We start from the raw sequence: 72,089 nt of genomic DNA on the forward strand, positions 1-72,089 counted from the left end.
ATGCAATATAGTCAGGCAGTCCATTAGAACTATAAAATTGACTAACAATGAGGCCAAATATGAGGCCATAATTGCAGATCTCGAACTGGCAAAGATCTTAGGAGCGGAGGTGATCAAAGCTAAGTGCGACTCCCTCCTTATGGTAAATCAAGTTAACGGCACGTTCGAAGTCAGATAAGAACGGATGCAGAGGTACCTAGATAAGCTACATGTGACATTACATCGATTCAAAGAGTGGACTTCGCAGCACGTACCTCAAGATCAGAATCGTGAGGCCGATGCACTTGCAAACTAAAGTTCATCGGTCGAAGATGATGAGCTCAAATCGGGGGCAGCCGTACAACTCATGAGATCGCTGTAGAGGAGGGTCACACTGAAATAAACTCTACAAGCCTAACTTGGGATTGGAGGAATAAATATATAGACTATTTGATGACATGCAAAGTACACTCAAATTCTAAAGAGTCGAGGGCCCTGCACACAAAGGCATCTCGATTCAGCTTGTCCGAGGACGAACCTTATTTAGAAGAATGTTCGATGCCCCACTAGCTATATGTATGGGACCATGAGATACCGAGTACATTTTGAGGGAAGTCCACGAAGGCACCTATGGGAACCACTTAGGCGCCGAGTCATTGGTTCGAAAGGTAATCAGAGCCAGCTATTATTGGATCGATATGGAAAAAGATGCGAAGGAGTTCGTACAAAAATGTGATAAATGCCAAAGACATGCTCCGATTATTCATCAACCCGGAGAACTGCTGCATTCGGTCTTGTCGCCATGGCCATTCATGAAGTGGGGAATAGACATTGTCGGCCCTCTTCCATGGGCACTAGGTAAGGCTCAATTTATCTTATTTATGACTGACTATTTTTCTAAGTAGGTTGAAGCCCAGGCGTACGATAATGTCAGGGAGAAGGAAGTCATCGACTTCATTTGGGACCACATCATATGTTGGTTTGGGATGCCATCCGAAATCGTATGTGACAACGGGAAACAATTTATCGGCAGCAAAGTGACCAAGTTTCTCGAGGATCATAAGATCAAAAGGATATTGTCCACATTTTATCACCCTAGCGGGAACGGACAAGCCGAATTGACTAACAAAACCATAATCCAAAACCTGGAGAAAAGGTTGACCGACTCCAAAGGAAAATGGAAGGAAATTCTTCCCGAAGTTCTTTGGGCATACCACACAACCTTGAAATCCAGTACCGGGGCTACCCCGTTCTCATTGGTTTATGGCGCAGAAGCTCTAATACCGGTCGAAGTCGAAGATCCAATTATCAGGTTCCCATATGCAACAAATGAATCAAATGACGAAGCCATGAATACGAGCCTGAAACTATTAAACGAAAGGCGTGAAGTTGTCCTTGTCCGATTGCCGCCCAAAAGCAGTGGATCGAAAGGTATTATAATCGAAGAGCCAACCTTCGATACTTTAATGTCGGGGATTTAGTACTAAGGAAAGTCACACTTGTCACACCTCCTTTTTTTTTACCCGAAAGGAGCATAAGGGAGTTTTTGCAATTAAAGTGACAATAATCGAAACAGAATTATTTATTCAAGTTCAGAGTCGCCACTTGGGATAATTTATGGTGTCCCAAACACCAGTTTAAAATCCCGAATCGAGCAAATTTGACTCTGTTTTACAGTCCGCAAAACACAAAAATCCGGGTAAGGAATTCTATTTACCAGGGAGAAGGTGTTAGGCATTCCTGAGTTCCGTGATTTTAGCACGGTTGCTTTAATCATATACCTGGCTTATTAAATTGTCTAATTACTTATTTTAGAATCTATGTACATTTTTCTATTTTTATTCGAGAAGGAAACGAGGCACGCGTACGTGTACTCATTTGTTTGGCGCATCAAAAATCATGTCACGCGTACGTGTCCATAATCAATAACGCTTTATTAATATTAAGAAAATTTGGTCAACGTTGCGCGAACGCATACCTCGATTTTGTTATTTGGATCATAATCATATTACGCGAACGTGTACACAATCACGATGATAGATTAAGTCGCGCCTAAAGCAAGCTACGATATTTGTGATTTGTTTACTATTCCAATTTGAGATTATTGCGAGACCGAGTTATGGAAATCAAATGTGGATGAAGTATAGATTTAATTAAAGAGAAGAGCTCGCCCTTTCCCCACTCCATAACCCGGCAGTCAAACAAGTTAATGCTAATGAGGCAAGTAGACATTTAAATATTGAAAGCATTTAGGAACTAGAGCTATCCAAATTCAAACCTTTCTTTAACTATATCCAAATTCATCCAATCTGACAATTGTAACACGAATCCATGACAAGTTACAATTTTTTCCTTCTCAGAGGCATTGCATAGAGAAAGATAAGAGCCAATTAGAAACCATGTTCTCAAACAGTTTTACTGGCGTTTTCATTTACTAATTAACAATTGAAAGTTGCATTGTAGACTACACTATAGCACACGAACCTTAATGCACTCTGTTATAGTCTGATTGCACGAGCTACTCAAAAACAAACCTTCGATTAATTGATCAAGAAAAGAACGTAGGAAATGCATCCAGCAAAAGCTGGCAACATAGACAGCTTATATGAGTCTGTACAGGGCATTGTTTGAGCACATTGCTGAAATATGAAACATGCTCTTCATGGGAGCGTACAGAAAAAGTAACCAAGTAAAAGATAGGTAGTTTGAAAATACGATGAAGGCCCCTCACTGTTTCTCAAACCCATTGAAGATTCTTGAGAGCTAAGTTTCGCCAATCCACCAGAGACAAATTCACTAAGATAACAAATGCTCATGCCTCAATATCAAAGACTACGGTGGAACTAATGCTGTACTCTGGGCCGGGCCTAAATGGGCCAAACGGGCCGGCTTAACGGGCCTGCTTAGCGGGCCTGGGCTCTGGCGGTCCCGGGCTCAACGGGTGGAACCAGCCCGTGACGGGCCTAAGCCCATATGGTCCTGGGCTAAACGGGCCGGACTCGTGGGCTTAACGGGCCTAACGGGCTTTTTTATTTCCGGGCTTTTTTTTTAATTTAATTTTTTTTGTTTAAGGTAATTTCTTGTAAACCATATCATGGCTATATAAAAAATATATATGTAGTATATATGTAGAAATCTAATTATTAAAGTGCTTGACGAAAAAGTAAAATAACGAAACAATAGTAAAACTAAATTGCCATGCATAATAAATTAATAAGAAAGTACAACATGAAGCATAAATACATCTAATAATTTTAAAATAACACAAATTATTGAAAAATCTTAAAGACGAATTTGCGGATAAATACCATCAACACAATACGTTATATGCCTCCTTAAAATGCCTGTGATACACCCTGAACGAAAATTTAAGACTCTTCCACAGTTCTTGCACTTTAATATTTGGCCTTCTTCATTTTCTTCAAGCACTTCATAGTAGTGCGAAACAAATAAGCGCACTCTTTCCGAACGAGGCATAATGTAACTTGAAAATTAAGATTGAGACTTGAAGTCTTGAAAATTGGAGATTGAGAGAAATTTAGATTGAGAAATGAGTATTGAGTATTGAAATGAAGAAGAGGGAGGGAGGTATTTATAGTGTTAGAGAAGGTTAGTTTTGTAAATTGAAAAGAAAAACGGTTATTTGTGCAATATGGCCGTTGGTGGTCATTGGGGGTGGGGCCCTCATTTTGAATTTTGAAAATTCTTGTTTTGTAGTATATATAGTATACTAGTATAGTATATATAATATATATATATATATATATATAGTATACTAGTATATGGTAGTATACTAGTCTAGTATACTATATATAGTATGTTATGTTATGTATATATATTCCCTTATATATTTTCTTGTAGTATATATTGTATGTTATGTATATATATTCCCTTATATATTTTCTTGTAGTATATATTGTATGTTATGTATATATATATATTATAGCTTATAAATAATTGCAAGTTAAATACAAAAAAATATTGCAAAAAGATATTCAAGGGCATGTCTTATAATTTTTATTACCAAAAATGGCATATCTTTCTTAGTCTTCCTCCCCCCAATGGAATGAGCACAACAAGGTACTAATACCACCATTAAAAGGGAAAAAACTAAAAGAAGATGTGCCAAAGTACAAGTTACACCATAATCTACATTGTATCTCTAACAAATCTCATAAATCCTTCAAGGTTCGGAGGAGGTTGCGTTGGTGGTGGTGGAAAAGAAGCTTGTTCATCACCACTTCCGGGCGAAGCAACATCCTCCGCAAGTTCAACCATCATTTCTTCATAAGCTTCATCTATCACCGATTGTGATTCCGGAATTCCATAGTTTCTTCTTTCCGAGCAGATCCAATCTCTGAACAATACAGATTTTTCCAAGCTCTCCCTCATAGACGCTCTATGATCACCTATTTGAAGTCTTGCTTGACTGAAAGCTCTCTATGTTGCAACAATTAAAGCTTGAATAGATAAAATATCCCGAGCCATCCTTGCAAGAACCGGAAAATATTTTTCCCTTGCCTTCCACCATTCCAAAAGATCAAAAGTGCCGTCTGGATTCTCCTTTTCAAGTCTCTGCGACAAATAAATTTGAAACTCATTTAGATGTGAAGTTTCATCATAATTATCACCTTGAGAACCCCTGAACTCCGTCCAGGATTTAAGTGCTTTTAAGCCCGCAGCTCTTTTAGACGATTGTGAACTAGACGAAGTAGGGGTTGGAACATTTGGCCTAGCATGCTCTAAGGCAAGTTGATAATCATTATAAATTGTTTGAGCATTAATTTTAATTGAGGCTTTTGCATCTGCAAGTGTAGCAAATTCCTCATTTGAAAGATCTAAAGCCTTATAAATATTTGAGTACCAAAAATGAGGACCTCCTAATTTCATTGTAGGATTTAACATTGCAACAACACCATAAATAGGAGGGATAGAGAAAAAATATTTTTTAAACTTTTCTTTCATTGCATTTATAGCAAATTGATAAATTTTCCCACCCTCCGAAAATTCAACAAACAAATCACATAGTGCTGCAATATAAACTAAACAGTTTGAAATAGTAGGATAATATTGCCCAGAAAATGCATTTATAGCAATTTGAAAATGTTCTAAAAAATCTATAAGAATTTTAACATTCGTCCAATCTTGAGTAGTAAGCATTTCATCATCATCCTCACCACCTACCCGAGCATTAAACGTTGCATTAATTGGGTTTCTATATTCATATGCCACTACTAAACTTTCGTACATACAATTCCATGGGTAATTGAAATTTCCAATTCCACTGAAGCTAATCTCAAAAATTAAAGCCTACAACTTCACAAAAGAAAGTTTCAAAATGAGTTATGGATAATTTAGTCGAATTGAGCATGCTTCAAAGAATCTACGATTGACCCTTCACTTTAAACTCGTCTTACAGATGCTACACCAGCCAAGAAACATATCTTACGTAACAAAAGACTTTAGCGCAATCTGCCAGCTAAACTGGTACCCAACAAGATGTTGCATCAATTTTAGAATAGCAACCTAATATTTTGAGCTAAGCAGACATGATCTACAATAGATATAAAGCATCGAAAGATATCTTCCCCAACTCATTTCATGCTTAAACCCCAAACAAAGTGCGCAAAAGAACAAATGAACTCGCAAAGTTGTAAGAACTATTTTTGTTCTCTGAATTATAACATTAATCGGTTAACATCATAAGAAACTAAGTACGACCAACATATGTCTAAATGAAATCCAGCAGAGATTAACAAAGACCACAACATCAATTTATCAAGAACGTAAACAGATTATGACCAATCCAGAAGCTTAATCATGCTTCCGGCACCTTAATTCATACCAACTATTCATGCTCGAACCTAAAGAAATCAGCAGAATGTCTAGTATTTCAACATCTTAATACCCTTCTTTGCCTAATAGTTATGAAACTAAGTGAAACTTCATTCACACACGCTAAAACCACATAGAAACATTCAGTCAGATTAGTTTCATCTAAACAAACTCGCACACATTCTCCAAACTAAAACCCCGAATTTCATTGTGTATTAGATTCACCAAATAACATAAGAGAGGGAGTAAAGAGATGCACCAGAGTAAAAAAACTTTTGATTAACTTTGATATCGACAAATTCGAACAGAAACGAGTGAAACAATGACGAGCAAGTCAGGAACCGGGAGCTCGAATCACGAACGACAACTAGAACTTCAAACGAACATCATTTTTAAAACCAAAAATCAAAGAGAAGAGAATAGGATCTCTTTCATATATTTTCTGAAATCTAAACCCAAACTTGAGAATCCGAAAAAAAAACAGCAATCAAAGGAGTTGGAATTTTTTTATATTTTCGAATTTGAAATCAGAAATCAAGACTAGAATGAACTTTTTTTTATCTACTAACCAACTGGAACGAAAAAAAAAACAAAGGAAAATCGAAATCAAAACCCAAAACCCTAGCTTTTTTTTTCCAGAAAAATCTCTCTGTATCCCCCCCAAAAAAATCTTTCGAAAAAGAAAAACCTCCTCAAACAAGAAAATCCTCACCTTATATAACCTCTCCAAATTCTCGAACCTTTTGCCCAAAATCCGAAATACCTTTCAATCTCTTTTGTGAACTATTTTAGGGACAAATGGATGGCATGGATTGATTTTCATCCATCCATGGCTCCCATTCATCCAATAAATCGCTCGAGAGGCTAAAGAACATGTGAAAATCGGGAAGGAATCTTCTTATTGTCAGAGTTAGTTATGCTATGTGGCAAGATGAGAGAGAATGGAGCACGTGAGGTGAATTTTGGGGTGAACTCGGGCGAGTTTGGGCGAGGCAGAGGTGGAGAAGGGGTGGGCGCCAATTCTGGGTTCTCTAGGTTAGAATGCTAGGGTTGGGAAGGGTTATAATGGGGCTTTTATATGGGGATGAATTTTAATTGTGTCCGTTGGATGGGATGAATTGAATGGTTGAGATTAAAAAGGGTTTTTTGGGCTGGGCGGATCTGGTTTGGGGCGGGTCACAGGTCTAAAAGTGTATTGGGTTGGGCGATTTTGTGGAGAAGAATTTGGGTTCATGGATTAGTTTGGCCCAATTTAGGGATTTAACAAGCTTTTCTCTTTTTCTTTTTTGTTATCTTTTCTTGATTTTTAATCTAATAAATTAATTAAAAATCTTAGACTAAAATCTAACTTGAAAATTTATATTTTTTTTAACTTAAACATAAATAATTAACTCAAAGCTAATGCAAGAAAATTGCTATTTTGAGATTAAAAGCTAAAAATGTAAAAATGGCCAATATTTTTTAATTTTTTATTTATTAATGCAATTAATTAACAACTTAAAACCTAAAGATACAAATATCAACCTCAAAATGCAATACATGAAATTTGAACATTTTAGGGCATTTCCCATGATTTTTAAAATATTAAATATGCACCAAAATATAACTAAATGCAAACAATTACCAAACAATTACTATAAATTCCTAAAAAATAAAAACACTTAAAAGAAAATCCATTTGCGTCTTTTGTAGGAATATAATTATACGGGTAAAAATCACGTGCTCACAACACTGAACACCCAAAATCCGAACGATGGGAAGTTGGGTCCGAATTGGGAAGGACTGTACCAGATTCTCGAGGTCACCGGGGAAGGATCCTATAAACTCGAGATGATGAACGGGGAACCACTACCGAGCAATTGGAATGTAACCCACCTAAAACGATATTAATGCTAAGGTACGACCCCATTCATTTCCTTTTATTTTTTGACTAACACTTGCAGGTGATCGACAAAAAGTAGCACGAAGTCTTTAGGTCTAAAAGTATGCGTTGCACTATTTTTTTCTTAGACCGGTTTTGTCCCAAACGGATTTTCCGGCAAGGTTTTTAACGAGGCAATAGTGAGTTGTGCTAACTTAGAATCAAAGGCAAATCATGAATAGGTGTCGAAGATTGTATTTACAGTATCTAAGATTTCTCTATAATCAACCTCGATTACTGGGGGCATTATACCCTCGGATATCGAATTGCTTTAGCAAGGAAATTATTTCGTAATGGAAGGGTCTCGATAGGTATGATTTTTTGTAAGGGCTAAACGGTCAAAGGAACTGTGCTGACGTAGATTGCTCGAGCCCAGGCATAAAACATGTATGCACGTATAACCGTTTAGCAAAAGAATAAAGAGAAGTACTTTCCTTGCATTCATCTTATGTTTAAAAGTTTTCTATTTACATCCCTTAAAGAATTTCGTACTTTTGATCTCCTCGAAGAAATGAGCTCAAGGGCCGACTATAACTAGAACTCGGATGATCACTCCCTCACTCAGGGACTGCCATCCGAAAACAAACTCAAACAGATCGAGCTATTAAATATCGGGGATGCAAGACCTGTTAGGCAACCCCCAAAGTTTAAAGGCCACGACCATACCTACTCGGGGACTCTTATCTTAGGCAAGCTTGGATAACTTGGGGAAGATAGCCCACTGGGCTACACCTGAAATTAAAAAGCCACAGCTATATTAACACGGCTCGAAGACATTTGAGAATCGTAACATAAAATAGGCCTTCAAAATTTTCATAACCGGTTCTAAAGGTTACCCTCGACAAACTATATTTTGAATTACTTACTTTGGGAGAAAGTTCCCGGTGACACCAAACCTTAAACTCCTCAAAACAGAATAATGTAAAGGTAGGGTTTGTTCGAACTTACACAACCTAAATTATTTTATGCTAAGGCATTCCGACCTTTGCGAACACAAGTAATAAAGCGAAGGAAAAATTTAAAATCCAAAAGGGAAAGATAGCCTTATATATATAACAGTCTTTTTACAAAGGCCGGAACAGCCTAATACAAACATTTACAATGGCCAAAACAGCCTAAAAAAGACGCTAAAGAAAGCAAAAAAAAATAAATAGAAACATGTAAAGCCCTAAGTAGCCTGGTCTTTATCCAAGGAAGCATCTCCGTCCTCGGAATCTTCCTCGTCTTCAGACTCGCTTAAGCTCTCGAAATCTTCCTCGGGAAAGGCTAGCTTCTAGGCCATGGCTTCTTTCGATTTGTCATTCTCTATTTTGGCCAATATGTCGAAGTCCTGAGCATGAGCTTCCTCGAGGGCTTCCCTTCGAGCTTGCCACCTTGCATGATCCACCATGCTCTTAGCCTGCGCCTTGATGGCCTCGGCGTCGACCTTAAACTAGGCCATTTTAGCATCGACTTTGGTATTGGCTACGACCACCTCAGATGTAGCCACCTCAAGTTCGTTGGCCAAGTTCGCCTTATTAGAGATAGCCGAGTCCAGTTAGGATTGAAGCTCCTCGATTTTCTTGACATGTACCGAACTTTCTCTCTTACAGTCCCGATTTGGGACTCGACTGACTCCAGCTCTGCTTGGACGGCCTCCTTTTCTGAGGCCAAGATGCCCATGTTTTTCTTGAACTCATTAGCCTCAGCCCATATCCTATCTACCTATGCCTGAAGCTACCCGATCTATTCAAGCCTCTGACAGAACTGTAGGATCTGATCATTAGTAGTGATCTCCAGTTCGTCTTCACTATCGTGAAGCACTCTATATACCTGCTCGTCCATCTCGGTATGTTTCCTCCGAGCCGCTTCCAACTCGGCCTGAAGCTTCTAGCTTAGAAGCTTGAAAGCATCCCTCTTCTCGGTGAGTTCCAGAACCTCAGCCTCGTGCTCCTCCCGGATTCGAAAGAAAGACTTATGATGCAACACCGAAGCCTGCAAGCACAAGGAAAGATGTTAAAATTACTTACAACTTCAAGTTTAAAATAAATAACAAAGTGACTTTCGAAGTTACCCTATTTAAAGCATGTTGGGCCTCATTAAATAGGTAAGGCACTCCCACCACATTCATCACAGCTTGGTCTTACTCGGTCACCAAACACCTAAGGTAACTAGCAAACCCCACGGGGGTAGAGAAGACTCGGGCATCTTCCGGGACAGAAAAAGTTATCGACCGCCTGCGATCGGGGTTAACACTTGGGGCCGGGAAGTGATCCATCAGTTTGGGGCTCGATGAAGACCTAGTAGCACTACTTTATTTGGCACCGGCAATTCACCAAACCCAGTAACATCCTCCGAGGTAGCAGACTCAAATTCGTCCAAGAAGGCATGGATACCGGGCTCGAGGAGCATAACGTCCGAAATCTGAGGGGATCCGAAAATATCGATCACTCCGAGATCGTCCCTCGGGAAATCTACCACTGCCCGAGAAGCCTCACCCCCGATCTCTCTCTCAACCACCTTAGCTTGGGACGGAGTGGCCTCAACTCCTTCTAGTTCGGGAACTTTGGCCAAATCTCCATCGTCGACCTCATCCGGTTCGGAGGGCTTTTGTATCGAATCACCAGCCCGCACGTGGGCCACTATCTTGGACCTATCTTCTTCTTCTTCTTCTTCTTCTTCTTCTTCTTCTTCTTCTTCTTCTTCTTCTTCTTCTTCTTCTGACTCATCCCTTAGTCGATGAACTGAATCCGAAGGTAGAGCGCTGGAGCCCCCCGGGCTAGCGAGACCTCCTCACCAGTCTCTTATTTACCAAGTTCGGGGAACTTGAGACCTTTTTTCTCTTCTTGTCGTCGCCCTGCTTCGGAGCAGGGGACTCAGGAGGCATATCCTCATCACCGGATGGAGGCCTCATGCTACGTCCTTGGGAAGATCTACAAAAGAAAGTAGATAAAGATTGAATAGCGAAAGGAGAAAATTGAACATCATTACCTCGGGAAAAGAAGCTTACCATGATTACTGGCTTCCCATCGACCCTTCGATAATTCCATCCAAGCACGTTCGGAATACGGTCTCTATGACACAAGGCCCTTGACCCATTCCTTGAGTTCAGGAACTATGTCCGGTATTCGGGCCACAACTGCAACAACAACAACAACAACGTTAATAAGGAAGAAGATAAGAGGAAAAACAACAAAATTGAACCTTCAAGGCAAAGTACTACTTACACTTCATGTTCTATTTCTCGAAAAACGGCATGTCTTCGGCGGGGATCAGGTCTGAAGTCCATATTCAAACAAACCGGCCCATCCAACCTCGGTCCTGAGACTCGTCTATGCTCGAGAACAGGGCTTACTGGCTCGGCAAGCAATCTTGATCAGCCCCTCTCGATAGAATCGGGGACTGTAGAGGCGCATAAGGTGATCGAGGGTAAAAGGACATCCCTCGATTTTGCCTATGAAGAATTGGAGAAGGATCACTATTCTCCAAAAGGAAGGGTGGATCTGGCCAAGAGTCACATCGTACCTCTTGTAGAAGGCGATGATGATGGGGTCTAAGGGACCCAACTTGAAGGGGTAAGTATAAATACTTAGAAAACCTTCCACGTAGGTAGTGATCGACTCCTCAGGCGAAGGAACCACCACATGCTTGTTGACCCAATTGCAATCCTTTTTAACCTTGTTGAGGAGATAATCGGTAATTGTGCATATGTACCTCGAGACCGCCTCACATCGTCCCGGTACCGAGGAGGTCTTCTCAACCTTGAAATCGATAACAGTAGGGCATCCTGCCGGAACGAATTCCTTAGAATGGGGCTCCGCCGCAGCCCCGCCACCGGCGGGTTGTGATGAAGAGGCGGCCTCCTTTTGTGGTACAGTCTTGGAAGTTTTCATCATTGTAATTGCACAAAAGAGAACTGGAATGATCTGCGGTTTGCTAAAAGTTAGAGAAATTTGAGTGCAAGAGTTGCAAAACAAAGGGATTTTGAAAAAAAATTAGAGTAGGAGGAGCTTTGGATGTAAAGTTTGAATGAAGGAAGCTAGGGTACTTATAGCTTGCTGGTGACGGTTCAGAACCGGTAGTGGCCGACCAGCAACTGACAGGAATTTAATGCCTTGGTACCTGAACCAACGAGACGTTTTGATATCCACTTGTCGCTTACGTCATAGTCGGGTTCGTCGGTTACATCATGGCCCATCGAGACGGGATTGGGAAGTTTATATCGTTTCTCATCACCTTCTCTCCGAGAAACGAGGGGACTATCTGTATACTGTAAAAATCAGGCTCGCCCCTTATGTGGTTAATCGAGACTGGAATATGATAGGTTAAGGTTCAACCTCGGATTATACCAAACCAAGGTGCAAGATTATATCGTTAAGTTCGATCCTGGGACCGGACAAGATCGAGATCAGACGAGATCGAGAGAGATTTGCCATGCCGAATAACAGAATGACGAAATATCCACGATCGGGTGCAGATCACGGCGGGAATCTCGGCACGTATTAAGGACATGTCGGTTAATCAGCTAATCATGAGATTTCTTACCCCATATAGAATTGTATCAATAGTAGGACTCCCCTACTATATAAAAGGGGTCTGATCATTTGTAAAACATGTCATTATCACGCAACATCAAGCAATATACTGTCATTTTCTGGTTTTCATTATCTTGTTACTTTGTTACTTTGTTCATACTTCAGTTGGAACACCTTTGGTTCGAGGGTGGTCGAACTCGAGGGTCAAGGCAATCCGACTCGTGTGGTTTGCATTTATTCTTTTACTGTTAGATCTCAATATTAACTTATTCTCTTAATTTGTACCAAGTTATTTCATGTATCCTTAAGACCGCGTATAAATTCAATTGTTATCCGATTTTAGGGTAAAAAATAATAATTTAAGGCCTATCAGTAGGGAAGGCTTAGAGGATAAGGCATAATTTTTATGCAAACCCACCTTCTCCTAGGAACTATTTACTCAAGATATCATAACTCTTTTGAAAAGTTAGCATATCAGAAAGAAACATTAACTATAGATGCTGAAAACAATGTGAGGTGAAATGTGTAGTTCAGTTGGGTTTTGATGCAAGTCCAAAAAGGGATGTTTTGGCTGAATTTCGTACATGGAATTTCTGAGGGAATAACACCAATTCAGGGAATTCTGTTTAGAAATCCAAAGGACGCCGCTACTTACGTTTGCATTAGGATAGAATATTTATATCACACCTCTTGGGTTGTACTCCTTTCCTAAACCTTACGTGAGAATTTGAACACCGGGCTGTTCTTTATAATAGTGAGCGTACTGGATAACTCTTGCTGAAAAACAAGAGAATTTAATTATAAGTGCTTTAAGCTGTTTTGGAGACATCACCTTTGCATCTTCCTTTGGTTGTTAATAGTACAATACTATTTTACTTCCATATAGAACTAACAATTAGCAGTCAAATAAGATAAAGAAAAAAAGTTGGTAAATTACGAGTTGATTCTTTTCTGTCAATAAATTAGCATCGTTTGGCCAATATATATCTCATAATATTTAATTACTAACGAATTAATTATATTTAGGTGATAAAAATTTGATTGGTAATTCGTTGGTAAATGATGCACTAGATTTTCTCGCGATATTCACCAACGAATATAGTTCAATTGGTAATTGGTTTTTGGTTGGCGCTTGGCAATTCGTTAGTTAATTCTTCCAAAAATATCATTTGTAGTCTATTGATAAAAATTCTTTACTAATTTACCAACGGATTGTCTTTCTAGTGAAATAAAATGATACGTGCTAAGCCCGTGCGATTTTTCTCAAAAGGGCTCATACCATTAAGAGATCCTCACACCTATATATAATATCCCAATCTTATTAACCGTGAGACTTTGTTCACATACTCAACAATCTCTCCTTTGAACTAAGTTCCACGTGTCTCATCACCGCCATCCAGAAATCTTCCCTTCGAACTAAGTTTTACATGGCTCATTGCTACTATCGACGGGTCAATTAAGTAGCCATAACTATTGGATTAGAGTAAGGTGGCAAGAGCAAGGCACAAATCAACTAATTGCATGTGCTTGAATATTTTGATGTCTTTACTTTTGCAAATTTTTCAATATTACGGGCTGAGCTCATGGCCACTTCTCTTGATCGAAGAATCTTGATTCGAGACAACTATAATCAATTGGATAAACGAACTCAATGTTGAAGTCATTTTTTTTTTTTAATGTTTTGGTTCATTTAATTTGTAATCCTTTGGGAATGTATTTACCAATTTTTATGGGATTGTCATGTGATCAGCCATGTGAACTTTATATAAAGCCGCACATGCTTTCCGGGAGAAATTCAAAAATAGCTAGATTTATAACTGATCTTTCAAAAATAGCCCAGTTTCAAAAGTAATCAAAATTTAGCCATTTTTTATGTAAAGATAAATCTGAGCGAAAACACTGTTCAAAACCCGAAAAATACGCCAGTATATTATGCTGGAGTTCCAGCATAAGTATACATGAACTCCAGCATATTATACTGGAGTTCCAGGATAAGTATGCTGGAACTCCAGCATAATATGATGTAGTTCTAGTATAAGTACACTAGAACTCCAACATAATATACTGGAGTTCCAGCAAGTATACCGGTCCAACATAATATACTGGAGTTTGGAACACCGGTGCTCCAGTCTCCAGTATATTATACTGGAGCCATCAAAGTATACCGGTCCAACATAATATGTTGGAGTTCAAACACAGGTGCACCGAACTCCAGTATATTATGCTGGACAGGTCTCTGTTGCAGCAAAATAGTGACTATTTTTCATTGACTTGATAACCATTGACTATTTTTGAATGACCAGTCCGAAAACCGGCGATACCCTGGTATATTTACATGTTTTTCTTGTTCCAGTTTTACTCGCATAATCACATAAGAGATCGTTTCGTCTCGGGATGGATCATTGCAGCGGTACTTTTCTTTTGATTGTTGTTTGCTCATATATAGCAGTTTCGTTTTAGAATAATGTAACTTTGGATCTTGATCTTGTTTTCTTTTCTATTTTAGGTGATATGTAGTGATGAGTTTAAGCCTATTTATAAGATCAAGCCACTTACTAGATAATTATAAATAAATTATTATGATACAATATTATTATTAATTAGTAAAAATGATAATTAACTTATTAATATAAATTAAATTACACCTAAAGTATGAAAATATTTTAAAGTATATTTTTAGTGTATATAACTTGAATTCTTATTAATATCACATGCCACGCGAAGCCCAAGATGAATTTAATTGCGGTCTTTATATAGTTCTTGCCGTAAATATTCCATGACAAACATTTGGAACGACCAAATTGACCTTTTTTTTTTTTGTGACCAACAGACCTAAATTCTGGAGATATGAGAAATAACATCTCCAGTCTAATTACCTAAATTCGTTATTCTTATGCACGCATTATATCTGCTTTATGGTCGATTAGCTAGAGATGATTAATCCAAAAAATAGTTTTTGAAGTCAAATCAATTAAATAGAATAATTTTGGTTTTTAACAACCGATTTACTTCAATTTTAATATATAATCAATGCAAGAAGGGTATAATAATAATAAAGTAATAAACGAAGAGAATAAAGGAAATAAAATCTTATTGATGATGATAGTCTTTCTTCCGTAGGTAAAGTTTAATCTTCCAATAATAGAGAACAGTAAGAGAATTCTATAATTGATAATTGTATGGGCGAAAACTTCATTTTACGTGTTTGACTTGGTCAACGACGATAAAGTCTTTGAAAGTTGTGACGTGCCAACCTGACTCCAAAAGGTCTAGTTCAGATGTAGGGGATAGATCGTTGTCGAGGTCGAAACGGTTTAACAGAAGTCTAGGACGAGGACGAGCATCCGCTTTCGGTACAAAGTGACGACCAATTTTAGGATTTAGATTCCCTAGGGAATATTCTAATGGATATTCCTTTCTGTTGTACTATCTAGGATTTTGTGACACATGTGCTCTTATAAATAGGAAGAGATATAGATCAGAAGGGGGATTGGACCCTCTGCAAAGAATTTCATCAACATTCTCTATACAAGATTCCCACTTTATTGATTAGAAACAAAGCTTGCCTTTGCACTTCCTTTCTTTTATCCCTTTCTCTCGATCCAAGAAGGATTTGAATACTAGGTTGCTCATCATCATCCATCACTGTTGTCACACCTCCTTTTTCTGAGGGAATATGGAGTTTTTCCAATTTAAGTGACATTATTCGAAATGAGATTATTTATTTAATTCAGAGTCGCAACTTGAAATAATTTATGGTGTCCCAAGTCACCGGTTTATTTTAAATCCTAAATCGAGAAAATTTGACTCTGTTTTTAAAGTCCGCGAAACCAGAAGATCGGGTAAGAAATTCTGTTAACCCGGACGAAGGTGTGAGGCACTCCCGAGTTTCGTGGTTTTAGCATGGTCGCTCAACTCTTAATAATTGGCCTAATTATCTAATTTAATATATATTTGAACCTATTGTGCATTTTTACTTTCTAAACGCTTTTAATATTTGTGGAATTTGTTTGAACAAGTCGTGATGTCGCGCACTCGTTTGTGTTTGTATACATTGCGAATCGCGCCACGTGAAACGCACCCGCAATTTACAACATGTTAATTTTATTATTATTTGAAGTTATGGTCGAGTCACGTGAAACGCACACTCGAATTGAGAATTATGTATCGCGATTATGCCGCGGGAAGCATACCCATAGTCGCGGCGATTTATTTACTTAGCGCGCCTAAAGCAAACTACGGTGTTCATAAGTTGTTCTTCCGACTTTGAGATTATTGTGAAGGCCATGGATATGAAAATTATTGTAGAAAAAGATATTGATTAGTTATAGAAAGATGAAACTAGCTTATGAATTTTTATTAACTCTTGGCCAACCAGACTTGAATTATCTAAGTCCAAACGGCCAAAAATCCTCATGCTGCAAGCCAAAATACGAGGTCCAGTTGCTAAACAAATTTAAAACAAAAGGCTCAAGTATGGAAATAAACTATCTAGTGACTAAATGCATAAAGGAGATGGAGCGATCACGCCAAACAAACAACAGAGAAAGAAACTTCATTTGCGTAAATTTTTATGAATCATCTACATGTGTTTATGAACGTAGTAGTTGAACAAACAAACAATGGAGAAATGAACGTCAGACCAATTGACTTAACTCAAAAGATTAACAAGACTTTTCAAAATATTTTATGCCACAAACAAATAGTGACAAAAACAGCTTCTTGGTTCATCAATTCAATCCACTGCCAGTGAATATATTAAAGATCCAAAGGCAATCACATCATGAGAATAAGTGAAGAAGTAAAGCATCAATAATATGGATATTGACATTAATCATGGAAGCAATATATAACCCAGATCTTTAAATTAATAACTTAACAGAAACATCCAAAATTATAGTCACATACCTATTAAACCGGAATCAGCAAGAAATCCAAAGACCAAAATAAAGTTAAGGAAAATCAAGTGCCAAAAATCAACTACTAATCAGTGAATCTTTAACAGCTTTTGGGTAATAAATAAGGGAACTGGACTGGGCTGGACGAAATGTGGGGTAATTGGGCCATTGAGAGCTTTTGGCCCAGTTTTGCATAAGATCAAACAAACCTATTATCTCCCTTTTTATGTTTTCCTTTGATTTTAAATTCATAATTTTAATTAAAAATCCTAATTAGATCCTAACTTAATCATGATTTGAAAAATTAACTACTCACTATTTTTAATATTTAAATAATTAAGTAACCTAAAACTAATGAAATAAAATCATAATTTTAGAATTAAAAGCTAAAAATATAAAAACCCAATGGTATTTTTGTTTAATAATACAATTAATTCGTATAATTAAATCCTAAGTGCAATTAAAATCTAAAATGCTATGCAATGCAACATTGAATATTTTTTGGTGTTTTTCTTTGATTTTAAGATATTAAATGTGCAACTAAATGCAAATAATTACTTAAACGGAAATTCCTAAAATTCTATAAAATTAAAAATAATTAAAAATTTCTATTTTTGGTGGATTTTGTAGGAGTATTTTCGTCGGGCAAAAATCACGTGCTCACAGTCGTCCCTCTTTGCTAGGAAACATGAAAAGTTTTCGGGCAAAGATAAAGTGATCAATTACGAGCAATTTTGCCCGTTTGACACTCCATTCAGAAGCATTTTGAAAAGTTTGACCGAACCTTGCTTTGGAGATTGCCTACATATCCTTCGCTATAAAGGAGTCAGATCAGTATAATTCTGAAAATTTTGGTAGCTGGGACTACTAGAAAAGTTGTGATTTCACTGCTGTTGCTGCTTGTTGAGCTCCTTATTACACCAAAATTAAAATGAAAAGAAACTAAACATGTCTATCAACTATGAGTTACAAGATTCCTATCTATAAGTCTTCTGAAGCTTGATCTTGAGTCTTGGCTGTTTTTTCACGCAGACTTTGACCTGATTCTTGATGCTTGTTAGCTGCAGTGCTAGTTCATTCTTCTACAACTTCTTCTGATCAAAACGGGGACATGCAATGCTCGTGACTTTAGTCATGCCTTGAACAATCCACATCTTTTCATCCTCTTTTGCAATTTGGATTCACTTCTTTCCCTTTTCTTTTCTTTATTCTGGATTGAGACTTCTTCTTTTAGTTATCTCGAACCCTGTGCCTCGAGGTAAAACCTGCTCTGACACCAAAACAAAAGAATGAAATTTTTCTAACCCAGTTTTCACTAGGAAAATTTCTTGAGTTATTTATAATAAAACTCTATACTATTTTATTATTGAAAGCAAATAAAAGGTCGGGATTGGTGTACCGTGAGAAAACAGAGACTAGGAAGTGGAGACTTTATGTCTAAAATGAAAGCAACTAGAGAGTGGAGATCCTATACTGAAAAAATGACTAGGGAGTGGAGACCCTATGTTGAAAAAGCTACTAGGGAGTGGATACCCTATGTTGGAAAATAAAACTAGGGAGTGAAGACTCTATGTTGGGAAAACAGACTAGGGAATGGAGACCCTATGTCTAAAATAAACATCAACTAGGGAGTGGAGACCCTATGTTGAGAAAGTAGACTAGGGAGTGGAGACCCTATGTTGGGAAAGCAGACTAAGGAGTGGAGACCCTATATCTAAAATAAAATCAACTAGGGAGTGAGACCCTATGTTGGAAAAGCGATTAGGGAGTGAAGACCGTATGTCTAAAATAACATCAACTAGGGAGTGGGGGTCCTATGTTGGAAAACGAGACTAGGGAGAGGAGACCCTATATCTAAAATAAAATCAACTAGGGAATGGAGACCCTATGTCTGAAATAAAATCAACTAGGGAGTGGAGACCCTATGTTGGAAAAGAGACTAGGGAGTGGAGACCCTATGTCTAAAATAAATATCAACTAGGGAGTAGAAACCCTATGTTGGAAAAGAAACTAGGGAGTGGAGACCCTATGTCTAAAATAAACATCAACTAGGGAGTGGAGACCCTATGTTGGAAAAGAAACTAGGGAGTAGAGGCCCTATGTTGGAAAATGCAGCTAGGGATTGGAGACCCTATACTCCCATGATTTTGAATTTTTCTTTACTTTTTATTAAGAGAATGAGTAAAATGCTGGAAAGAATTTGGAGAAGACTTCCCTTTTTGGAGTTGTTGTTGTGGCAGAGCTATTTTAGTCTCCACGCGATTTCTTTTTGGTTGCACTTGCTTCTTACAAGGTTGCTTTGAATTGAACTTGTTTTCCTGTTTTTCAAACGAAGAGCAATTTGTCTGTTTGAAATGGTGGTTGGTTTTGTGGCCTTGAGTGTTTTAGTCACTTGATCTTGGCCGGCTTTTTAATGACGTTTTCAACTGCAATTGGTTGTTTCCTAGACCGATTTCATTTCTGGCCCCAGAGAACTTTTGGCTTTTCCAAAACTTTACCATGATGGTTAGTCATATGGGATTAACTTTTCAATTTTATTTTGCCTGTGTGGGCATTTGACTTTGATTTTCTTCTTTCAAGAGTTTTTGATTTCGAAGCATCAGCCACCATGGCCAGTCGGAGTCGACTTGATGCCCTTGCTGAGGTTGTGTGCTTTTTTTGCCTATTAACTTGAATCAAGCGATAATCCTGTAAATTAGTCTTGCTATCCCTTCTTTGTCTTAGTTTCGGAACAGAGTTAGACAGAAAAGAATTCAAAGAAAAACAAACAGTGGAATGGAAAAATAAATTTAGACGAGAGGTATCCCTTTCGGTGAAAATAAAGGACTTATCTGGAGTGCATGTGGACTTCAATGAACATGACATGCCTCTTGGACTGGATGCCTGATCTGTGTAAACCGTCCAATACTCAGAAATTCATCACAAAACTATGCTAGGACTCTGTCGATGCCGATAGCTGTGAGGATCCTCTTTTTGATTAGTGGCACCCTTTGCGGGTTTTCACCAGCTAACCTCTCTCTCGTTTCTCTTCTCACCATCACCTTATAGTGCTCTTTGCGAGTTTTCACTAACAAGACTCTCTCATTTTCAATTTCTCTGCTTATCATCGCCTTACTATGCCCGTGAGGGTTTTCACCGATAAGACTCTCTCATTTTATTTTTCTTATTTTGATTGCATCAGATCCAAGTAACTATATCCTCCCATTTGAACATCTTTGCCGATCGATTGGAAGGACTTGAAAAGGATTTGGGTTAAAGAAATTTGGATTGAATTATAACTTTGGAAACTTTCGGGCGAAATCACCACCGAATCATTGTAACTTCTGCCCCAGTTTCAACTTTGGAAAAATGTGGATTTTTATTTTGGTGTAACTGAACCCCAGAGAGAGGCTGCCTACATATCCTTTCGGAATCAAGTCGAACGTAGTTCAAGCAACTTTTGTTTTTTGATTTCTTTTATTTTTTTTCGTTTTTCATCATCATATTTATTTTAAATTTTTTTAAATTTTCTTTTTTTAATAATAACTTCCAGGTTCCAAAGAGGGTAATCAAAGAAAAAGGGAACTGGCTCAAAGGGTTTGCAAGGGTTGGTAGTGTTTGGGTAGTGAGAAAGAAAGCCTTCGTCATCCCAATTAGAGAGCATTAAAGCTTGCGAAAAAGGGTCAAACATAATAACTTTTGACCGCATCTGCATTAACAGCTGCTTCGGGGTCATTTCCTTCGATATCTCCCAAATATAGTGCTCCCTTTGGCAATACTCTTCTTACAATGTAAGGACCTTTCCAATTCAGAGTAAATTTTCCTTTGTCTTCTTCATGATGCGGGAGAATACGTCTTAGAACGAGTTGCCCCACTTCAAATTTTCTAGGCCGCACCTTCTTGTTGTAGGCACAAGCCATTCTTTGTTGATACAACTGCCCGTGGCAAACTGCGGCCATCCGCTTTTCGACAATGATCCGACCAGGTTTTGACCTATTCCTCATCCTCAATCTCGGCTTCGACAATGATCCGAAGAGAGGGGATCTCAACTTCTATAGGTATTACAGCTTTAGTGCCATAAACCAATAAGTAGGGAGTGGCCCCAACTGATGTTCACACGGTTGTGCGATATCCCAATAATACAAAAGGCAACTTTTCATACCATTGTCTAGAGCTTTGAACTATTTTCCCGAGGATCTTCTTGATATTCTTGTTTGAAGCTTCAACGATGCCATTAGCTTTGGGCCAGTAAGGGGTAGAATTATGATGCGTAATTTTAAATTGCTCGCATACCTCTCTCATCAAGTGGCTGTTCAGATTTGCAACATTGTCCGTAATGATAGTTTCAGGAATACCAAAATGACAAATAATGTTGGAATGCACAAAGTCCACCACTGCTTTCTTAGTGATGGCTTTGAAAGTGACTGCTTCAACCCACTTTGTGAAATAATCAATGGCAACCAGAATAAATCTGTGCCCATTTGAAGCTTTCGGCTTAATCGGCCCAATAACATCCATACCCCAAGCAATGAACGGCCAAGGTGCTGAGATAGGATGCAACTCTGAAGGCTGTGCATGAATCAAGTAACCGTATATCTGACATTGGTGGCACTTTCGGACAAAACTGAAGCAATTCTTTTCCATGGTCATCCAGTAATAACCTGCCCGAAGGATTTTCTTTGCAAGGACGTATCCGTTCATGTGAGGCTGACATACTCCCGAATGCACTTCGTTCATGATTTTTTCATCTTCTCGGGTATCTACGCACCTCAAAATATTCAAATCCGGAGAGTTCTTTTGTACATGACCTCTCCGCTCAAAAAGAAACTGCTGGCAAGCCTTCTGATAGTTCTCTTTTGATCTCCACTAGTCTGCTTGGTATATTCCTTTATTTTCAAAAACCTTTTGATGTCATGATACCATGGCTGAACATCCGGTTCTATTTCAATTATATTACAATAACCATACCTTTCTCGAATTTGGATTTCCAGCGGGTCAATATGGACATTGCCCGGATATGGCAGCATTGAGGCCAAGGTAGCTAGTGTATCAGCTAACTCATTATGGAATTGAGGAATATACCTGAATTCGACGAACTTGAACCATTTGCTAAGATCTTATACATGTTTCCTGTATGGGATGAGTTTGATATCTCGAGTTTTCCACTCGCCCTAATCTTGCTGGATAATCAAGTCAGAATCTCCCATGATTAACAATTCCTCCACATCCAGATCCACTGCCATATTCATGCCTATAATGCAAGCTTCATACTCACCGGTGTTATTGGTACAGAAGAACCAAAGCCGGGCTGTGGATGGATAGTGTTGACCGATGGGCGAGATCAAAATTGCTCCAATCCTGACACCTTTGCATTTACAGCTCCATCAAAGAACATTTTCCAAGAATTAGTGTCCTCTGGAATCACTTCAACTGAATTTACTTCCTCATCTGGGAAATAGGTGCTTAGAGGTTTATATTCATCATCGACCGGGTTTTCTGCTAGATGATTCGCTAAGGCTTGAGCGCTCATTTCCGTGCCAGTGATATAGACAATATCGAACTCAGTGAGCAGGATTTGCCATTTTGCTAACCTTCCTGTGGGCATTGGTTCTGGAATATTTACTTCAAAGGGTCCATTCTGGTTATGAGATATGTGGTGTAGGCCAAAAGATAATGTCTGAGCTTCTGGGTGACCCAAGTTAGGGCGCAACAAGTTCTTTCTAACAGAGTGCATTTGGATTCATAACTAGTGAACTTCTTGCTCAGGTAGTATATGGCTTGGTCTCTTCCCGGTCATGTCGTGTTGCCTCAACACACAGCCGAAAGAATTTTCCAAGACTATCAGGTACAAGAACAAAGGTCTCCCAAGCTTGGGTGGAACTAACACTGGCGGATTTGACAGATATTCTTTTATTTTATCAAAAGCTTCTTGACACTCATCTGTCTATTTGATTATCGCGTCTTTCTTTAGCAACTTAAATATGGGCTCACATGTGGTAGTAAGCTGAGCAATGAATCTGTTGATGTAATTCAACCTTCCTAGCAGACTCATGACCTCTTTTTTGATTCTCGGAGGTGGCAAATCCCGAATAGACTTTATCTTTGTTGGATCTTACTCGATACCCCTCCGACTAACTATAAATCCCAGAAGTTTCCCAGATAGAACTCTGAATACACATTTAGCTGGATTTAATTTCAAACTATACCTGTGCAGACGCTCAAAGAATTTCCTCAAATCTCGCACATGGTCTTCCTGCGATCTGGATTTAATGATCACATCATCCACATACACCTCAATTTCCTGGTGCATCATGTCATGTAAGATGGCAGTCATAGCTCTCATGTAGGTTGCCCCGACATTTTTCAGACCGAATGACATGACCCTATAATAGTAAGTGCCCCACGATGTGGTGAAAGTCGTCTTTTCTGCGTTTTCTTTATCCATCAGGACCTGGTGATACCCATCATAACAATCCACGAAAGATTGTATCTCATGTTTGGCACAGTTGTCAACGAGGGAAAATTATCCTTGGGGCTTGCTTTGTTCAAATCCCGATAATCGACACACACTCAGGTTTTCCCGTCTTTCTTCGGCACTGGAACCACATTAGCTAACCATGTGGTGTATCAGACCACTCGGATCACACGAGCTTTCAATTATTTGGTGACTTCTTCTTTGATCTTATCACTGATGTCTGTTTTAAACTTTCTCTACTTTTGTTGGATGGGTGGATAACCGGGATACGTTGGCAATTTATGTACCACCAAATCAACACTCAGCCCTGGTATATCATCATAGGACTATTCAAACACGTCTTTGAATTCAAATAAAAGTTGGATTAAAGCATATCTAGTTCTTTCATCGGCATGAATGCTTATCATGGTTTTCTAGACCTCTTTTGGACTGCGCAAATTAACTGGCTTAATTTCATTCAAGTTTGGCTTAGGCTTATTCTCAAATTGTTCCAGTTCTCGATTTATTTCCCTAAAAGCCTCATATTTATCATATTCTGGCTCTTGATTCATTATTTCACAATTAGACAACATTTAGGATTTGTGCATGAAGTTCATCAGCATGTCATGTTATTTAAGTTTGCATTATTAGAACTGAAAAGAAAAAGATAAGAAAAATAGCAAAATTAGAATAAAGAAAAGGAGACATCCATTGACGATGAAATATTAATTTCATTTCATTGAATTGAAGATATGAGGGTTTACATCAAAATCAAAGACAATAAAATAAAAATATTCGAGTTACACCCTGGAATAACTTGTAATGTAGACGAGATGGCAAGACTAGACTATCAGGGCTCCTGTCTGATAGGGAATGGGGTAGCTTTCCAATTCTAAAGCTTGGCATCTGGTCCCATGTACAGCACCTCGGCATTGCTCGTGCCTTCCCCAGGCTGGACCATGTGGGACTCGTATAACATTTGTTTCATGGCTTCAAAAATATCAGCAATCTCTTTAGCCGTGAAGGCCTCCTCTTCTTCTTCCGCATATTTGGGTTTGACAAATGATCGGGCGACATGTGGAATGGGCTGGGGAAGGACCCACCCATATTCTTTGCACTCATCAGCCTATTTTCTGTCAGCATTTGTAGCTTGGAAACCTGTGCCAAAGAACTTCTCATTGGCAGTCGAAGTGATGGGCTCTGTGATGCATTGTAGAGATACCCTGAGCCCCTTTCCAGGCTTGTACCCATGTCTAATCATTTTAGTGGCGACCATGACCGAGGCATTAGATAAGCAAGGTTGAGGGAGCGGGGCCCCTTCTTCGCATTGTCGGCGATCATAATTTTGAAGTCTTGGTAGACAATGTGCTCACTTCCTTCTCTAGCTTCGGGACATGAGGCTGAAGGGTCCCTGTAAATGGACTGTTCATCCTCCCCATGTACAACAATTTCTTGGTTTTCATACTCAAATTTGACCATTTGATGGAGAGTGGAGGGCGCAACTCCTGCATCATGAATCCATGGTCTTCCTAGGAGAAAATTATATGAGGTATCCATGTCCAGAACTTGGAAAGTCACTTCGAAATCCACGTGGCCAATGGTTAAAATCAAATCGATTTCCCCTATTGTGTCTCGCTTGACACCATCAAAAGCCCGCACAAAAAACATTGTTTGGTCGGATTCTTTCTGTTCCAATCTGTATCCTCTGGACCATTGAGAGAGGGCAAATGTCGACTCTAGAACCACCATCTAGCATGACTCTCTTTACATAATATCCCTCACATTTGACAGTCACATGAAGGGATTTGTTGTGGGCGGCTTCCTCTGGGGGCAAATCATCGCGAATGAAAGAAATCATATTGACCTCGAAGAATCGTTCAACCATTTTTTCTAGTTGTTCAACTGAAGTGTCAACTAAGACATATGCCTCATTCAATGTTTTTAGGAGTACCTTCTGATGTTCATTCAATCTCAACAACAGAGATAAAAGCGAGACCTGGGAATGAGTCTTTCAGGGTTGGTCAACTATTACATATTCCGAAGTTTTCATTTTTTGGAAAAACTCTTCTACTTCTTCAGCGGTCACAGGCTTCTTGGATGGAAACCATTCCTCCTTGTTTAGTTTTGATTTCTTTAACTCTTCTAGGTTGTGGTACTTCCCAGCTTGGTTCATTTCGTTCACCCCTCCCATAACCTCTTTCTCCTTGTTAGTAACTACTATTTTGTTGTAATTCCAGGGGACTGCGGTGGGGTTTCTCATAGGACTCTGTGGTGTGCGGCTGATAACCACGGGCTCAGTCAGCCTTGGTGGAAATACTGCCCCCCGCGCCATATAGGTCCCTTTTGGCACATACAACTTCGGCAGATTCAGCGTGGCTTTCCTTTGCTCGAATCTTTTGGGAGTCTTAAAAATGAGTTGTTCTTTTCTTGGGGCCTTAGGGACATAAAGAATCGTATTCTTAGCAGGTGCTGCCCCAGTTTTTGTTTCTACAACTTTTTCTATAGCTTGAGAAATTGGACTGATTTTCTTCTTAGTTTTGGTTTGTCTCACCGCCGCTTTAGATCTTGCTTTCGGATTGGCGATGACGATGATGCCTTTCAAGGCCTGATTAAATTCCTTGTCATCACAAATCATTCCAATGATTAGCCCATTATTGTGAGCCGGTAATGGATTGTTAGTCATATTAGGGACTTCCTCGTCCCTCAGCACCACTTGTTTTTGTTCTATCAAACTTTCAACTGCTCTCTTCAGGGTCCAATAATCCTATGTATCATGACCCTCGGCTCATAAATAGTAGGCACACCTGATATAGGGCCGGTATGATAGGGATTGAGGATTTTGCTAGCTTGGGGGTACAGGTTGCAATAGACCCATCTGGATTAGCTTCGGAAATAGGCTGGAGTAGGATTCACCGATAGGGGTGAAGTTATTTCTCCTAGGAGGCTCACAAGGGCGTGAATTATGTTGGTAGTTGTTTTGTGGCAGATGGGGATAATATGGAGCTTGGTGAGGATGGTTATTTATGGGAGGTGGAAATCGGACTTGGTTGTAGTGTTGCTATGGCCATGCATAGGGTTGGGCATTCATCACTGCATAATGAGGCGGTGCCACGGCATAGGCTGCATCTTGGTGGGGATAGTAGTGTTGCGGGGTTCTGGGCGTCATGTAGGAGTGATCATATGATCGACGGGGCCCTTTTGATCTTGAAGCCATCATGGCTCCTTCCTCCCTCTTCTTTCGATTGGCCAAACCCCCTGAGCCATTTTGGATGGCTTGGGAGGTGGCTCTCAAAGCAGATTGACTTAATATTCGGCCAGTTTTCAGACCATTTTCTACTATTTCTCCAATTTTTATTGCCTCTGCAAAAGGTTTGCCCGTGGCAGACATCACGTTTTGAAAATAATCGGCCTCTTGGGCCTGTAAGAAGACCGTAACCATTTCAGTCTCATCCATGGGAGGCTTTATTCTGGCAGCCTACTCATGCCATTAAATAGCATATTCACGTAAGCTCTCAGTCGTTTTCTTCTTCAAATTAGACAGGAAGTTCCTGTCCGGAGCTATGTCAACATTATACTGAAACTGTCTGACGAAATCACGGGCCAAATCATCCCATATGTGCCAGTGGGATATTTCCTGGTTCATATACCATTCTAAAGCGATTTCAGTTAGGCTTTCCCCAAACTAAGCCATCAATAATTCTTATTTTCCACCAGCGCCCTGATTAGTAGGGATTTGGACCGCTTATTTGCTCTCTTTTACTTGCATTTTAGCTAAAAAATGCTTAAAGGTATTCCCGGAAACTAATGAAATGTGCTTACTTGTAGGAATTTTGGGAAACAAACCAAAGAAGTCAAAATCAACTCATAAAGGAGTCAAAAGTGAACAAAAGCCAAAGCTGGGCAAAGAGGCTAGTAGTGCGGACCGCACAATTCTAGTGCGGCCGCAGAGTGAGATTAAGAGAGGAGGTTTTATACAGCTCAGACAGTGCGAACCGCACCAAAAATGTGCGGCCGCAGAAGGACAAGTGTGGCCGCAATCATTATTATGCAGTCCGCAAGATTGAAGAATCAGAGAGTTGATCAAAGTCCAAAAGCTGAAGAGTGCAGACCGCATCACTTTTGTGTGGCCGCATGATCCTAAGTGCAGCCACACCCACTTTTATATGGACTATAGAAGCCTGAAGATTTCAAGACCAATTTCCCAAGATTGCAGACCATACTAAAATTGTGCGGCCGCAAAAGCCCATTTTGCGATCCGCATCAAAATTATGACGCCGCATAACCTCCGTAGGGGCATTAATGTCAGATATTTTCAGCTTAGTATAAATACAATTTTGGGTCATTTTTAGGTTAAGTTCAGTTTGCAGAGGTGCACCTGAACCGTTTTCTTTACTTCTTTAAGAAATTTTGTACTAGATTGACTTATTAACACTAGATTTTCTTTGTTTAATCAATGATTATGCATTTTAATTTCTTCTTGTATTTCTTTATTTTCTATGAATAACTAAATTTTTAGCTAGGGTTGTGACCCAACCCTAGTGTAGGTACTTAATGAGTATTTAATTTTAGAGTTTGTTTGTGATTGGGTTAGTGATATTTAGCCTTGTGTATGCTTAATCTCTAGAATTAATAGTTGCAAACAATGATTCATGCCTAATTAACCTAATTTTTGCTTGAGAAAGAGAGACTAGGTTTAGGAAAACTTGGCTAACAAGGAATTGGGGTGAATTCAAGAAATTGATAGCCCCAATTAAAGGGTCGAATATAGAGATAGTAAGACCCGACTTGAGCATATATCACTTGATTTGTGTAAATACCCATTTGGACTTGAGAAAGCCAAATCGGGCAAAATCGCTCAAACTATCGAGAGGTATAGAGTAAGTAATTGCGTGTGATTGCTATGCCACTATCCCGATAAATCAAACGTGCCCTATAGTTTTCAGCCCGTTAGGTAACCACCTAGGTGGAAGTCACGACCCTAGATTCCTTTATCAATTGAAAAACAACTCAAAACCAATAATATTGTCCTTTAGTTTTATCTTTGCATTCAATAGAGTAAAGTAGAAGTAGTACACCAATCAACATTGTATAAGTACAATTAAAGCCAAAACTTGCAATCAACTTAGATATACACATAATCCCATATTCTAACTCCTTGTGGATTTGATCCCGATCTTTGTTGGGTTATTTTTGCATCAGTCGTCTCGCTACTTAATTGTGGTGTGGGTTTGACCGAGATCAATTTTTGGCGCCGTTGCCAGGGAGTTAAACAGATTTAACTATATATCTAGGTTTTTGTTTGTTTTGTCTTTCTTTCCTTTCGAGTTACTAATTTTGTGTTTGAATTGATTTTAGGTACGAAAAATGGCCCTCAACAACGATCCCATTGGAAATGTGCTATTGGGGGAGGAAGTGGATGATGATGTAATGGATGAGGTTCCTCTTGAACCTCAAGCTAATAGACGAGGTCGCCCACCTCATGATAATGTTCCCGTCCCTCCCCCACCTTCACCAAGAGCAACGCACTAGGTGTTGCCAAACGAGGGTTATGCAAGTGCTGTAGTCCCACCCCGCATTAGGGAGGGCAACTTCGAAATAACCAATGTGATGCTTACACTGCTTGAGCAGCAGGGTTTCTTCACTGGAGCTCCACACCAAAATGCCTACAAGTATCTCAAAGGGTTCGTCGATGCTTGTTAGGGGAGCAAGCAAACCAATGTCTCTCAGGATGCACTGAGGTTGAGGCTATTTCCCTTTTCTGGGAAAAACATTGGACTGGTTAGAGAGGTTGCCTAACCATTCCATCCACACTTGGGATGAGTTGGCAGAAAAGTTCATTTCCAAATTCTTTTCTCCGGGACATATGGCGACACTTCGGGATGAGATTTTTGCATTCAATCAAGAACCCAATGAGCCATTACACGAGATTTGGGAGAGATATCGTACCATGGTTAAAGAGTGTCCGAACAATTATATGACTGAGGCCATGATCCAACAGACCTTCTACTGGGGGATCACCACAACAAACCAATATGTGGTTAACCAACTCACCGGGGGGGAATTTCCTGAATATGCCATATGCTGAGGCTTTTGAAATACTTGATGAAATGGCGGATACCTCTTCGGCATGGCAAAGTAGAGCCAATGTACCACAAGGCGATCCTAATGTTATTCACCTACACAAGGAGATACATGACCACGGGCAATCTATTGCCGAGTTGACAACTACCATGAACCAATTGGCCAAGGCTCAGCTTCAACAAGTTCAAGGGCCAAAACATGTGAATGCAATGGAAGGCATGAATATGATGGTAAACAAGAGACGACAACAAGGTCAACAAATGCAAAATCGTCCGGAACAATTCATGCAAGATGATAGTGGTTATGATCAAGGTGATTCATTCAATGAGCAAGATGAAGAAATTCAATATGTCAACAATTACCAAGGTCAAAGAAACAATGCTCAAGGACAAAACCAACAACAATGGAGATCACGAGGGAACCAAGGTAATTGTAACAACCAAAACCACCAAGGCAATTGGAGTGGTGGTAATTTTAATCCAAGAAATTGGAATAATCAAGAAAATCAAGGCAATTGGGGTAATCAAGGCAATTGAAGTGGCAACAATCAAAGCAATTAGGAAGGAAATAATCAAGGAGGGTGGAACAACAACAACCGGGGGCCGGGTTTTCAAAGGCCTCCAATGTTCCAACAACCAAGCAATCCACCCCCCTATCCTTCTCAAGGCCAAAGCTCTTCTTCCAATGAGATGGGTAGAATTGAAAACATGTTTAAACAGATGATGGAGAAGAATGCCGACTCCGATGCTCAAATAGCCTCGGACAACACTTCTATTCGGAATTTGGAGGTTCAATTTGGCCAAATCTCACAAGCGTTGAACACTCGTCCTAAAGAGGCACTACCTAGTGATACGGTGGTGAACCCGAAGGGTGGGAATAATAAGGGACATGCTATGGCTGTGACTACTAGAAGTGGAAAAGGAGGAGATGCTACCACCTCAATCAAAGAAGGATTGTGGATGAAGATGTTGTGGTTCAAGAGGATGAAATCCCAAGCAATGTGGTTCAAGCTAATGAATAAGTGATAATTGATATAGATGAAAGCGTGGAGGAGATGCAAGAAGAAGTAAACCCATCTAGGGAACATGTGATTGACATGCCGGAACTGGTGGTGCCAAAGGCTAAGGCATCAATGCCAAGGCCTCCTCCTCTATACCCTCAAAGGCTTGCAAAGCAAAATAGCGAGAACTAATTCAAAAAGTTAATTGATATGATGAAAAGTTTGTCAATTAATGTGTCGTTGGTTGAGGCATTGGAACAAATGTCGGTATATGCAAAATTCATGAAGGATTTGGTAACCAAGAAAAGATCAATGAATTGTGAGACCATCAAGATGACTCATCAAGTGAGTGCTATTGTGCACTCAATGGCTACAAAGTTGGAAGATCCGGGCGCTTTCACAATCCCTTGCACTATTGGAAGCGCCGATTTTGCCAAAGCATTATGTGATCTCGGGGCAAGTATCAACTTGATGCCCTACTTGGTGTTTAAGATTTTGGGAATTGGGCAACCAAGACCCACGTCCATGAGGTTGCAAAGGGCGGATCGGACAATGAAGAGGCCTTTGGGTATTATTGATGATGTATTAGTTTGAGTTGACAAGTTTATCCTCTGAGCAGATTTTATGATCCTTGATTTTAAAGTGGACTATGAGGTGCCTATCATTTTGGGTAGAACTTTCCTTGCTACGGGGAAGGCTCTTGTTGATGTGGAGGCCGGTGAGCTCACTTTCCGAGTGGGTGACAAAAAGGTGGTCTTCTATGTGTGCAAATCAATGAGGCAACCGAATAGTAATGAAGTTTGTTCGTTTGTGGATTTGGTGACCGACGTGATAGTTGATGATGCTAGTGCAACAATGAATGTTGAGGACAAATTAGAAGCCGTTTTGCTCAACCTAGATGATGAGGAGGAGAATGATGGCTATGTGGAGTGTGTAAATGCATTGTAAGGCAAGGGGTCGTACACTTATGAGCCCCGAAATCTATCTTTGGATCTTGAAAATCTAAAGACTCCTCTAATAAATCCCTCAATCAAGGAACCTCTGACCTTGGAGTTAAAGCCATTACCCCCGCACCTCAGGTATAAATTGCTTGGCTGTTCTTCTACTCTACTAGTATCCTTTCTTCTTGCTTAACTAAAATACAGGTAGAGTCCATATTGGAGGTGCTACAAAGGAGGAAAAGAGCAATAGGATGTACTTTGGCGGATATTTGGGGCATAAGCCCCGCCTTTTGCATGCACAAGATTATTTTGGAGGAGGGAGCCAAACCCTCCGTTAAACATCAAAGAAGATTGAATGAAGCAGTGCAAGAGGTGGTCAAGAAGGAGATCATAAAGTGGTTGGATGCTGGGGTTGTGTACCCCATTTTGGATAGTTCATGGACTTCTCCCGTGCAATGTGTCCCAAAGAAAGGGGGCATGACTGTGGTAACAAATGACAAGAATGTATTGATCCCAACAAGAACTGTCACCGAGTGGAGAGTGTGTATGGACTATCGGAAGCTCAACAAAGTTACTCGGAAAGATCATATCTTGACCAAATGCTTGATAGGTTGTCCAGGCGTGCTTTTATTGCTTTTTCGATGGATACTCTGGTTATAACCAAATCCTTATTGTTCCCGAGGACCATGAGAAGACCACTTTCACTTGTCCCTATGGTACTTTCGCATTTTTGCGGATGCCTTTTGGGTTATGATGACTATTTTCACCGAAATGGTGGAGGACATTCTTGAGGTCTTCATGGATGATTTTTTTGTTGTTTGGAATTCGTTTAAAGATTGTTTGAACAATTTGGACAGGGTTTTGGCTAGATGTGAGGAGACTAATTTGGTGTTGAATTGGGAGAAGTGTTACTTCATGGTTGAGGAAGGCATTGTCCTCGACTACAAAATTTCAAAGCATGGTATTGAGGTTGATAAAGCCAAGATTGAGGTGATCTCCAAACTCCCTCCCCTACATCCATGAAGGGAGTGAGGAGCTTCTTGGATCATGCGGGTTTCTATCGCCGATTCATCAAGGATTTTTCCAAGGTGGTAAACCCATTGTGCAAACTTTTGGAAAAGGATGCCAGGTTCCATTTCAATGAAGATTGTATGAAGACATTCGAGTTGCTTAAGTTCAAGTTGGCTACTACTTCTATTATTACCGCACCGGATTGGAGCTTGCCTTTTGAGCTCATGTATGATGCTAGTGATATCGTGGTTGGAGCGGTGTTGGATCAAAGAATCACCAAAATCTTCCATCCTGTCTACTATGCTATCAAGACCATGAATGATGCCTAAGTCAACTACACAGTGACCGAAAAGGAGCTACTTGCTATTGTCTTTGCTATGGAGAAGTTCCGGCCATTTTTGATGGATACTAAGGTGATTGTTCACACCGACCATGCAGCTCTTCGATATTTGATGAGCGAGAAAGATTCTAAGGCAAAGTTGATGCGGTGGAAGCTTCTATTGCAAGAGTTTGATCTAGGGATTCAAGACCGCAAGGGTAGTGAAAACCAAGTAGCAGACAACTTGTCCCGATTGAAGGAGGATGGGAGGCCACATGACGACCTTGATATCAATGATTCATTTCCCGATGAGCAACTCCTATCCATTTCAATGACCGGGATGCCAGGTTTTCCAATTTAGCCAACTATCTTGTGAGCGGCATTGTCCCAAATGGTTTCTCTTCAAACCAAAGGAAAAAGCTCAAACGAGATTGCCTTGATTATTATTGGGATGAGCCGTATCTCTTTCGAATATGTACCGATGGTGTGATCTAGCGATTTGTGCCGGAGGAAGAACAAATGGGTATTCTTGAGGCTTGCCACTCTTCACCTTATGGTGGCCACCATGGTGGAGCAAGAACAGCGGCAAAAGTTTTGAGTTGTGGATTCTATTAGCCTACACTCTATAAGGATGCTAGCGATCTTGTCAAGTGTTGTGATGAATGCCAAAGGGCCGGTGGAATCTCTAAGAAGAATGAAATGCCTCTCACTACCATTTTAGAGGTAGACATCTTCGTCATGTAGGGGATTTATTTCATGGGTTCACTTTTTATCTCTTGTGGGAACACCTACATTCTAGTCGTGGTTGATTCTGTTTTCAAGTTGGTCGAGTCCGTTGCTTTGCCCAAAAATGAAGTGAGGAGTGTGGTGACATTCTTGAAGAAAAATATCTTTACAAGGTTTGGTACTCCGAGGATCGTTATTAGTGATGGGGGTTCGCATTTTTGCAACCGAGCTTTTGATACCTTACTCACAAAGTATGGTGTCACTCACAAAGTTTTGACCCCCTACCGTCCTCAAGAAAGAGGGCAAGTTTAAGTCTCCAACCAGGAGATAAAGAGTATTTTATCAAAGACCGTGAATGCCAACCGAACGGATTGGTCAAGAAAACTTGATGATGCACTTTGGGATTATAGGACGGACTAGAAGATGCCAATTGGGATGTTTCCATATCGATTGGTGTTTGGGAAGGCGTGCCATCTTCCAATAGAACTTGAGCATAAGGCCATGTGGGCTTTGAAAAACTTGAACCTTGAGTGGGATGTCGCAGCAAACCTAAGGGCGTCACATTTGAATGAGCTTGATGAATTACAGTATCATGCCTACACAAGTTCATTCCTTTACAAGTAGAAGATGAAGCACCTCCATGACAAGTATATCCACAACAAGGAGTTCAAAAAAGGTGATTTGGTGCTATTGTTCAATTCCCAACTGAGGATGTTTCCGGGCAAGTTGAAATCAAAATAGAGTGGGCCCTTTAAAGTAATAAATGTAACCCCCTTTGGTGCTCTAGATTTGAAAAATAAGAATGATGAGGTTTTTAGAGTCAATGGGCATCGGGTTAAACATTATCTTGGCAAGGTTGATGATGGCCACATTGTGGCGGTTCTCCATTTCTCGTGATTGGTAATTTGCATCGTGCCGCGATGTTAAATCATGCGCTTCTTGGTAGGCAACCCATGTCTTTTCTTTCTTTTATTTTCCTTCTTTTAGATAGGCTTGGTTTTGTACTAACCAATTTTGAAGTGTATGCAGGAATGTGTGTGCATTGCAGGGACTGTGCATGAAAGATTTGGCTATGTGTCAAAATGCATGGTCTTTGAAGTTGGACTGTCAAAATTGTTTAAGGAATTGCGGCCGCACACATTTTGTGCGATCCGCATTGATGTTGCGACCACACTTATTTTTGTGTGGTCTGTAGCTAGTTATCTCAAAAGCAGGTAAGGAGTGCAGTCCACATCAAAATTATGCGGCCGCACTCAGGTTAAAAAAGGGGTCCCACGGGTAAAAGTATAAATAGGACCTCTCTTCCTGTTTACACTTTTCAAACTCCTGGGCCCTAAAGATTAAACTTGCACATTAAATATCCCCATTTGCACTCAAATTGTTCACTCAATTCATCACCTGCATCTTCATTATTGGTATGTTCAATTCCTCATTAGATTCTTTGTCTTTTATTTGTTTTTGTTCTTAGATTTAGGGTTAATTTCATGCTCAAAAATGTCAGAGTTTTGTTGTTTTTACTTAGAAATCATGTGGGTCGCTTTTTGTATGATAATTGGGGTTTGGGTGTTGTGGTAACGAGGTTTGAATGCTAAAACCATGTCACTTTGAGAGCAAAAATTGCATAAACTCGTACCAGTAAATTTTGAATTATGTGGCCGCACACATTTTGTGCGGTCCGCAGTGGAGTCTATGCGGCCGCACACATGTTTGTGATATCCACAATCCTCTGAGTTGTGAAAATTTGAGCTTGAATGGTGCAGATGCACTCATTATTGTGCGGTCCGCAATGGCCTTGTGCGGTCGCACTCATTTTTGTGCTATCCGTAATGATGGAACTTCAGAGACCCCAGTAGTCTGAACCTGGAGATTTGCGGCTGCACTCACTTTTGTGCGATCCGCAATGGGTATTTTGCAGCTACACTCATTTTTGTGCGGTATGCAATGGGCTGTATGCAGCCACACTCATTTTTGTGCGGTCTATACTACCCTTTTGAGACAATTTTACTGCAACTTTCCATCATGCTTATGTATACACTTTAAGCTTTAATTGTGACTGATTTCTAATTCTTATGTGCTGCAGATAATGGTTCGCTCATGTGGTAGAGGAGATACACCACAAGGGAGGGCAAAACCCTCCCGAGGCCGGGGTCGAGGCAAAAGCAATCTACCTCTAGCAATTCAAAAGGCTATCAGCAAGAAAGCAACCGCCAATAGAGCCCCTGACACTTCGGAGACCTGTGAGTATATCCCATCCGGGGAAGATTCTGAGAGTAACTCCATGCAAGCACAACTATAAGCCCAATCACAACAAAGACAACAATTCCCTAGGAGACTTCATTTGGTAGATAAGTCCTCATCAGCTGTCAGTCCATCAGAAGGTTCAGAAAAGGGTAGTCAAGATTATGAAACCTCTTCCTCACATGCTCCCCCAGCTCCGATAAATGTAGATGATGATGATGATGATGAAGATGATGATGTCCCAGATGATGGGAGAGGGGGAGACACTGCAGTGGCAAGGTTAGAGAGGTTAAGGTGACAAGAGATTTGGGAGGACCGCTTTGTCGGTACAAATGCCTTTGCGAAGTTTATGGAATTGTGTCCACATAGGTCGCTCACTCTTGAGCGACAATTCATAATGAAATACCTGAGCAAACACAACCCCAATGTCCGCAGGTAATTCCAAGAGCGGAAAGGTTGGAGCAAGTTCACCAACAAAGTTCTAGATGCAAATGAGTACCTGGTTAAGGAATTCTACGCAAATTTTGCTCACATCAAGTAGGGAACGAAGGTGACAAAAGTGCAAAATCTAAATATTTGCTTTGACTCATGTGCACTGAACACGTATTTGGGGTTTGAAAAAGTTGAGGTAGTGCAATATTTAGAAAAGCTAGCCATGGGTGATGCAACTCGTCTGTGGTTGGCTGAGATTCTGGCAATTCCAGGGTCAACTCCTCCATGGCTCACAACTGGAGTTCCAATTTTATCGGCTACCCTAAACTTTGAAGAAAAAAGGTGGCAAACGTTTGTGTGTAGATGCATTGACCCATGCCTCAATGAAAACATGCTTCCAATTCCCCGTGCAGTTCTGGTGGCCTCAATTGTGGTTGGGTACCCAATAAATATTGGTGCCATCATGTCCACCAACATCACTCTAGCTGTCCAGAAGGGTGAGAGATCCTATCTGTACCCAAACTTCCTCATCGAGTACTTCAAGTATCAGGGGGGGGGGAGTGCAATCATTATGATACAGATGTGAAGGACAAGAAGCCTTTCTCCTAGTACCACCTTCAGGGAGCTAACAATCCGAAGTTCAAGGGTAAAGCTACTACCTCCACTGGGCAATCTGAGGAGCCGACGGTAGTGGTTACTGATTCAGCTGCCGAGCCTTCTACAGCAGTCGGTACTTACACCAGGACAACTGCCATGCCACCATCTTCATCTACCAGACCTCCTACTTCTGCTAGACTTGCAGTACCATTGCCAGTGCAAGCTTCATCTACCTATCCTCATATTATACTGTGAGTCTCCTAGACATTGGCGAGTCTTAACAACTGGATGCAGGCAACCACTACAAAGTTGACTGATATATCCTGTGTTGTTGCAGCACAGTCCTCAGCCTCAGTATAGCCACAGGTACCTCCGTTAGTGGAGGAAGCACTGAAGAATATTCTAGAAAACCAGAAGTCTTTTATAGATACTCTAGTGGCCCATGGGAAGGCCATTGCAGACTTGACCAAGCAGGTCAGGAAGATGAAGAAGTCTCAAGCATCAAAGAGGTCCGTGGAGAAGTTGACAAAGGAGGCCGAGAAGATTGCATCTGCAAGGGATTTGCCATTGGATCTGCTCATGGAGTCAGCCCCACCACCAGCGTAGACAGTACCAGAGGCAGCAGCCGGCCAGTCTGAGGAGACGGTTGCCATTTCCCATATAGTTGAGGAGATGATCCGTATGCTCAGCAACCCAATTGACCCTTAGCCTGGTGATGATGAGATACAGCTTGAGGCAGAGGTTGCTGATGATCCTATACAGATAGAGACCACATAGGGATTTCTTTTAACTCTCTACCCTTTCCCTGTTCTTATTTTTGTTAAGCATTAGGGACAATGCTTGATTTTCATTTGGGGGGGTGGTCTATTTTGATAATTTGACATTTGGGCTGTAATAACTTTGATACTATTTTTATTTCATCTTTATTTTCCTTTGGTATGTATATATTTTATCCATTTAATCTAAATATTCATTCTACTTATGTATATATTCATTTGACTTGGGTTAGTATATTCTTTTATCTCGCTTTCTGTAGTTTATTTCATAACTTCTTTAGTTTGCTTTTCCTTAATAGTATTGCTTCTTATTTACTTTAGTAGGTTCTTTTTAATTTGCTAGCTTCTTTTTTACATTTTGAGTGGACAATAAGTCTTTGGTTTTCTTAATGCTACGGTTCTTTCCAAAGATGAATTTTTGTGTGAATCGGGTGGCTTTTCCCAATGATGGATGGCGTGACAATCTTCTTAAGGGATTGAGTCCATTTTCTTTTATGTTTTGGTAAATATAGAAGTAATGAATAAAATGGGTTTCAAGCATGTTTCACTTGGTACCAACACATTTACCTATGATCGTATAGTTAAAAACAAGTTTTTGGCAGAAAATAGCTCTAGTTGTGACTCTTTTGACTCTTGTGTTGACTTAAGTAATCATCGAGTGGTTCAAATCGAGCCATTTGTGATTTTCAATCTTAGTTATGGTTGTTGTTGGCCCTCAACTCTATTCTCTTTAGCAATCCAGAAGCGTGAGAGGTAAGATGTTTAGTTGCAAGTGCAAGTGCCTGTGCTAATGGTCTAGAACTTGCCCCGAATGTTTGTCTAGGAAAAATTCTAAGTGTATCTTGGATTGAGAAATGATCGTAGGCTCTCCTTGATCTGATTTGGAATTTGAAACCTTCCATGGCCTACCAATGTGATATCCCTAGTCAACCCCTTTGAGTCGAAGCTCTTTTTCTTTCAATAACCACGTTACAAGCCCTTATCCATTTTGTAATGACCCTCTCTTGGCACCCGATCCTTTCTTAGCATTCTTTAGAAACAATTGGAAAAAACATAAGTTTGGGGGAGAGAAGAGGAGTTTAAAAGTGATGAAAGGTAAAAAGAAGAGAAATAAATGAAGAAAAGGGAAGGCAAAGAAAATAAAGAAAGAACAAAAAGAAAAATGCCAAAAAGAAAGTGAATAAAGTGAAGAGTTGAAGGGAATCCAAAAGAAAATAAGGAGGAAAAGCTGAAGTAAATAGAAAAGAAGAAAAATGAATATCATGATCAATAAAGAGTGATGTTACGTCTTTCTAGTTCCCCCGAGGAAGAAGAAAATGACTCAAAGAGCCGAGAAAGTATGAGCCGAAAAGAGAAAATGGAATGCTTAAGGAAAGATGAAACCATTCTATTCCAACAAATCCTGCCTTGATCCAAAAGTCTTCATTACATCCCGCAAAAGCGCTACATGATTTCAAGTTGAGTAAGCTTACATTAGTGGTGATTTACATGAGAGGCAAGCTTATGGTACTTAAAGCCGAACTTGTGACGTTCTTTTGAAAGAGATAAGCAAACTTTTCACAATCCATGCTTCGAGTGTTACATTCTAAAGTGAGATTTGATAATGGAGAGTATAGGAGAAGGAGTCTGGGATCCACAATGACCTACATGAAAGAGCGAGCTTCGTTGGTGAATAGAGTCAACCTTGATGCTCTAGAGTCACACTAGAACTATGGTACTTGAAAAGTCATATCATGGGTTGTTGATAATTCATATGTGTTGTGGGTAATTGTTGGTCCCAATTGATGTGTGTCTAATTCACCTTATGCCAGCTGAAATATCCTTTTTTCTAGTAGAGGTGGGAATTGCCTTATTTGCTTGAGGACAAGCAAAAGCTTAAGTTTGGGGGAGTTAATAAGTAGGGATTTTGACCGCTTATTTGCTCTCTTTTACTTGCGTTTTAGCTCAAAAATGCTTAAAGGTATTCCCGAAAACTAATGAAATGTGCTTACTCGCAGGAATATAGGGAAACGAGCCAAAGAAGTCAAAATAAACCCATAAAAGAGTCAAAAGTTAACAAGAGCCAAAACTGGACAAAAAGGCTAGTAGTGCGGACCGCAAAATTCTAGTGCGGCCACAGAGTGATATTCAGAGAGGAGGTTTTAGACAGCTCGAACAGTGCAAACCACACAAAAAATGTACAGCCGCAGAAGGATAAGTGCAGCCACAATCATTATTATACGGTCCGCAAGATTGAAGAATTAGAGAGTTGATCAAAGTCCAAAAGCTGAAAAGTGCGGACCGCATCACTTTTGTGCGGCCGCACCCATTTTTATGCGGACTGCAGAAGCCTGAAGATTTCAAGACTAATTTCCCAAGACTACGGACCGCACTAGAATTGTGCAGCCGTAAAAGCATCAGAATTATGCGGTCGCACAACCTTCGTAGAGGCATTTTTGTCAGATATTTTTAGCTTAGTATAAATACAACTTTGGGTCATTTTTAGGTTAAGTTCAGTTTGCAGAGATGCACCTGAGCCGTTTTCTTTACTTTTTTAAACAATTTTGTACTAGATTGACTTATTAACACTAGATTTTCTTTGTTTATTCAATGATTGTGCATTCTATCTTAATTTCTTCATTTTTTATGAGTAGCTAAATCTTTAGCTAGTGTTGTGACCCAACCCTAGTATGGGTACTTAATGGGCATTTAATTTTAGGGTTTGTTTGTGATTGGGTTAATGATATTTGGCCTTGTGTATGCTTAATCTCTAGAATTAATGGTTACAAACATTGATTCATGCCTAATTAACCTAGTCTATGCTTGAGAAAGAGAGACTAGGTTTAGGAAAACTTAGTCTAACAAGGAATTGGGGTGAATTCAACAAATTGATAACCCCAATTAAAGGGTCAAATCTAGAGATAGTAAGACCTGACTTGAGCATATATCACTTGATCTGTGTAAATACCCATTTGGACTTGAGAAATCCAAATCGGACAAAATCACTCAAACCCCTAAGAGGTATAGAGTGAGTAATTGTGTGTGATTGCTATACCACGATCCCGATAAATCAAACTTGCCCTATAGTTTTCAACCCGTTAGGTAACCACCTAGGTGGAAGTCACGACCCTAGATTCCTTTATCAATTGAAAAATAACTCAAAACCAAAAATATTGTCCTTTAGGGTAAAGTAGAAGTAGTACACCAATCAACATTGTGGAAGTACAATTAAAGACAAAACTTTTAATCAACTTAGATATACACCTAATCCCATATTCTAACTCCCTATGGATTCGATCCCGACCTTTGTTGGGTTATTATTGCATCGACCACCTCGCTACTTAATTGTGGTGTGGGTTTGTCTGAGATCACGCCCATCAGCTGGTTGCAATATCATTTCAGATGAGCGATCGGGTCTCCGTGCCTATCGTACTTTTCAAATTTTGGCGTTTTAAAGCCAGCAGGCAAGTAAACATGGGGAAACATACATAGGTCAGAGTAAGAGATACTCTTTTGGCCACTCAAGCCTTTCATGCTTTGTTCTAGGCTTCTCATCTTCCTATCCATTTCTTCCTGTTCGGGGTTTCTCACTGTTCTTTCTTGTCCCATGGGAGACTCATATTGCGGGTGCTAAGGGTAAGATTTTGGGGTAATATGAGTTGTGTCTAACTGAAATTGCGGACCTTGAAAAGTAAAAGTTGAAGGCGCAAAGCATGGCCTGGGCACTAGTTGCTGTGCCGTAGTAGAGACTAGTGGTGTGGTGAATAATGTAGAAGGTACCCCTGAAAACGGTGCCTGGGGGCGGACCTCAGAAGGTATATCGGTAAAGTTGGCTGACATAGTGGGGTAGACAAATGAGATGAATGGGTTGATCAGGGGATGGGGACGTTGGTTGTTCCACCCATCCTGGGAAGCAGTTTAGGAAATTCGGGAATTGTACTGGGTGGTTCTTTGTCGTTGGACCAGGCATCCCACATCTCCAACATGCAGACGCGTAGCCTCCTGTTTTCTTCAGCGGCTACTAATTTTGGCTGTGGAATAGCCGATACCGGGCTATCCTCAGGATCAAAAATTGGTAGATGACTTTCGGAAGACTGACTTTGGATCTTGTGAAGTAAGGATGGGAAGCCAGATTACCAACAAAATCAACCACCTAAACGAGACCTGTCTAATTTGCACACACAACAAACTGGTTAGTTTGAGACATTTAATAGATAGGGAATCACATATTGGGGATGCAATGCACCTGAACAGTTAAATGTTTCTAAATGTTTTTGCAACGACTGTGTGTTTCATCCTGACTTTTACTACTTTTTTTTTCAAATTTCAAATCCTGATTTCTTTTCTCTTCTCTTTTGTTGTTTTTCGCTCTTTCATTTTTTACTCTTCTCTTTCTTTTTCACTCAATTTTTCTCTTTTCTTTCTTTTTGCTTTATTATTTCACTCAAATTGTCTATGGCTATAATCGAATCCGATGGGAATTGCCTACATATCATCATGTTGCATGAATCAGACCATTACGTGGTTCAGGGAATAAATGCGGAATAAAAGAAAAGATTTTTTTTGGTTTTTTCAATATTTCATTAAATAAACAACTTTTTTTGTTGGGATTTTTCTATTTCAAAGGTTCGGAAAATACTGATGACTAAAAAATATACAGACTCAAAAACAGAACACAAACAGACTTAAAAAAGGCGAACAAATTCGTGGAAAAGTAGAATACAGACTCAAAGCCAAAAAAGTCAAGAATACATAAGAGCCTCCAATGATACTCTAGGGGTCCGCGGGATATTAGTCGGTTTTGACGCGGGCCTGCGTGCAATCTCTTCTTGAAGGTACTCTAAATCAGCCATCACATGACGGACAAAGGTCATCACAGAAGCAAAGAACATAGATCTGGTCATGTCTTCACATTCATGGCATTTCATTGCAACATAATCAACTATTTCTTTGATTCTCATTCTAATGACACCCTTTTCTTGAAGTAAGCGCCCAATTTGCTATGCACGGGCCTCCAGCACCTGTGTGGCCGTGTTGTCTTGGTCTTGCAACTTCTGCACGCTCTCTTCTAATCGGTAAATCAAGGCATAGTAGTGTACACTTTCTGTTTTGAAGTCTTTTGTTTCTTGGACCATTTCGTTTTCGAGATTGGTCAGCTTTTCCCTTAAGATCGTGACCCCTCTATCATACTTTTGCTTTAACTGCTGAGCAAACCTTGTCCGTTCTTCTACACCTTTTACCAACTTTGCCCAAGCTTTTGCTAATTCTTCCTCAGCCTTTGTCAGATCAAACCCATAATCATGCACTTTTCGCCTCAGAATGCTTATGAGTCTTTCATCTTTGTCACTTCTTACCGGGGTTTCAGCGACTATTTTCATTTTCCGGATCTGATCTCGGAGGTCTTCGTTTTCCTGGGCCAACCTTTTCTTTTCTCCTTCATACTCAGTAGCCTGCAAACTACTATCAAATTTGAGGTTTCTGATTTGATCTTCTAGTTTGCTTATGGTGGTCCGGTAGTTCTTCTCTTTAGCTAACCAAACTTACTATTGTTGCGCCGCCTCGAGAAATTCTTGGATATGGGGCCTTTTAGTCAGCCTTTCAGATTCATCATTTGTTGTGACTCTCTTTCATACCAAGCAAGATAACCAGTAAGACCTCGCCTCTAGACAAATAGCATACTCGGGTGTTTGCTCCCAAATATTGGCATTCACTCCAAATTTGGCGAACCACATCTTCGGGAAATTAAGCATCGAAACGGATTTCAACCACATGAGTACTAAAATCTTCATCTCTGGAATTGTCTGGCATCTTCCAAGTTGTCTCAAAACCCGGTACGAGGCATAGGGTTGGACGCTTCGGAGACCCATTAGAAGGAAGTAGGGACCAGTGGCAGGCATATAAATAATCTCATCAACAGGAAGCCAACCCAATGCCCAAGCTATCTGATCTGCGGTTATAGAACGAAGGCAAGTGATCCAATCTTAGACCCCTTCTGGCATTTCGAATCCTGTCACTCGTGTACCAAACTCTTCAATGCAGTTTCTTCTCGTAGAATCGTAATTCATGTATCGGGGACGGTGGCAGAGGTGTTCGATCATCCATATTTGTAATACTAGATTGAACCCCTCGAAAAACCTGACTCCAGCCTTATAGGATGTGAGGGCTCGGAATATATCTGATACGATCGTGGGTGCGAGGGTACTCTTGGCCTGGATAGTCAAAACATGGACAACTCTGGCTACACGCAAATTAATGCGCCTATCCTCCCTTGGAAACACCAAAAGGCCTAAAAATGCCGCCATGAAGGCAAAACATCTATGTGTTTACCACTTTGACCGGTTTCCTTTATTGTAGAGTCCATTTTCTGGGTCTTCGAATCCCCTTAAGTGCCCGTACCGCTGGCATAGAAAGTGAAAAGTGAAAGATCCACCTGCTAGACTTTCTGTCTTGATTTGTCTATTTATTTTCAGTAGGTCTAGAAACTTGTGAAGAGTAACGGTTGAGGAAATAGCTGACAAGTTCGTAACGACGCATACCGGGGCTAAGAAGGCTGAAACCAGGGTAAGCTACATCTTCGCCATCAGACAATCACTAAGGGAAGGACTGAGGGAATCCTTAGCTTGGTTCAACAGAGTGAGGATGGCCTTACCAAATATCTCCGAAGGAATAGCTGTAGCAGCCTTCCATAATGGGCTAAACATAGAAGGGTCGAGAGCGACCAGAAAGCTGCTGAGCTGATTGATGAAATATCCACCGGGCACCTAGGACGAGATCAATAGCCGAGGTCAGAGCTGATGACAAGGACCTCAATGGGCTAACTCGATGACTCATCTCAGTGTAATTTGAACCCAAGAGGGAACGTAGGGGTAAAGGCAACCACCATATATCAGACACCCCTCCCCAACTTGCACTTGAAGACGACCCCTCTAGGCTGAGATCAGGCATCCCCAGAAATGACTGAGGTATGGCTCATTTACTATCTTCTCATAATTTTTGTGTATCGCCTACAGAGGTGGTCTATGCACTCGAGAAGCTCGGACCGAAGGTGAAGTGGCTGAGGTCCGACCCAAACATAAAGAAGTCGGACGCCTTTCTATGAGTTACACCAAGACCAAGGACACAAGACAAAGGATTACCACACTCTAAGGTTAGAAGTGGAGACACTGCTGTAGCAAGGACACCTTAAAGAGTTTCTCAGCGACAAAGGCAGGAACACCTTAGCAAAGGGGCCAGAACGCGCAGGCCTGCCAAAGCCGATGTCTCCCCCTCGTACCATCAACATGATTATCGGAGGCAATGCTGACACCTCCATCAGTGGCATCAAGTTAACCGCCACTCACAAACTCAAAAGATCGATCACCCACGAACGGTATGACGACCTTGAAGAAAGTATCACCTTCGATGAGTCGGATGCTGACAGTTTGACTTTCCCTAACAATGATGCACTTATTATTTACGCATTCGTGATACTAATATTAGGAGGAATATGATTGACGAAGGAAGCTGAGCATGCATTATCCATCCTCGATTCCTCTTACAGATGCGACTCGAGGATAAGATAGTGCCACGCTGCATCACACTAGCCAGTTTTAACAATGCAATTGACTGAATTTTGGGCGAGATCACACTTCCCATCCTCGCTGGTGGGGTGACGCTAGAGACCACATTCCACATCATAAACCAGGACACAACATACAATTCCATCGTGGGTCGGCCGTAGATACATCCTATGAGGGCAATCCTTTCTAGCCTGTACCAAGTGATCAAGTTCCTGACCCCCTGATGAATATTCAACATATGAGGGGAGCAATGCACGCCTAGGGAATGCTATCGGATCGCCTTGGAAAATGAAAAGGAAGCATAGAAATCAGCAGGGTCGAGGTCTCTTCAGGTCGAAGCCAAGGACACCATTATGGATCCAAAACGGTCAAAGTAACATGATTGACCATAGAGGACCTCGATCCCGTCCATCTAGATCTGATCGGCCCCAGTGAAAAGGCCTACATAGGCTGCAAACTCAAAGACCCAAGTAAGTTCAGTCAATTCTTAATAACTAATACAGAGTTGTTCGCTTTTAGCCATGCAGATATGCCAGGCATCCCCAAAGAGATAACCACATATAAGCTAAACGTCGACCCCTACTACCCTCCAGTAAGGCAGGTCTGACGAATGTTCAACAACATCAACGAGGCCATCCACAAGGAAGTGGAGAAACTGCTGGCAAACGGCTCTATCAGGGAATCAAAGTACCCCAAGTGGATCACTAACGTGGTAATGGTACAAAAGGGAATGGTAAGTGGAGGATGTGCGTGGACTTCACGGATCTAAAAAAGCCTTTACGAAGGATTCTTTCCCATGAGTTGTTGAGCTTTCTGGATGCATACTCAAGCTACAACCAAATACTCATGGAGGAGGACGACCAGGAGAAAACTACGTTCATCACTCATAGGTGAACGTATTGCTATAGGGTCATGTCATACGGGTTGAAGAACGTTGGGTCCACGTACCAAAGGTTGGTTACGAAAATGTTCAAAAATCAGCTTGAAAAAACCATGAAAGTATGCATCGATGAAATATTAGTCAAATCTTTGCAGGACGAGGACCACATCTACAACCTAAAGAAAATATTTGAAATCTTGAGGAAGTACGAGATGAAACTGAACCCCTGAGAAATGTGCACTTGGTATGACGTCGGGTATATTCCTGGGTTTCCTAGTGTCACAGCGCAGGATCAAGGTCAACCCTGGTCAAATTAAGGCTATCGAGGTGATATTAGAGCACTTAACTACCAAGAAACATGTCTAATTGCTGACGGGTCGAGTCACCACCTTATCCAAGTTTATCTCGAGATTGTCCGACAGATGCAACAAATTCTTCAATGTACTCAAAAAGGACGATGGCCTTGAATGGACGATCAAGTACAAATAAGCGCTAAAGGAGCTTAAAGAATACTTGTCATCGCTACCCCTACTCTCAAGGCCCGAACCCGGAGAATGTCTCCTAGTCTACCTCACCGTTTTAAAAGTAGCAGTAAATGAGGTCATGGTTCAAGAATATAAAGGTATGCAATCTCTAATCTATTACATCAGTAAACCACTCATCGACACTGAGACGAGGTATCTTCAACTCAAGAAATTGGCTTTGGCCCTTGTCATAGCTTCAAGAAAGCTAAAGCCAAACTTCCAATGCCATCCAATCTTGATCGTCACCACAATTCCTTTGAGAAGTATACTGCACAAACCCGAACTGTCGGGGAGGCTGGGCAAATAGGCAATTGAGTTAAGTGAGCACGACATTATTTACTAGCCTCGCACGGCCATAAAGTCGCAAGTCCTCGCCGACTTTATCGCGGACTTTAGCGCCAAGGTGATGCTCGAGGCCGAGAAGGAAGCCACCCAAGCTTCTATCCTAACGTAGGACCTCTGGGTCTTACACACCGATGGTGCATCCAATGCATCCGGATTCGAACTGGGACTTGTGCTCGAAGTCCCCACCGGCGAAATAATTTGCCAGTTCTATAAGGTGCCCAAATATGACTAATCATAAAGCCGAGTATGAGGTCGTAATTGTAGGACTGAGACTAGCACTCTAATATGGGGCAAGGAGCCTAAGGCTATATTGCAACTTCCAGCTCATTGTCAACCAAGTTACTAGGACTTTTCAGATCAAACAACAGAGGTTACAGAAGTACCAGACTGAGATCTGCAAAATGTTGTCGAAATTCGATGAATGTCAGTTTGACAAGATTCCACGAATTTAGAATGTCGAGGCGGACGGCCTCGCAAGCTGGCCACCGCAATAAAAAGCATAACCTTTGGGGAAAAAAGTGGTGCATCTCCTCAGCTTAGCCTTAGATCACATTGAGGAAAAATCCATTAACTTAACTTGGGACTGACGCAATTGCATTATAAAATACTTGCAAGACGGTTTTCTCCCAAATGATAAAAAGGAAGACAGGAAGTTGAGAATAAGGCGATGAGATACAGCCTCCTTGACAAAAAATTATATAAAAGGACGTATGGGGGGCCCTTGGCAAAAAGCTTGGGCCCAAGACAAACTTAATGCGTCCTCGAGGAATTCTTCGAAGGCCACTATGGTAGTCACTCTAGTGATCGAGCACTTGTCAGATGCCTCATACGGGCAGGATACTATTGGCCCACTATGAAAAAAGACGCTCTAGAGTTTGTAAAAAAGTGTGAATAGTGCCAAAAGTATGCCCCAATAATCTACCAAGCAGGCTAACACCTCCATTCCGTCAACTTGTCATGGTTGTTCATCAAATGGGAGATGGACATTGTGGGACCACTCCTACCGAGATGAGGTAACGTTAAATTCCTTTTAGATTTAACTCATTACTTCTCTAAATGGGTGGAAGCAGGCGAATTCACCCTAATTCATGAGCAATAAGTAATCAGTTTCATATGGAAAAACATCATCTGCCGGTTTGGCCTGACCAAAAAAATAAACTGCGACAACAGACCCCAATTCACAAATCACAAGGAGAAAGACCACCAAGCTTTTTGAAAAGTGGCATATCAAAAGGATACTCTCAACCGCATACCACCCAGCTGGCAATGGGCATGCAGAATCCTCCAGCAAATCGATTTTGAACATCATGAAGAAGAGACTCAATAATGCTAAGGGACTATGGCCGGAGACAATCCCAGGAGTTTTGTGAGCACATAAGACGACCCCAAAAACAAGCACGGGAGAAATAGCTTACTCCTTAGTCTACGGGACTAAAGCAGCCATACCGGTCGAAGTAGGAGAACCCAGTCTAAGGTACACCAACGAGAGTGGTAACGATAACAACGAGAATAGAAGACAAAATTTGGACGAAGTCGAGGAGCAGAGAGATATGACGTATATAAGAATAGTCGTACAGAAACAACAAGCAGAACGCTACTACAACAGAAAGGCCAAGGTACAGTTACTTAAGGTCGGGGACTACGTGCTCAAAGCCAAGACCTAACTAGGAAGAGATCTTTGAGAAGGCAAATTAGGAGCCAATTGGGACGGACCGCACAAAATCATAGGCAAGGCAGACAAGGGTTCATTCCAACTGAAGACATTGGAAGGAAAGCTCTTACTAAATAATTGGAACATCAGCCACCTCAAGTACTTCAACTTCTAGAAAATAAGGAATGCTCGGTAAGTTGTACTCTTTTTCCCTCAGTTGAGTTTTGTCCTAATAGGGTTTTCTCAAGGAGGTGCTTAATGAGGCAAGGAACAGGACGTTTTGAGGTGAAGTACACGAGAACAGCCATATTTCATTACCCGACTCCTCGAGAATCTCTGAATCAAATAATGAAGGGACTAGATATACTGGGACTGGGATTGGACCACCAGCCAGCGCCAAAACTTGTAATTTTCTCCAAGATGCCTTAGGGAGAAGTAATGTAACCGGCACAATGTGATTAAAATGAATGAGATGTTTGTTTCTTAAAACTTTTCTCCTAAGTCTCTCAACTAAGAGGTACGTTTAATTAGCTCGAACAAAACCTCTTAGCCCTTGTCCACATCTTAACTAAGAAGACATACGTTCGACTAGTTCGAACAAAAGTCCTTGGACCCTGGCCACATCTTTACCAAGAGGCATGTTCAACCAACTCAAACAAAATCTCTCGGCTTACGACCACATCTTAACTAAGAAGACATACGTTCGACCAATTCAAACAAAACTCCTTGACCCCTAGACACATCTTGACCAAGAGTCACATTCGACTAGCTCAAACAAAACCTCTCGGTCCTTAGCCACATCTTAACTAAGAATACACACGTTCGACCAGTTCGAACAAAACTCCGTGGCCCCTGGCCACGTGTTCACCAAGAGGCATGATTGACCAGCTCGAACAAAACCTCTCGGCACTTGGCCATGACTTAAACTATGAAGATATATGTTTGACCAGCTCTTGGTCCTTGGCCACATGTCAACTAAGAGGTACGTTTGACCAGCTTGAACAAAACCTCTCGGCCCCTGGCCACGTCTTAACCACGAAGACATACGTTCGACTAGCCCGAACAAAACTCCTCGGCCTATAGCACTCTACACTTACACAAAAGTCATCCACTCAATTTGATTGAGTATAACTCCCCATCCACACAGCTATCAAAACCTAGAGGGCATCAATAAAGGGAAGAAGTACGGAAGAAAAGCACACAACCATAGAAACAAAAAAATATACAAAGACAAGAAAGGCACATATGAAACAAAAGCCAACTTTGATATTTAAATAAGAGTTTTTACAAAGGTGAACGAAGACGCCAACAAAAAATAGAAGAAGAAAAGAGTACAAAAATCTAAACAATATAAAGGCGAAATGTCTAGTGACCATAGTTGCCTTGGTCTCCATCGCCCTCTTCACCTCGCCTCAGTTGTAAGTAGAATCACACCAGGAGTTGTCTTCAAGATCAGGAAGGCCTTCTTCATCATCACCATCTGTATCAGGTTGAGTCGTGTCGAGGTCATAACCGCAGGCCAACCGAGATTCACGAGCTTTAACTCGGGCCTTTTTCAAAGTTGTCTCATAGAGGAAACCCATCTAACCCAACTCTTGGACCACCTCTACTCAAGCTTCGGCAAGGATCCACTCCTCGTACCGCTCTCATAGAACGGGCGGGAACTCAGAGGCATGAGAAGTGGAGGACCGTTCATGCAGTCTAGCATTCTCGCCCTCTACAGCAGAAATCCGTTCATGTAGCTCGACACACTCTCTCTCCAACTCACAAATCCTCTCCTCGAGTCGAGCCTCATTAGCGTCAGCTGTCAACTGAACATTATCCCGGCCAGCACGGAGACTTCTATTCGCCAACTCTAAAAGAGTGGCCATTCTCCGAGCTTCCCTCTGAGAGGATTCCACCTCCTCGATCAGCTGATGATTTCTAGTTACTTCCACCCTGAGCCCATTCGCTTTGAACTGGCGCTCATTTAACTAATCTTGTAGTTGGTCGACCCGACTCTCGAGGTTGCGACATTGAGCTTCTATGCCTTTGCTCAGCTCGAGCTCCTTATCTTTTCTCTTTGACGCCCCTTCAAGAGCCACTGAGCCTCTCCATAGATGCAAGCTACTCTTCGTATTTCTTTCTCAACTCCTCCCTCAGGGCGAGCTCATCTCCCCCCTCGCAGAGCCGCCTCTCAGCCTCACCGTACCGCCCTTGGAATTACTCATACTTCTTTGCAACCTAATATTTTAAGCTATATTAGAGTACCTATTTGTCTATTAGATTATTATACAATTGGTCTACTAAACAGTGAGAGTTGGGTAGGAGTTCTTGTTCTTCTAAGAGGAAGGTATTAGGCACCCCCTAAAATCTACTTGAGGTGGCTCTTTAGGATTTAGACTAGGTTCGGGGAATTAAATGTCTACATTTTGCTTAGTTTAATTCTTAAAAGTTTGTGGGTGTTCTAATCAAAACCTACTTGTTTTTAAAAGAGAAGTTATTTTTTGAAAAGAGGGCACAAGTTTTATAAAAGTTTTGTAATTTGTAAAAAGGTCTTTTGAAATGTTCATATCTACAAAATTGGAGAGATTTGCAAAAAGTGTAGCTACGTTTTAAATGTTTTTTCTTTTGAAATAAGGGGCCGGTTTTTGTGTAAATCGGGTAAAGTAGGAAACTACTTAAAATGGATCTTTAATATACCTTTAGGAACTGATTTTAATTTTGTAGCCATGTTGGGAGAAAACTCATTTGGGTTTGACAATCCCGACCGTATTTGATTTTTGGTTACAGAAAGCCAACTCCAAAATCGTTCTTCCATTTCTGGATTTTTTAAGAGAAGGGTCGCTTGCTTTTCAAATATGTTTTAAGACTTCAAAAGAGCTTTGTTAGAATGATTAGCATAAAGAGAAATGAGATTAAGTGATCAAAACATCTAGGTTTTATAGCGAACGTTGTATAAATAGTGATTCCCTTTTAATTACCTATGGGCCTTAGCTTGCCTAGGTTTCTAATAGTTTTAGTGTCATAATATATATAGAAAATAGATAAAAAGTTCAGTTTATCTTATAGTGAGGAAAAGAAAGGAGACTGGACTTAGAGTTTGGGCCCAAAGGGATCGTGGACCCAACAAACATTTGAACACAGCAACAACAGGCTCCAACAATACAAACTCTCGGTGGGAACTTGGGCCTGAGTTCTAGAGGACTCAGCAGACCCAGTTCGATCGTATATGCAAAACAAATAGAGGCATTAGTGATGCTACATGAGGCCCAATAAACTATATCATACAAATGTGATTAAGAGTATAGTAAAGCCAATATGAGGCCCAATAGGATAAGACTGTAATAAATAGACACCATTAAAGTAGAAATCAACTTCTATTTGTATTAATCCTAAGAGGATTAATGAGAGTTAATGACCAAGAGCTTAGGATAAGACCTTATTTATGGACAAGGTACCCTTGGAATCCCTGGCACTTCAGAGTTCACAAGGGTCTCAAGGACCCCGAGCAGTGCTTGTGTCAGGGAAGGGCACCCTAACCACAAACTAGGTCTCACCCCAAATATCTTTAATCACTCACACTTAGTCTTCCCCGAAGGTTTAGATATAAATAACGTATTCACTCAATAGTTGAGCAGTAGGCATAAAATTTCAAGTATACAAAGTCCAGTGGCAACAGAGAATAGAATCAAAATGCAAGGACTTGAACACTTTAGGAATTACAATATTAACCTTAAAATCAGAACACAACACGGAAAGTTCAATTATTGCAGGTACTAACAATGTCCACGGATGTTCAATATTCATTTATAACATGTACTAGATTATTTAAAGAGACTAATCATTGTCACACCTCCTTTTTCCGCACCCTATGGGCGCAGGGGAGTTTTTCCAATTAAAGGACAATCGAAACGGGATTTGCTTATTTATTTCAGAGTTGCCACTTGGGAGATTTAGGGTGTCCCAAGTCACCAATTTTAATCCCGAATCGAGGAAAAAAATGACTCTATATTACAGTCTGCGTACCAGAAATCCGGATAAGGAACTCTATTAACCCGGGAGAAGGTGTTAGGCATTCCCGAGTTCCGTGGTTCTAGCACGGTCGCTCAACTGTTATATTTGGCTTAATTATCTGATTTTGTACATATTAAACCTATGTGCAAGTTTTAAACTCTTGACCGCTTTTATTATTATTTTTACGAGAATTGCAATGTCGTGAAAATATATCTCGAACCACGTTACATCAATGCACCCGTGGTTATTGACATATCTCGACTCCGTTGAGATTTAGATTTGGGTCACATAAATGTGCACCCGAATTAAGAAAAATAAATTATTAAGACGCGCCTAAAGCAACTAACGCATTGTTATTTTGGGAAAGGCCATAAAATTTGCTAAACGGCATGTCCCGGATTCTAAGTATTTTTAATATATATACATTTAGAGGGCCCCGCAGCTTCTACATTTTTTGTTTGTCGAGGCTCGTCTCGTTTATTATTAAAAAGGAATTACAACGTCATGGAAATGCATCTCGGGCCACGCCATAATCAATATACCCGTGATTAGAGACACATTTCGATTCCGTTGAGATTTAGATTTGGGCCACATAAATGTGCACCCGAGTTTAGGAAAATTAAATTATTAAAAAAGCGCGCCTAAAGCAACTAGCGCATTATTATTTTGGGTATGGCCGTGAAATTTGCTAAAACGGCCCGTCCCGGAATCTAAGTATTTAATATATACATTTAGAGGGCCCCGCAGCTTGTATTTTTTTTTTTGGTGAGGCTCGTCTCATTTTTATTTATTTATTTGTTTTTTTTAGAAACAGGACAAGACTAAAATAACTACGTTTTTAGCTACTTCGCGAGATCATGGGTTATAAATTGAACTCATTTGATGAAGCGAGTATTTTTCTGCGGAATTAAAATTGCTACTAAAATTTTAACATTATTACCACATGTATCAACGATTATTAAGATAAACTAAAATAATTAACACCTTTCAGAATGTGTACGAATGCCTATTGTGACAAATATCAATAATCTAAACATGAAGAAACAAAATACTGAACAAACACTTGAAGTAACGAAACAAAGGAAAAGACATTCACGGCCACATTTCAATACCATACGAATTTAATTAACAGGAAATAGCAGTTCACAAACATCATAGGTACATGTCTCGCGTGCATACTATCCGCATGAACTAGGACTGTATTTCAACGAACACATATACATATTACTAACATTAGATATGAAGGACACGGACAGAGATGACCTACTTGATATTATCGTCCGATGCGTTGGACCTGCGACGAAACTTCGGACAACAACCTCAACGTACCGGACTTCACTCGACGAGGAACAATGATGAAACCTCAGACGAACACCTCGACGTACCGGACCTCGACGAACCAAAGTCGACCTCGATGGACTGCACGACGATAGTGAACGAACAACGATAACTAGGCTGATTGGCCGTCGACTGGTGGTGTTTGACGACGAGGGGTCAGCTGTTGGTGGACTGCTTGGTCGACAAGGCTGGATGACGGGACTGGTGCGTGGTGGTTTCCGGCGTTGGTTTGGACAATGACGACGCAAGAGCTCGCTGGCCGGGGATAGGGTGGTGCGACTGTGGTTTTGGGGTTGTTGGTTATGGCGTTTGGACGGTGGGGTTGAGGGCAGCAATGGTGGTGGCGTTCGGACAGTAGTCGATGGCCGGGGCTGGATGGGTCGTTTGGTGAGTTGAAGAAGAAGACGATGGTGTCTTCCTCTTCAGGTGGTTTGGCTTTTTGGCGACGGGGATGCGACGGGCCTGTTTGGTCACGACAAGGGGTCGACGGAGGGAAGGGATCGTTTGTGGTGGTGTTGAGGCGGAGAGGGAGCTGGGGGAAGGTGACGGGGTCCTTTTTTTCACAGTAGGGTTTCTCTTCTTCTTCTTTTAGGAAGAAGAAGATGATGAACAGTACTAATTTTTTTTAAAATTCCCAAAGTCCTTTTTTTTGTTCCTTTGGCCTTTGTCCGTGTTTTGTAACACAATGCCCATAAAAATGAGCCCCACGCGTGGTGGGGTTCAAGGCATATGTCCCCCACGCGTGGTGGGGTTCCCCACGTGTCCTGGACACGGTTTATTATGGGCTAGGTCCGAAAATTAGGCCTAAAACCGGGTAGTTTGAACCCGAATATTATTCTTTTGCCCGGACCCGAGAAATAGGAACACGTTGCTTAACTAGTCCTATGTAAGCAAAATAACTACCAAAAATAAGACTAGTATTTAAACAAAACTATATCTTTTTTTTAAAATATTTTTCAAGATTTAAAATAGCTACAAAATATTAATAAAACTATTTTTTTGTAATTTTCGTTTTTAAATATTAAGATAAAATATGAGGTAATATTTTTGTATTTTTCAAAGTTAAAAATGACTATAGAATATTAATAAAACTATTTTTTGTAATTTTCGTTTTTTAATAAAGACAAAAATAAAAAGTAATATTTTTTGTATTTTTCCAAAATTAAAACGACTACAAAACATTAATAGAATTATATTTTTTGTAATTTTTGAATTTATATAAAGTACAAAAATAAAGTGCAATTTTGTATTTTTCAAGTTGATGAGAGATACATAAACTAAAATTTATATATATATTTTTGAAATTTTCTTTTGCAACGAAATAAAGTAAAAATAGTTAAAATAGCTATTCTAGACCCAATTTCACATATTCACGCTAAAAATGTGAAAATTCTCGGGGAGGGTCAAAAATCACGTGCTTACAGCTGCCCCTCTTTGACTGGAAACACGAAGAGTTTTCCGACAAAGAACGACTAGACGTGTTTTTGACCCGACCATTACTTGGACGGACTACACTTAAGGAAAGGGAGGGAATGTGACCGAGCCCTGGTATCTGAGCTGCCTACATATCCTTGGTTTTACAGGAATCAGGCCACGTGTAGTTCGGATATGAGAGAGATAGTGAAGTGTACCGAGGTGAAGAGCCGATCGAGGTGCCGTTCCGTTGAGGTTCCGGTCCGCGGTCCTGTCATTACAACAAAATAAAAACTGAAAAAGACTAACTAAACCTATCAGCTACTTGTTACAAGGATTCCTATCTTTAAGTCTTCTGAAACTTGGTCTTGAGTCTTGAATGGTGCTTCATACAGACTTTGGATTTGAATCTTGATACTTGCTAGTTGTAGGCGCTAGTTCTTGAACAAATCACATCTGTTCTCCACTTCCGAATTTTTCTCCTTTTTTTTTGTTTTTCTCCTTTCTTGTTCTTCTTTTTTTTTCTTTTATGTTGTGTCCAGCTTTTGTCGACCCTCTCAGACTGTTGACTCGCATTCTTGGGGCGAGCTTCTTGTTGCTTCTATCTTGGATTGAGTGCTGGGGATTTTTGTTGTAGCCTTCTGCCTTCCAATGGGTTACGGCTTGACTTTGAACGATCCCGCTGTTCTACAGGCGGACCCCTAACTTCTTCAATCTTTGACATATAACAACCTCCGCTCTACAGGCAGGCTCCTGACAACCAAAACAAACAACACAAATGAAATTTCCTAACCCAGTTTGCACCAGGGAGGTTTGTGAGTCGTTAGCAAAATCGTAGCCCACTGATACTACTGATGCAGTGCTGAGAGTGAACTAAACACTAGATTAGGATGTATTCCCTTGTTATACAGGTGGGCGCCTAACTTCAATGCTTGAAATGTAAGGACTGAAATGTATTCCTCTGTTCTATGGGCGGGCTCCCAACTTCAACACTTGAAAGTAAAAACTGAATGTATGCCTCTGTTATTATGGGCGGGCTCCCAACTTCAACACTTGAAAGTAAAGACTGAAATGTATTCCTCTCGTTATACAGGGGGGTGCCTGGTTTTAGGAAAATGACTCTTTTTCAAAATGTTTTTTTTAGCATCTTAGGAGAAAGATTCATCGGACTAAGATTTTGATCCTAGGAGAAGGTTCGTCAGACTAGGTCTCTATCTTAGGAGAAAAATTCGTTAGACTAAGATTTTGATCCTAGGAGAAGGTTCATCAGACTAGGTCTTGTTTTTTTTTCATTTTTTTTTTGGTTATCTTAGGAGAAAGATTCATCAGACTAAGATTTTGATCCTAGGAGAAGGTTCGTCAGACTAGGTCTCTATCTTAGGAGAAAAATTCATCGGACTAAGATTTTGATCCTAGGAGAAGGTTCATCAGACTAGGTCATTTTTGTTTTTTTGGCATCTTAGGAGAAAGATTCATCAGACTAAGATTTTGATCCTAGGAGAAGGTTCGTCAGACTAGGTCTCTATCTTAGGAGAAAAATTCATCGGACTAAGATTTTGATCCTAGGAGAAGGTTCATCAGACTAGGTCATTTTTGTTTTTTTGGCATCTTAGGAGAAAGATTCATCAGACTAAGATTTTGATCCTAGGAGAAGGTTCGTCAGACTAGGTCTCTATCTTAGGAGAAAAATTCATCGGACTAAGATTTTGATCCTAGGAGAAGGTTCATCAGACTAGGTCATTTTTGTTTTTTGGTTATCTTAGGAGAAAGATTCATCAGACTAAGATTTTGATCCTAGGAGAAGGTTCGTCAGACTAGGTCTCTATCTTAGGAGAAAAATTCATCGGACTAAGATTTTGATCCTAGGAGAAGGTTCATCAGACTAGGTCTCTATCTTAGGAGAAAAATTCGTCAGACTAAGATTTTGATCCTAGGAGAAGGTTCATCAGACTAGGTCATTTTTGTTTTTTTTGGTATCTTAGGAGAAAGATTCATCAGACTAAGATTTTGATTTTTTTGGTATCTTAGGAGAAAGATTCATCAGACTAAGATTTTGATCCTAGGAGAAGGTTCGTCAGACTAGGTCTCTATCTTAGGAGAAAAATTCGTCAGACTAAGATTTTGATACTAGGAGAAGGTTCATCAGACTAGGTCATTTTTGTTTTTGGTTATCTTAGGAGAAAGATTCATCAGACTAAGATTTTGATCCTAGGAGAAGGTTCGTCAGACTAGGTCTCTATCTTAGGAGAAAAATTCGTCAGACTAAGATTTTGATCCTAGGAGAAGGTTCATCAGACTAGGTCCTTTTTTGTTTTTTGGTTATCTTAGGAGAAAGATTCATCAGACTAAGATTTTGATCCTAGGAGAAGGTTCATCAGACTAGGTCTTGCTTTTTGGTATCTTACGAGAAAGATTCATCAGACTAAGATTTTGATCCTAGGAGAAGGTTCATCAGACTAGGTCATTGTGTTTTTTTTGTTTTGTTTTTTTTTTTTTATCTTTAACAACCACTTAGGAGGAAATGCATCTCCTATGGGTAAAACAAACTTAGGAGGAAATGCGTCTCCTATGGGTAAAACAAACTTAGGAGGAAATGCGTCTCCTATGGGTAAAACTAAACAACCTTAGGAGGAAATGCATCTCCTATGGGTGAAACTGAAACAAACCTAGGAGGAAATGCGTCTCCTATGGGTGAAACTAAACAAACCTAGAAGGAAATGCATCTCCTATGGGTAAAACTAAAAGTTAGGAGGAAATGCATCTCCTATGGGTAAAGACGTGGAATGTATGCCTCTGTTATCTGGGCGGGCTCCCAACTTCAATACTTGAAACGTAAAAACTGAATGTATGCCTCTATTATCTGGGCGGGCTCCCAATTTTAACACTTGAAATAAAAGACTGAATGTATGCCTCTATTATCTAGGCGGGCTCCCAACTTCAACACTTAAAGGTAAAGACTGAATGTATGCCTCTATTATCTGGGCGGGCTCCCAATTTCAACACTTGAAATAAAAAGACTGAATGTATGTCTCTGTTATCTGGGCGGGCTCCCAACTTCAACACTTAAAAGTAAAGACTGAAACCAACATATCCTATTTGAGGGCGGATGAACCCAACATATCCTATTTGAGGGCGGATGAACCCAACATATCCTATTTGAGGGCGGATGAACCCAACATATCCTATTTGAGGGCGGATGAACCCAACATATCCTATTTGAGGGCGGATGAACCCAACAGATCCTATTTGAGGGCGGATGAACCCGACAGATCCTATTTGAGGGCGGATTAACCCGACATATCCTATTTGAGGGCGGATGAACCCAACAGATCCTATTTGAGGGCGGATGAACCCGACATATCCTATTTGAGGGCGGATGAACCCAACATATCCTATTTGAGGGCGGATGAACCCGACATATCCTATTTGAGGGCGGATGAACCCAACAGATCCTATTTGAGGGCGGATGAACCCGACATATCCTATTTGAGGGCGGATGAACCCGACATATCCTATTTGAGGGCGGATGAACCCAACATATCCTATTTGAGGGCGGATGAACCCAACATATCCTATTTGAGGGCGGATGAACCCGACAGATCCTATTTGAGGGCGGATGAACCCGACATATCCTATTTGAGGGCGGATGAACCCAACATATCCTATTTGAGGGCGGATGAACCCGACATATCCTATTTGAGGGCGGATGAACCCAACATATCCTATTTGAGGGCGGATGAACCCGACATATCCTATTTGAGGGCGGATGAACCCGACATATCCTATTTGAGGGCGGATGAACCCGACATATCCTATTTGAGGGCGGATGAACCCGACAGATCCTATTTGAGGGCGGATGAACCCGACAGATCCTATTTGAGGGCGGATTAACCCGACATATCCTATTTGAGGGCGGATGAACCCAACAGATCCTATTTGAGGGCGGATGAACCCGACATATCCTATTTGAGGGCGGATGAACCCAACAGATCCTATTTGAGGGCGGATGAACCCGACATATCCTATTTGAGGGCGGATGAACCCGACATATCCTATTTGAGGGCGGATGAACCCAACATATCCTATTTGAGGGCGGATGAACCCAACATATCCTATTTGAGGGCGGATGAACCCGACAGATCCTATTTGAGGGCGGATGAACCCGACATATCCTATTTGAGGGCGGATGAACCCAACATATCCTATTTGAGGGCGGATGAACCCGACATATCCTATTTGAGGGCGGATGAACCCAACATATCCTATTTGAGGGCGGATGAACCCGACATATCCTATTTGAGGGCGGATGAACCCGACATATCCTATTTGAGGGCGGATGAACCCGACATATCCTATTTGAGGGCGGATGAACCCAACATATCCTATTTGAGGGCGGATGAACCCAACATATCCTATTTCAGGGCGGATGAACCCGACAGATCCTATTTGAGGGCGGATGAACCCAAAATATCTTTAAGACTTGAAAATGTCTTACCTCGAATACTTGCTGGGGATTGGGATGAATTTTCATTGTCTACCTTCCCCATTTTTTATTATTATTCTTTTATTTATTTATTTATTTATTATTATTATTATTATTATTATTATTATTATTAGCTTCCTCCTTTGAAGTCTAACCGCTGAGGATACCGACTTTCCAACCTTGTGTTGGACCCCTCGCAACTGCTAGGGATAACACTGTTGAGGATTTATTTACTTACCTGTTGGGGGTAAAATGTTATCAGCTGGGGGTACCTGACTTCCAGAAAATTTTCTAAATGGAAGGAAAATTTTCTGCCCCAGTTTGATAATATCCCTTGTGGCATGCGTTTCTGCCTCAATGCCATTTCCCTTACCTGTTTCAAATCAAACAAAATTGTTAGTTTAAAACATGGTGGTTGGTTGTGATACTCCTGCTGGGATGGTTTTCCCTTTCTCCCTCCTTGCTCTGTGTTCCACAACTTGTTGGGGATGATATTATGTGCTGGGGATAATCCCTTCCTGCTGGGGGATATCCCTCTTCTTTTGCGGCATAGCTTGGAAACTGGCATTTCCCCGACCTTTTAGTCTAGTATGGATTCCGCCAAATCATGCTCACTGCTTTCCTTGCTTTGTTCATGGGCCTTGGCCTTGAGGCTTATAACTTTTGATAAAGGCAATGGTATCCCTCTTGACACTTGTCAATCCTTCTGTCGATTCCCTTTGCTGGGGATATCTTTTTTGACACTGGCCTCGCGCTTGTTCCTCGCTGACTATACCATTTGGATATACTAGTCAGATCTCATCTTGGAAAACTGATGGCATATTTTTGAAGTCATTTCATACTTGTTCTGACCGGACAGACTCTATTGGGGAAATTTTTTATGAAAGGAGAAAAATAACAGAAACAAAATAAAAGACAAAGGAAACGATGACTCTTTTACAAAAGAAACTATAAATAAAAACCTATCAAACGCAGATACCGACTCTAATGGCCATGACATGCGTATGTGGCCTATCCTCTACCGTCAATCATCTTTCAAGATCTTCAATTGGCGATTCCCCATCTGATTCCCAATCTTATTCGACTTGCAGTGCCCGAAGGGTTTTCACTATCAAGTCTCTCTCATTTTTGGCTTTTCTCTCAGCTTTCATCGCCTTATGGTGCCTGTGAAGGTTTTCACCGATAAGACTCTCTCAATTTGTATCACTTTTCAGCTGGGGATTTGGAGTGTCGCCGGTATGACTCTTTCTGCTGGAGATTAGAGTCCTTTCTGCTGTGGAACAGAATGTTATGTTCGCCGGTAAGACAACATTTGTCTGACTTGGCATCTCTTGAAGACTGATCGGAAGGTCTTTCTTTGGACCGTAATGTGGGTTTTGGATAGGGCTAGAAAGAAAGGGTATTAAAGGCTCAAAAATGCATTAATTTTTGGGTTATTAATTACAACCTTCGGAATTAGATTTATTTACAACAAACGCAACTTTTGCCCCAGTTTCTTGCTTGGGGATATTTTAATTGATTTTTTTTCATTTTTCAAAACTATGACCGAGCCGTGAAGCGCCTACGTATCCTCTTTGAGGAATCAGGTCAAACGTAGTTCCCAATTCCTCTTTTTCATTTGATTTTCTTTTCTTGTTTCTTTGTTATCAATTTTCTTTTCTTTTCTTTTCCTCTCTTTCTTTTTGTCGTTTTTTCTTTCTCTCTTTTTCTTTTATTCTTCTTTTTCCATTTTGTTGTTTTCTTTTCTTTCTTTTCTCTTACCCGCCATGCTTGCGTATTTTATTCGTTGCTGCTAATTCCGAACGAGGGGTATGAAAGAAAATAAATAAGGCTCAAAAGGGGTAACGAAGGATAAAGTGTTTGGGTAGCAGAACAAAATGCCTTCGTCATTCCAGTCTTCAAAACATGCCAAGTGCAAACAACACAATTTATATTTGTAGTCTCTTCTGATGGTGCTGGACTTGACAATTATATTCAACATCTGTTTGTTCATTTGTCACTTCTAACGCACCGTTGGGCGACACTCTAACTCTCATTATCTTGAACAACCCTCATGCCAGTTTGGCGAATCTTGCTTTTAACGGTTTTCTTTGTGCTTAACTTGCCCCAGTTCCACATGACTCGAGCTCTGAATAATCTCAAACCGTCCTTATTTTCTTTAAATGGTCTGATCGCCTTTCCAGGGTTTTATGATTAACTTTAAAGATTAGGCCCAAAGCGTGTGCGCATGTCATGTCACTAGAATCGGCGCTGAACAAAATGATAAAAGGACTAAACAAGAAGATGAATGGAAATAATAAAAGACTGAATTTTTTTATTATTTTTTTTCATTAGACTGAACAAATGGTTTTAAAAACAAAGCAAACCGGAATAAAATCCTAAACAACTTGGACAAAACTTAAACAAACCGCTATGACAAAACGGAAAGATAAGCGGAAAGATATTGACACAAAACAAATCCGAATTACAATCCTAATAATCCGAACAACAGAAATGACAACAGAATAAGCCACCACAAGCTTTTCTCTTGCTGACCAAGGAACGAGCGTCCTTCCACTTTATCAAGACTGGCATCTTAGCCACTGAGCTTTGCATCGATACTGTCAAGACCATTACCAGCTTTAATATCATCAATCTCCGTCAACAAGTTTCCAACAGGATTCGAATGCTTCTGTCATCAGGCCTGATCCCCGCAGAGCGTGCATCATGAGGTACAAGTAAAGGATTCTGGGTGTCATTGTCCGGCTTACCACAAACCAACCACCTTAACTTTGTAATTCAAAACAAAACAGGTTAAAATGGACTCAGTCTGTCCCCATTATTAACAACATTTTTTCTTTCTTTTTTCTTTCTTTTTTTTTCTTTTTTTTCCCCGCTTTTTCTTTTTCATTCTTTTTTTCATTTCTTTTTTTTTTGCTTTTTTTTTCATTTCTTTTTTTGCTTTTTTTTCTTTTCGTTGTGGTCGAATCTTATGGAGATTGCCTACGTATCATGACCCCGCATGAATCAGACCTTGCGTAGTTCGGACCAATAAAAGATAAACAATAATGAACATTTTTTCTTTTCACTTTCATATTAAAACAAACTGGGTTTCAAAGGTTTAAAGATGACCTACAAACTTGAAAATCAAACAACCCGCCTATTTTAATCAAAGGGTTTACAAACTTCAAAAACAAATGGCCAACTTCCTTCTTCCATTTGCTAATGCAACCAGACGGTTATTTTTTGCAAATGTGGCCCCTTCCAAATTTCATATAAATTTTGAGGTCGGGGAGGATTATTTTATGACACTTTACAAATTTGTCCATTCTTTTACGAAAATAACCTTTCGACAACTGAAAGATACTCTAAGGCTATTTCGGCAAGAACGGTTTAAGATGCGGCCGAAGCTGGCTCGGCTTATTATGACAAAATTTGAACGGTATTCACCTGACCGTTGACTAGTTGTTTTTTTTCCAACTTATAATAAAAACCTGGTATTGCAAACACGGCCCTTCAGCGCCTCGGGGACGAAGATTTATAAGGCTGTGTGGGTCAACTAGACCAAAAATCCTAAACATGACCCGAAGGTGGCTATTTATGCAAAGTCAGCCTTCCGGCGTCCCTTTCGGGAACATTCGGCTATTTATGGCAAAACAACATCACCTGACTTATTTATGACTCTTTTTATCATTTTTTCAAATTAGAAAACTCAATATTGCAAGCACGGCCTTCCAACGTCTCGGGGACGAAGATTTTTAAGGCTGTGTGGGCCAATTGGACCAAATCCAAAACATGACCCAAAAAGTAGCTGTTTATACAAAGTCAGCCTTCCGGCGTCCCTTTCGGGAACATTCGGCTTTGTCTTGATAAAACAGCGTCACCCGACTTCTTTATGACAAAACTAAAATTTGACATGTATTTTTTTTATTATTATTATTATTTGTTTTTTTGGCTTTTTTAGCAAAAGGTGGAGTTGGACCCGATGAGGGTTGCCTACGTATCTCACATCCGGTGAGAATCAAACCCGCGTAGTTCGGGCAAATGAACTACTTTAAAGAAAGGAAGCATTTTTTGATTGATTTTCTTTTTACAAGAAACACTTCTAAGATATATTTTGGAATTTTCATTTGCTCTTTTTTTTCTTTATTCTAAAGAAGAAGAAGAAAATGTTTTTCGGAATTTTGCTTTTGATAAAAGAAATGCTTCTCAAAATGTTTTTTTTTTGGATTTTGAATTTTCTTTTCAACTTTGAAAAAGAATCAAAATATTTTCGGATTTGTTTTTTTTTATTTTATAATTATATTATTTTTTTTGAAAACAATTAGAAAGACTTCCTAAAGAAGTCAATAATGGAGAAAATATTTTTGGATTATTTTAATTTTGTCATTTTCATAAACAAATAAATAACACATATTTTAAAAACAAGACTCTTTTTTTTCATTTTTATGGCAAGACAAACAATTTTCTTTTCTATTAATGCTTTTTTTTTTAATAAAACAAACTAATAAGACATATATTTTTTATTTTATATTCTCAAAATTTCGGCAGAGTTTCGACACTACTTGGACATTTATTTTTTTTTCTTTCTAAAAATAAGTAGTTATATCTCTACACTGCCATTTCCTCATCTTTTCACGATTTTCTAATTTGTGGAAAATGATGACAACATACAAAATCTTTTGAATTTTCATGCCTTGTTTTTATATGTATTTTTATTTTTTTATATTTATTGTTATTTTCAAAATGTGGCATGGGAAACATAAGGATTTCCAAGACATCTTGGATTTCGCAAATGTTCCCCATGCGCTTTTTCCAACATATGAAGCGTGGGGGACATATGGGAATTCCAAGACTTCTTGGATTCCACAAATGTTCCCCATGTGTTTTCCCAAAAAGCAAGCGTGGGGGACATAGGGAATTCCAAGGCTTCTTGGATTCCACAAATGTTCCCCATGCTTTGATTAAAATAACATCATGCTGGAAATGACCAAATGACCCATTCGCCCTTGACTGAATACAACATGTAGCACATAGGATGCCATAAGCTGGTCTATTATTTTCAGGTTGCTTGTCCTAGACGGACCCAACCCCTATGTTGAGTCCCCTAAGTCAAATGCACATGATGCAAATAAACGTTCCTACTAGGGATCCGGCATGTGGCTTTGTTATACTAGGTTCAAAAACCTGGGTCGGTGTTCTAGACAGTGTACCCGAGCGGACAACTCGAGCTGAGGAAGGAGCTCCTTTCCGGGAACCAAAAGGCCAGCCGGCTTAGAAACTTTCCGAGCCTCTTTTATTTAGGGTATGACACTAACAGAATAGGGAGTCTCAACCAGTAAGCACATCCCCGGAGGTAAGAAGAGAAGGGTTTCGGCACAGTTTATATACAATTCAGATAATATCAAAGCGGTAAAAGACAACATTTAGTATGTTATGTCAAAACATGCAATATATATCGGATAATAAAGCCAAATATAACAATTATTCTAAGCTTGAATCCTTGAGCCCTGAACCAGTGGTTCTGGGTTTAATTTCCAGCAGCGGTTTTGTCATACTGGGTTTATAACCTGGGTATACGTTCTAGACTATGTACCCGAGCGGACAACTCGAGCCGAGGAGGGGGCTACGTACCGGGGACCCGCGAGATCGTCCGGCTTTGTAACTTGTCCGACCTCTTTCTTATTTCAGGTATTGACACTAACAGAATAGGGAGTCTCGTCCAGCGAGCTTCTCCCCGGAGGTAAGGAGAGAAAGGTTTCAGCACAATTTATATGTACAGTTCAAGTAATATCAAAGCGGTAAAAGCAGCATTTAACACATTAGGCTCAAAACATGTAAAAATCAGATAAAGCCAAATAATAACAATCATTTTAAGCTCGAATTCTTAACCCTGAACCAATGGTTCTGGGTTTCACGTCCCCAGCAGAGTCGCCAGAGCTGTCACACCTCCTTTTTCTGCACCCTATGGGCGCATGGGAGTTTTTCCAATTAAAGGACAATCGAAACGGGATTTGCTTATTTATTTCAGAGTCGCCACTTGGGAGATTTAGGGTGTCCCAAGTCACCAATTTTAATCCCGAATCGAGGAAAAAAATGACTCTATATTACAGTCTGCGTACCAGAAATCCGGATAAGGAACTCTGTTAACCCGGGAGAAGGTGTTAGGCATTCCCGAGTTCCGTGGTTCTAGCACGGTCGCTCAACTGTTATATTTGGCTTAATTATCTGATTTTGTACATATTAAACCTATGTGCAAGTTTTAAACTCTTGACCGCTTTTATTATTATTTTTACGAGAATTGCAATGTCGTGAAAATATATCTCGAACCACGTTACATCAATGCACCCATGGTTATTGACATATCTCGACTCCGTTGAGATTTAGATTTGGGTCACATAAATGTGCACCCGAATTAAGAAAAATAAATTATTAAGACGCGCCTAAAGCAACTAACGCATTGTTATTTTGGGAAAGGCCATAAAATTTGCTAAACGGCATGTCCCGGATTCTAAGTATTTTTAATATATATACATTTAGAGGGCCCCGCAGCTTCTACATTTTTTGTTTGTCGAGGCTCGTCTCGTTTATTATTAAAAAGGAATTACAATGTCATGGAAATGCATCTCGGGCCACGCCATAATCAATATACCCGTGATTAGAGACACATTTCGATTCCGTTGAGATTTAGATTTGGGCCACATAAATGTGCACCCGAGTTTAGGAAAATTAAATTATTAAAAAAGCGCGCCTAAAGCAACTAGCGCATTATTATTTTGGGTATGGCCGTGAAATTTGCTAAAACGGCCCGTCCCGGAATCTAAGTATTTAATATATACATTTAGAGGGCCCCGCAGCTTGTATTTTTTTTTTTTTTGGTGAGGCTCGCCTCATTTTTATTTATTTATTTGTTTTTTTTTAGAAACATGACAAGACTAAAATAACTACGTTTTTAGCTACTTCGCGAGATCATGGGTTATAAATTGAACTCATTTGATGAAGCGAGTATTTTTCTGCGGAATTAAAATTGCTACTAAAATTTTAACATTACTACCACATGTATCAACGATTATTAAGATAAACTAAAATAATTAACACCTTTCAGAATGTGTACGAATGCCTATTGTGACAAATATCAATAATCTAAACATGAAGAAACAAAATACTGAACAAACACTTGAAGTAACGAAACAAAGGAAAAGACATTCACGGCCACATTTCAATACCATACGAATTTAATTAACAGGAAATAGCAGTTCACAAACATCATAGGTACATGTCTCGCGTGCATACTATCCGCATGAACTAGGACTGTATTTCAACGAACACATATACACATTACTAACATTAGATATGAAGGACACGGACAGAGATGACCTACTTGATATTATCGTCCGATGCGTTGGACCTGCGACGAAACTTCGGACAACAACCTCAACGTACCGGACTTCACTCGACGAGGAACAATGATGAAACCTCAGACGAACACCTCGACGTACCGGACCTCGACGAACCAAAGTCGACCTCGATGGACTGCATGACGATGGTGAACGAACAACGATAACTGGGCTGATTGGCCGTCGACTGGTGGTGTTTGACGACGAGGGGTCAGCTGTTGGTGGACTGCTTGGTCGACAAGGCTGGATGACGGGACTGGTGCGTGGTGGTTTCCGGCGTTGGTTTGGACAATGACGACGCAAGAGCTCGCTGGCCGGGGATAGGGTGGTGCGACTGTGGTTTTGGGGTTGTTGGTTATGGCGTTTGGACGGTGGGGTTGAGGGCAGCAATGGTGGTGGCGTTCGGACAGTAGTCGATGGCCGGGGCTGGATGGGTCGTTTGGTGAGTTGAAGAAGAAGACGATGGTGTCTTCCTCTTCAGGTGGTTTGGCTTTTTGGCGACGGGGATGCGACGGGCCTGTTTGGTCACGACAAGGGGTCGACGGAGGGAAGGGATCGTTTGTGGTGGTGTTGAGGCGGAGAGGGAGCTGGGGGAAGGTGACGGGGTCCTTTTTTTCACAGTAGGGTTTCTCTTCTTCTTCTTTTAGGAAGAAGAAGATGATGAACAGTACTAATTTTTTTAAAAATTCCCAAAGTCCTTTTTTTTGTTCCTTTGGCCTTTGTCCGTGTTTTGTAACACAATGCCCATAAAAATGAGCCCCACGCGTGGTGGGGTTCAAGGCATATGTCCCCCACGCGTGGTGGGGTTCCCCACGTGTCCTAGACACGGTTTATTATGGGCTAGGTCCGAAAATTAGGCCTAAAACCGGGTAGTTTGAACCCGAATATTATTCTTTTGCCCGGACCCGAGAAATAGGAACACGTTGCTTAATTAGTCCTATGTAAGCAAAATAACTACCAAAATAAGACTAGTATTTAAACAAAACTATATCTTTTTTTTAAAATATTTTTCAAGATTTAAAATAGCTACAAAATATTAATAAAACTATTTTTTTGTAATTTTCGTTTTTAAATATTAAGATAAAATATGAGGTAATATTTTTGTATTTTTCAAAGTTAAAAATGACTATAGAATATTAATAAAACTATTTTTTGTAATTTTCGTTTTTTAATAAAGACAAAAATAAAAAGTAATATTTTTTGTATTTTTCCAAAATTAAAACGACTACAAAACATTAATAGAATTATATTTTTTGTAATTTTCGAATTTATATAAAGTACCAAAATAAAGTGCATTTTTTATATTTTTCAAGTTTATGAGAGATACATAAACTAAAATTTATATATATATTTTTTTTGAAATTTTTTCTTTTTGCAACGAAATAAAGTAAAAATAGTTAAAATAGCTATTCTAGACCCAATTTCACATATTCACGCTAAAAATGTGAAAATTCTCGGGGAGGGTCAAAAATCACGTGCTTACAGCTGCCCCTCTTTGACTGGAAACACGAAGAGTTTTCCGACAAAGAACGACTAGACGTGTTTTTGACCCGACCATTACTTGGACGGACTACACTTAAGGAAAGGGAGGGAATGTGACCGAGCCCTGGTATCTGAGCTGCCTACATATCCTTGGTTTTACAGGAATCAGGCCACGTGTAGTTCGGATATGAGAGAGATAGTGAAGTGTACCGAGGTGAAGAGCCGATCGAGGTGCCGTTCCGTTGAGGTTCCGGTCCGCGGTCCTGTCATTACAACAAAATGAAAACTGAAAAAGACTAACTAAACCTATCAGCTACTTGTTACAAGGATTCCTATCTTTAAGTCTTCTGAAACTTGGTCTTGAGTCTTGAATGGTGCTTCATACAGACTTTGGATTTGAATCTTGATACTTGCTAGTTGTAGGCGCTAGTTCTTGAACAGATCACATCTGTTCTCCACTTCCGTATTTTTCTCCTTTTTTTTTGTTTTTTCTCCTTTCTTGTTCTTCTTTTTTTTTCTTTTATGTTGTGTCCAGCTTTTGTCGACCCTCTCAGACTGTTGACTCGCATTCTTGGGGCGAGCTTCTTGTTGCTTCTATCTTGGATTGAGTGCTGGGGATTTTTGTTGTAGCCTTCTGCCTTCCAATGGGTTACGGCTTGACTTTGAACGATCCCGCTGTTCTACAGGCGGACCCCTAACTTCTTCAATCTTTGACATATAACAACCTCCGCTCTACAGGCAGGCTCCTGACAACCAAAACAAACAACACAAATGAAATTTCCTAACCCAGTTTGCACCGGGGAGGTTTGTGAGTCGTTAGCAAAATCGTAGCCCACTGATACTACTGATGCAGTGCTGAGAGTGAACTAAACACTAGATTAGGATGTATTCCCTTGTTATACAGGTGGGCGCCTAACTTCAATGCTTGAAATGTAAGGACTGAAATGTATTCCTCTGTTCTATGGGCGGGCTCCCAACTTCAACACTTGAAAGTAAAAACTGAATGTATGCCTCTGTTATTATGGGCGGGCTTCCAACTTCAACACTTGAAAGTAAAGACTGAAATGTATTCCTCTCGTTATACAGGGGGGTGCCTGGTTTTAGGAAAATGACTCTTTTTCAAAATGTTTTTTTTAGCATCTTAGGAGAAAGATTCATCGGACTAAGATTTTGATCCTAGGAGAAGGTTCGTCAGACTAGGTCTCTATCTTAGGAGAAAAATTCGTCAGACTAAGATTTTGATCCTAGGAGAAGGTTCATCAGACTAGGTCTTGTTTTTTTTTTCTTTTCTTTTTGGTATCTTAGGAGAAAGATTCATCAGACTAAGATTTTGATCCTAGGAGAAGGTTCGTCAGACTAGGTCTCTATCTTAGGAGAAAAATTCATCGGACTAAGATTTTGATCCTAGGAGAAGGTTCATCAGACTAGGTCATTTTTGTTTTTTTGGCATCTTAGGAGAAAGATTCATCAGACTAAGATTTTGATCCTAGGAGAAGGTTCGTCAGACTAGGTCTCTATCTTAGGAGAAAAATTCATCGGACTAAGATTTTGATCCTAGGAGAAGGTTCATCAGACTAGGTCATTTTTGTTTTTTTGGCATCTTAGGAGAAAGATTCATCAGACTAAGATTTTGATCCTAGGAGAAGGTTCGTCAGACTAGGTCTCTATCTTAGGAGAAAAATTCATCGGACTAAGATTTTGATCCTAGGAGAAGGTTCATCAGACTAGGTCTCTATCTTAGGAGAAAAATTCGTCAGACTAAGATTTGATCCTAGGAGAAAGTTCATCAGACTAGGTCATTTTTGTTTTTTTTGGTATCTTAGGAGAAAGATTCATCAGACTAAGATTTTGATTTTTTTTGGTATCTTAGGAGAAAGATTCATCAGACTAAGATTTTGATCCTAGGAGAAGGTTCGTCAGACTAGGTCTCTATATTAGGAGAAAAATTCATCGGACTAAGATTTTGATCCTAGGAGAAGGTTCATCAGACTAGGTCATTTTTGTTTTTTTGGCATCTTAGGAGAAAGATTCATCAGACTAAGATTTTGATCCTAGGAGAAGGTTCGTCAGACTAGGTCTCTATCTTAGGAGAAAAATTCATCGGACTAAGATTTTGATCCTAGGAGAAGGTTCATCAGACTAGGTCATTTTTGTTTTTTTGGCATCTTAGGAGAAAGATTCATCAGACTAAGATTTTGATCCTAGGAGAAGGTTCGTCAGACTAGGTCTCTATCTTAGGAGAAAAATTCATCGGACTAAGATTTTGATCCTAGGAGAAGGTTCATCAGACTAGGTCTCTATCTTAGGAGAAAAATTCGTCAGACTAAGATTTGATCCTAGGAGAAAGTTCATCAGACTAGGTCATTTTTGTTTTTTTTGGTATCTTAGGAGAAAGATTCATCAGACTAAGATTTTGATTTTTTTTTGGTATCTTAGGAGAAAGATTCATCAGACTAAGATTTTGATCCTAGGAGAAGGTTCGTCAGACTAGGTCTCTATCTTAGGAGAAAAATTCGTCAGACTAAGATTTTGATCCTAGGAGAAGGTTCATCAGACTAGGTCATTTTTGTTTTTGGTTATCTTAGGAGAAAGATTCATCAGACTAAGATTTTGATCCTAGGAGAAGGTTCGTCAGACTAGGTCTCTATCTTAGGAGAAAAATTCGTCAGACTAAGATTTTGATCCTAGGAGAAGGTTCATCAGACTAGGTCCTTTTTTGTTTTTTGGTTATCTTAGGAGAAAGATTCATCAGACTAAGATTTTGATCCTAGGAGAAGGTTCATCAGACTAGGTCTTGCTTTTTGGTATCTTAGGAGAAAGATTCATCAGACTAAGATTTTGATTCTAGGAGAAGGTTCATTAGACTAGGTCATTGTGTTTTTTTTGTTTTTTTTTTTTATCTTTAACAACCACTTAGGAGGAAATGCATCTCCTATGGGTAAAACAAACTTAGGAGGAAATGCGTCTCCTATGGGTAAAACAAACTTAGGAGGAAATGCGTCTCCTATGGGTAAAACTAAACAACCTTAGGAGGAAATGCATCTCCTATGGGTGAAACTGAAACAAACCTAGGAGGAAATGCGTCTCCTATGGGTGAAACTAAACAAACCTAGGAGGAAATGCATCTCCTATGGGTAAAACTAAAACTTAGGAGGAAATGCATCTCCTATGGGTAAAGACGTGGAATGTATGCCTCTATTATCTGGGCGGGCTCCCAATTTCAACACTTGAAATAAAAGACTGAATGTATGCCTCTGTTATCTGGGCGGGCTCCCAATTTCAACACTTAAAATAAAAGACTGAATGTATGCCTCTATTATCTGGGCGGGCTCCCAACTTCAACACTTAAAGGTAAAGACTGA

The 72,089-nt window shown here is 40.1% G+C and overlaps 2 protein-coding genes across 2 annotated transcripts; one reads left to right on the forward strand and one right to left on the reverse strand.

Annotated features, from left to right (window-relative positions):
* Positions 1–9,604: 9,604 nt before the first annotated feature.
* On the reverse strand, positions 9,605–21,770 carry LOC138885262 (uncharacterized). The gene is made up of 4 exons (XM_070166193.1): positions 21,289–21,770; positions 11,429–11,650; positions 10,527–10,647; positions 9,605–9,709 (listed from the first exon to the last, which is right to left on the reverse strand). The coding sequence occupies exons 1-4, from the start codon at positions 21,768–21,770 to the stop codon at positions 9,605–9,607; spliced, it is 930 nt and encodes a 309-aa protein (XP_070022294.1).
* A 10,851-nt stretch (positions 21,771–32,621) lies between these two features.
* LOC138885263 (uncharacterized mitochondrial protein AtMg00860-like) lies at positions 32,622–32,942 on the forward strand. Its single transcript, XM_070166194.1, has one exon. It carries the CDS (start codon positions 32,622–32,624, stop codon positions 32,940–32,942), a length of 321 nt encoding a protein of 106 aa, XP_070022295.1.
* Positions 32,943–72,089: the final 39,147 nt, after the last annotated feature.

This window comes from Nicotiana sylvestris, chromosome 2, assembly GCF_000393655.2.
Source record: "Nicotiana sylvestris chromosome 2, ASM39365v2, whole genome shotgun sequence".
NCBI lineage: Eukaryota > Viridiplantae > Streptophyta > Magnoliopsida > Solanales > Solanaceae > Nicotiana > Nicotiana sylvestris.

Excerpts from the sequence above, each read along its gene's own strand:
- LOC138885262 (XM_070166193.1), bottom strand. The coding sequence starts at position 21,770 with ATGGAAAAGAATTGCTTCAGTTTTGTCCGAAAGTGCCACCAATGTCAG. Across the intron at positions 11,651-21,288 it reads GTTCAAAGCTCTAGACAATG|CAAACCGCAGATCATTCCAG; the intron begins GTATGAAAAGTT and ends TCTAACTTTTAG. Across the intron at positions 10,648-11,428 it reads CGATGTGAGGCGGTCTCGAG|ATCTTCCCAAGGACGTAGCA; the intron begins GTACATATGCAC and ends TTTCTTTTGTAG.
- LOC138885263 (XM_070166194.1), top strand. The coding sequence starts at position 32,622 with ATGAAGGGAGTGAGGAGCTTCTTGGATCATGCGGGTTTCTATCGCCGA.